Below are 72,089 nucleotides of genomic sequence, written 5' to 3'. Positions count from 1 at the left end.
ACATAAGCTTGCCATTCTTTCGAAAACTCAGGATATATAGATATATTTTTCTTCGTGTAAAGCATGGACAAATTCAAGTGTGAGATTACACCAATATACAATCAAGGGGGAAAACTTAGTTTAGAAAATGTTAATCTTGTATTAACCCATCATATACAAAGTTCAACAACTCATTAGTTATTCACAAATTTTCAAATGTGAAATTCAAGTAAAACTCACCCTTTTACCAAAATCGGAAAATTACACATATTTAAAGCACATATATCTTACTTCCACTCATCGCTTACAAATAAAACTAGTACATCCTAGTTTTTCTTTAAATTTTCAAAGCAGAATATCTTTAGAAGATATGTGGGCGAAAAATACATTTTATTCCTTTGTACTTTTATCTTGGTTCAAAATCATCACACATGGAGTTTGACTATCAAATCTCGGTCTCTTACCCTCCATAGCCAGTACTAATAATTATCTCAATTCTTTCCACACTTACAAATATAATGATAATTCAAATTCATCCAATCTTTCACTACAAATCTCTCATCCCATATCTTCCTTCAATATAACATCACCTAATTCCTCAGTTTCTTCTGCAAGTCCCAAATAAGAACTCCCAAATAATAAATTTCTTTAACCCCTAAGATACAATAGATCCTTGTCGCATAATATCCAAATTAATCCCACAGTCAGGCATCCTAAACTTTAAGCCTAGGATACGCTACAGAGATCTGAAGCCTAGGCTCTGATACCAACTGTGACGCCCCACATCTCCCTAAGGCGGACCAAAGGGTATCCGTGGACGCCTGCCCAGCTCTCGCCAGGACTCAAGCAATTCCATTCAATTTAAAACTGAATTAAGCACTTCGATGAGAGCAACATGAATACAATAATGCGGAAGCGTTCAAGCTTAATAAGTCACTTAATGTATAACCAGTACATCGAGTAATCATAAAACGACTTAAATTCAAAGTACACATCAGGGCCCAAACCTTTCAAGTTTTCAATTTCCAAAAGTACAACCCAAACCAGGGCCTAGTCAAAATATATAACAGGAGTCTTAACAAAATTACAACGGATGGTTTCTCCATATTTCTCCAAGAGTCGGTCCTGTTAAGGAAAACAAAACTATAGGGTGAGCTAAACGCTCGTGAGGCCAAGAACACACATGCAAGCACTTAGTCAAATAACAATCCCAAATTTAATAAATAAAGCCATGTCTTTTCAATACTCAATCAATCAAACATGAAAGGTAATCAGAAACAATTCAAGGATATAGTAGCTCTCAGGAGCTAAGTTCCACTTGATCTGCCGTTGTCATTCGTATACCTTCCCGCATTGACCCTCCTGTCAACCGGGTCGGTATTTCCATTTCCGTAGATCACCACTTACTTTCCTCCGTCCACCGTACACCCCAAGGGCCCACAATGACCATAATTGGGCGATACTCAACGAGTATGCCAAGCAAGACCTCTTATTAGGTCGAGCTTATGTGTATCTCATGGCTCGTCCAAATCCCCGACCAAGCCCATTGCTGGCTCGAGTCTAAGGACGGCCTATGAGTTTGGGCATCCCCCATTCATTTGGTAGTCGAGGAGATTCACTCCAACGACACAAGCATTCATGACATGACATTGCATTTCATTCATTCATTCAATACATTTCATTCATTCATTCATTCATTCATTTGAAATTAGAACGAGTGCGATAAAGTACGCACCCGCCCTTATTTTTAAAACTCCCAACAAGTATCACAATAAGCAAGTATCAAATTCATACACTTGACACTCACCGAGCAATTCAATAAGAATTATTTTCTGGGAGTTCAAGTGTCCACGGTGAGATCCTCTTGAAGGTCTCCTTGCGCGCCTGGCAATTTAATAGTGGATAATCACACAATTAACCCACTTATCAAGAAAGATTGTACACTAGTACAATCTAAGAATTATTTTGCAAAAAGGAACCTCAATTACACGTAAATCGAGGTTCAACTTGCCTTTTATCATGTACAATATTATTTGAGTTTTGATCATGAAAATCGTAAACAAAACGTTTAAGAACATCAAAAGAATAAAGAGTTTTTGAAAAAAACTCTATTTCTTTGAAATTGGAAAATTTTCCAGTTTTATGATGAATCTTTGAAAAATCATAACTCGCTCGGTATAAGTCGAGAATTGGAAAAATTTATACCGTTGGAAACCTCTTAGAGAGTACTATAAGTTCCTAGAAGACACTTTTCCATGAATCAAAGTGAAAAGTTGTCAAAAATGAGCTTGAAGATGCAGGGTTGGTTCACAAGGCAGAATGAAGTTGGTTTTTGGCCAACTTTGAAAATTCGGCACGATTCGCACGTTGCAAACCGGCCTCTGAAATTTTCAGCTCAATTAGTGTTGCAAGTGAAGTGTATGACAAAACAAGCGGATCAAGAATCGGAGTCTCGAGTACCGAGATACGGTAGCCCGAAGTTGGGGAAATTCAAGACTGGATGAGAATTTTCCAGATTTGAACCTCTAACTTTAGTAATTCAATTGGGTATCGAAACGAACTTGAATCGGCACCAAAATTGGCAGTATTTCAATACTATATGGAAAGTATCTCTCTATCGAATTTCGGGGAAAAATACCTTCGGCAAGGTAGTTAGTGAGCCAACCGAAGTTCAAGAAAATTCCTAAGGCATTCTGCCTTTGACTTTCATTTCCCAAATTTCCAATCGTTTAACCAAGAAGGTTATCCAACCATGGTTCATTTGTAAAATAAGGGTCTAAGATACACCCATAATATCTTTGGTAAGTGTTTAATATCAAAAACATCAACTAACAAGTTCACTCCAAGATTTGGTTCCAAACCAGTCCAACATTAGGGTTTTTCCAAAACAGAGCAGTCCACTTGTTTCAGTCACAACTCAGTCAATATAGCTCGAAATCGAGCATGGCTTACGCCGTTGGAAAATACATTCATAGGACTAAAATATCACAGAAGAAATCATTTCCAAATTCGGCACCCATCTGGTTCAAATTCGGGCATCAAGTTGCTGCCTGAACACTTCATTCCAGACGAACAGAGCAACAGGACAGCGAACTTAAAACATTTGGTTCGGCTTGCTCACAAAGAATCAGAACGTGAATTTTATACCAAATTAAAGCTAGGAATGTCTAGTTTCAAACGCCACCGACGGCACATGATTTCGACATCCGAGGACAGAGTTATAGCCAAAATACTACTGCTGGTCAGAGACATACGCGAATCAGTTTCCAGATTTGCTGGTTTCGAAAAAAAATTCATTTGCTCCATCAAACCTCAATGTTTTCCAATGAAATTTTTCACACATCTAATACATCCTATAAACATCCAATTCAAGCCATTAAACCATTAAAATTCGGCCTGGAAATGGCCGAACATAGCAGGGGCAAAATCGGAAGTTTTAGCCTCTTACACCCAATGAAGTTTCCACTAATTACCCATCACTAATGCATCATTATAATCACTAAACCAACAATATAATCACCATTAATCATCACATCAGCAACAACAACCCAAGTGTGGGAATTCCAAGAGCCCACAATCACATTTTTACACCATAAACAAGTAACTAAGTGCATGTATGAGCTTAATCTTGTCATATAATCTCCAAAAGATAAGAATCCAAGAGTTGATCATTACCTACTCCTTTGGTTTGCAAGGTCAGAAATTTCGGCCCTCTTGAAGCTCCAAGAACCCGTGAAGATGCAGCCTTTTGTTAGCTAAATCCAACCTCCAAGAGATTTGCTAAGTGGTCTCCAAGTTTGGTGTGATTTGGAGGTGATTTGGGGTGGTTTTGGGTGAGGTTAGTGTGCAGAATTTTTTGTTGCAAATGAGTTAGAGAGTGAGAGGAGCTTGGCCGGCTGTGAGGAGAGAGAAGAGAGAGTGTGTTTGATCTAAGTTAGCTTCTCCAAGAAGATTAAATGTGTGGTGAAAAATTGCTCCAAAGTCAACTCTTGTAAGGCTCGTTTGGCACGTTTTTAGGCTCGATTTTCTCGCGCGTTTGGTTCACTAGTGCACTAAACCTCTAATGCACTCATGTTAATATGGACATTATTCACTCTTAATTGTCTCGAAACAAGAGTCTAAAGTTCCTCAAATAAAGTCGCGCGTGTGAAAACGCGTACCGTCAATTTTAACGCTATAACGCGAAACTTTCGGAAAATTCTTATAACGATTGCACTACTAACTATCACTTGAATATTTATTCATAAGATTACCTATTTTAGGACCATGGTACAAGTCTCCAATATTCCAAGCTTATTATGCTACTACGCGGATAAAATCTCCAAGTACTATTCACTATTTTTACGCAACGCGCTCTAGGAAATTAATTTTCGAAACGAATCATTTTAAAAATATAACGAAGTTATATTACCACTTATTTAGGTCTAATAAGACTAGAAAATATTCCTTGGAAATAAAATCCAATTAAATAATTTATTAAGCCATAAATTAGGCATAAAATAATAGTTTTTTTGCGAGTCCTCACATCATGCTTATAAGCTTTTATGAGACATAATGATAGTAAATATATTTTACTCACTTGCTTCAACAATATGCAATTAATACTTATTTTAAACTTGAAATATAGAGGTTCCATCTCTTCAGATCAACATAGAAAGAAATTAATAACGATTTTCTCCAAAATTGTAGGTGTTATGGCCAATAAATTTAAGAAGCAAAACTATTTTAATAAAGATCATATTTCTTTCAATTAAATACCAAGCTCATGCATTTGTAGCTTGTAGTACCCAAGATTTCAACTAGACTCGACTAAGAATTATAATTGGTTTGTAAGGTCTAAATCAATTGCAGTTAAGGAAAAATTATAGAAGCGATAGTGGCATTTTCCTTTTACCTCAGGATGTTCATCATCAACATTAGTAGCAAGAATTCAACAGGCACTTCATCAGCAATATTAGCAGCAGGATAAAGTTTTAACTAACGGTTCCCTTAGAAAGAATGAAATCAACATTGTTAAAAAATAAAAAACTTGAATATTTTTTTTGAATGAACATACCGCTGCAAGTGAATAAAAGTGAAACTATTTATCCAAAGGTGATATTGTTGGCATATTTGGGGTTGACGTCAAAGTCTACTAGGTAGTTTTCTTCCCAATAGTGAATTTCTTGATGCAAGAAAGAACATTTGATTTTTATTATAAAAATAGATAATGCTATAGTCCTAATGAATCATGAGCTAGTAAGGGCTATAAACTTATTGCAATTTGCATCAAGTTATGACTTCTTCTCGACAAACAAGTTTGAATTGGCAGTAAAATTTACTTTTATATGATATAACAACTAATACTATGATAAGCAAAAATCGAAACAAAAGATATACAAATTTGCCAAGTGCTAAAAGAGTAAGAAAATAACACTATACATAGTACATGAGTCATTATACTAAACAAAAAGTTAAAAGTACAAGTATGATTAATGTTTGGAGTGTAAACAAAAGCATGAATTGATTGTCAATGATTTTTGTCCTATTAAACTGGTTTTAAATTGTATCTAAGTTGACATTGGTATAATAATTTTGTTTAGTAATTTTAATTAAATATGCTTTTCTAGCTTCCAGTGAAGGAATAGATTCAACTTTTGCCATGTTGCCTCTAATTTATAAACTTGACTCGGAGGTTGATGTATGCATCTGTGTAATTTTTTTTTGGTCAACAAATGTCAATATCAATCAGAGCAATTAATCATTAGATAATTTTCATGTTCTATAACTTTCCTAATCGAAAGAATTTTTGGAAAACAAGTAACTTTTTCTCACATAAAACCAACCTGTAAAAGATATAACAATTCGAGTTTGTTCAAGATAGGAAAAGTGTGAGGACCCGAATTTTTCTTACTTTTAATTCTATTTTACTGGCCTATTTAATTATTTATCAAACTGTTTACTCTGAATAATTTATTTCAACCATTTTAAATCCATTTACATGGAACAATGTCTCCCTTATATTTTTAAAATGTCCCGTTAGCAAATTTCATTTTTCGGAGGCTCGTTAAATAAGAAATAGTGAATACACGTTTTTCGAGATAATATTCGATCCGAGAGTGCAATAATCTTGGAGAGTTAAAAATGATCAATAGTAGATTAAGAAAAGTTAATTGAGGGATTAGACGTGAGTGAGTTCAAATTTTCGCTTTATCGCGCGCGCGTCAAAAGTTTCTCGAAAATCGTGCCGCGCGGCTAAGTGGAGATTTAATAAATTTATATTAGACTAGTAAGAGTGAATAATTATAGTGTTAAAGGAATTACATTGGAGGTTTGGTGCACAAGTGCAACAAATGAGAGAGAAAACGGTGGTACGAAACCCGCGCGCGACACTAGTTGAAGTTGACTTTTGCAAAGCTTCTTGGCCACAATTTCTTAAAGCTTCCAAGACAAGATTCATACCTACCAAACACTCTCTCTTTCTCTCTTTGGTCAGCCGAAACCAGCAAAGAAAAAGGAAGAAGAAAACTCTTCATTTCAAGTTTCCATCTTGCTAGCAAAACTTCATCCAATCTTCTAGTTCTTGGAGAATCACTCTAGCTTGGAGAAAGACATCACCTTGTTGAACTTTTTGGAGGATTTGTGGTGGAAAATCTGATTTCTCATCTAGGGTTAGAGGTAACCCTTGAACTCTACCAATCTTTCCATTTCCTTCAAGAAATCATGGTTGGTTTTGCATGGGTTTGAAACCCTAAGCAAGAAATAAGCTAGAGGACTTGAGGAATTTCATTTCTCGCTTTAATATTTAGGTTAGCGGTCTTGAAGTGGATTATAGGTAGCTGACTTGAGGATTAAAATGCTAGATTTTTGTGTTTATGTGTTAGATGAGAGGATTATGGCTAGAAAATGAAGAGAAACCGAAGGAATTGGTGGGATTTGAGCTGGCAGAGAATTTCTGGTCATGTTACTCTGTTTTAATTCAAAATTTTTGATGCTTGTTGGCTGTGAAATTGATGGATATATGTTGTATATTATGTGTACAAAATGTCTTCCAAAAATCATTTGATTTGGTTACTCAAAACTAGGGTTTTCGAAAAAGGAAGAAAACTGGAAATGGTGTTCAGGACAGCCAAACAGTACTTCTTTTCCTGAACATATCTTTTTGTGCAAAAGTCAAAATTGAGTTCCGTTTGCTGCATTTGAAACTAGACATTCATAGCTTTCTAACAGTATAAAAATCACCTGCTAGTTCGGACTGAGTGAACCGTAGTGATTCAACAAAGTTGACTGTCCTGTTATGACTCTCTGTCCGATAGGAATGGAGAAGCTGCATCTTGTGGCTTGATTTTCTCTCACTTGTGAACTGATTTTGGAAATGACCATTTCTGATAAAATGTAGCATTTCGAACCTAGTTTACAATTCCATAAACCATTCTTAATTTGAACTTGTATTGAGTGAGTTGTGGTCTGATTTCGAAGGTGCAACAAAGCTATAAAACTGGAAATCTTTCCTTTCTAGTTGGCCGAATGGTGAAATCTATTTTGGAAGGCTATATTTCAAAAATTTGGTGTCAAACACCCATCCATTGCTCAACAAATGTTTATGGAACCTTGGTTTCAAAAATGAAGTAGATTGGGGTTGATTTCATTGGACAAAACTTTTGAAAAAGAAAGAGAACTACGATTGGCAGATTAGCTTTGGAAATTTCACGTAATTTGGTCATTTTGTTATCTGTCTTCCCGTGGGATTTTTTGCGTAAAATTTGATAAGAATTAGTCCTCATATGGAAGTTCAATTATACCAAATTTTGTGTAATTTCAAAACCATTTCGATATCCAAATGATGTTCCAAAAATGGCTTTTCAAATCTGGAAATTCACTGTTCCAGTAGTGAAAATTAACTGACTTTAGGCTGTGATATCTTGTTGCTCAAAACTCTGAATTTAGTTCTGTTTGTTGTGTTTGAAACATTAGTTGGAATTCTTATTGTGTTTCAAATTTCAAGGGCCGATTCACTTTCTGTGAATTTTTCCGAATTTCGAAACATCACCGAAAAACCAAGACTGGTTCTGTCTTGCTTTCTTGAATCAGCAACTTTGAGTTGAAAAATGAATGCTTTCTGTTTGTAATCTTGGAAAAGTTTAGTACTTCGAATCTAGTTTCCAACGGTATAGAGTTTACCTTTTTTGGACATGCTAAACCCAAGATCTGATTTTTCAAAGATTGCCGCGCAAAGCTGAAATTTTCCGATTTTATAAGAAATGAACTTTTAAGAACTTTCCATCCTCTTTTGCAGTTGTTAGACTGTTTTAGGTGTAATTTTTTGGTGGAACATTGTTCCGTTAGAACTTCAAACCCTAGCTTTGCCTCGATTCCCGTAATTTTAAACTCCAAAAAGAAAGCATTTTGGCTAAAGTAGTTCTTGGTGAATTGCACTAGTTTTACACTTGAATCTTGGAGCCTTAGCTTTGATATTTTTCTATGAAATGAGTGAAGTTTTGGATATGTTTGACTCCATTAGTTTGGAAGAATGTTAGTACTCTTTGCATCCTAAAGTTCGGACGTGAAATTTAAAGTTTTGGGAAATGAAAACCATCTACCCTTTTTCTTGATTTTCGTGCCAAAAGTAAAGTTGGTACTTTCTTTTGAAATTGAGATTACTTACCGTGACATGAGTCAAAAATAACTTTTGAGTCCTCTTTGAACATTATTCCAACGTTTTAACGAGAAAAACTCCTTTAACTTGATTCGAACATGTGACCTTACTTGTTCATTTTTAAATCCCGATTTTCGAGGGATTATAACTCATCTAAGAATTTGTCTTAAATCTCAAGCGAATGTATTTTCTTCTTGGATGATGAGAGGTTGTGTGTTTATGTGAGTAATAGTTGGTCCCTATTTCTTCAGGTGTTCAAGAGGGGTTGAAGGGAATCCCGGAGCAGACCACTAAAGACTTTACTTGTTCACTTACTTTTGATTTGGTGAGTGTCAAGTGCATGAATTTGTTGCTAAGTACTTGACTTGCTTCTTATTCGTTATGTGAATTTTGAATTTTAGAGATGAGTGTGTACTATACCGCACTCGTTCTCTTTCAAATGAAATTATATTCGAATTTTGATATGTGAATCCATATTCGACTTGTGCGAAGTGATGTGGATGTGATTCATATTTGTGATTCGTATATGTGATTCGTATTTGGAATCATCGATTGAAGCACTGCCCATCGACTTATATTCGCATTCGTATTCGTATTCATATTCGAGGGACGCCCAAACTCATAGGCTAACCTTGTGACTCGAGCCAGCATGGGCTTGGTCGAGAAGCTTGGTGAACCAGGAGATATTCGTAAAGCTTGATCTATTTGAGAGATTTCGTTTGGCATACTCGAGTAGTATCGCCTTTTTTATATGATGAGCGGGCTCGGGACAGGGGGTGTAACGGAGAAGGGGATTCGTGAAGTGGAGTTCTACGGACAAAATATACCTATCCGGGTGACGGAGTGTCATCACGTGGAGGTATATGATCGAGACTCGGCAAAGCAAGTGGAACCTAGCTCTTGAGAACTCCTGTATCCTTATCAAGTGTGTTTTATTATTAATTGTGAACTATGTGAGGACCCGTAATGTTCTTCATTTCTAGGTTTTAATTTCTTTTAATTACACGTTTTTCCACCTTTTCCTTATTCAAAAAATTGTGAAAATAATTTTATGAGTAAATATAGTTTTTAAATGATTTTTCTAGTATCGGTTAGTTTTTGAGAAATTAAAAGTGTATACCGGACGTGGGACCCACTGGGGCGAAAAGTTCAGAAAAATTCGGCCAACTATGTTAAGTTTTGGATACTGGAATTAATTTATCGGGTGTTAAGAGATAATTAGAGGGTGCTAGTTGGATTGGTGTGAGAGGAAACAAAAAGATAGGGATGCATTAAATAAGTGACAAGTGTCACTTGGCTATTGGGTTTACCTTTTGACCATTATTTCTTGTTTTACCATTTGACTAATTAAACCAAAAACTTACCAAAATTAGCTTCATTTCCAAGCTCTTGTGGCCGGCTCTCTCAAGGAAGGAAGAAAAGAAAACCTCTTCAACTTCTTGATTCACTCTTGCTTAAATCAACTCACTCAACCATCTATTCTTGTTTTTGTTCCATAGGAAACCATAAGTGAGTGTTTGTGAGGTGTTTAGTGGAGTTGTTTGGAAGGCTAAGGTGATTAATTGCTCTCTCTCTTGTCTTACTAAGGTGAGTAGGAAGGACCCCTCTCCTCCCTCTAATGATGCTTAAATCATGATTGGTGGTAGTATAAGATGCACTTTTATGGATTTTGGTTGAATTGATGAAGTTTTATAATTATTGGGGATTTTTCTGTTTTCATATGAATATGATTATGTGGTCATGTATGATGATTGGAAATGATATTTAAGGAAGCTAGAAGGTGGAAAAAGTGGTAAATTGCAAGCAATTTCTGTTTTGGAAGAAAAATTGGAAAGTTAGGGTTCTTTGAATTACATTCTGCCCGGTTTTGTAGCTCATAGTTAGAGGCCGAATTGGCATTGGGTTAAAACATAAAAGTTGTAGGTAATGATATTTTAGAGGGTCCTGCAAAATTTCAGGTCAATTGAAGTAGCGTAGCTTGAGAAAAGACGGAATTACCCTTGCTGCCCTGGTTTTACCCGAAATTGAGAATTGCTTCTGTAATGGGTTATTTTGGTTGGGAATGCTTCCGAATTGGTTGTTGAGGTCTTCTGATGAAATGTTTCCCTGTTTCTTAGCTTTTGGATGGCTTTGGAATTTCTGGATTTGGACTTAGGTAGGCTGATTTATGATGTTTGCACCAGAATACGATTTGTGAACCTGTTTTTACGGTTCTGGTGTAGTCTCTTGCATTTGTGATCTGGTTACACTCGAAACGGGGCTGAGTGACCTTCTGTAATATTTTAGCCCTATCTCTTAGCTTCGAAACAGTGTATATTTCACCTTCATCCGATAATCGTAGTGCCATTGGTACCAAAATCGCAAAATGATGTCAAAAACTGTTTTTTTCGGGTTAACGCTTAACTCCATTTCCGGATTTTTCTGGTTTCCTCTAATGCTTATGTATGCTTATGGAGCCCTATTTTGGTGGTATTTGGAATTGGTTTATGACTTGTCATTGAGTCTTATTGTGCTTATTTGAATATTTTAGGGCTTGACTTTCATTTCCGGACTTTTCCCTAGCTTGAATTGTACTTGTACTACTTGGAGTTTACTAAACGGCTATTGAATGAACTTATGTTGTGTGTGACTTTGGGACTGGCTGAGGAAAAATAATGAAGCCATGACGGCTGGAAAAGTAAGCAAATTTAGGGGAAATGCTGTCCAATTTTCTAGGCCGTTTGGTTCCTTTAAGTTTGAATTGCCTTTTGGTAGAAATGAAGGGCTTTTGGGTTGTTTGAGCCTAGGTCTTCATGTTACCTTTTCGTTTTCAAAAAAAAAACATGTTTTGCACCCTTGCATTAGTAATTATTTGGCGAGGCATACGACTGGTAGTCGAGCCTCACATGTGCATTCTGTATACTCGATTTTTGAAAGTGGAACCTTCAATTGTTTTCCTTGGATTATTTTAGGGTTTCTTGGTGATTAAAGCTCTCTTTTAGGAGGTATCTGTACTGACCCCGGTGAGTGTTCCACTACCTGCTACCCGTTATGTGAAATATCTGAATATCTGAAATACTTGATTTATGACTGTTGGAGCCAAATACTGTTTTGAAAAAAAAGAGGCGAGGGTGTACTTTATCACACTCGTTCTCTTGTCTGTTCATATGCCAATTTTGAGTGCGTATCTGAATCTGCTATCTGTATCTGTATCTGGATCTGTATCTATTCTGACGTCGTTTGGAAGCTTGTATCCAACGACCTTTCTGTGACCTCTGAGCTCAACACCTGTGGCCAGTTACTCGAGTCGGGCCGGCAATGGCCTGGTCGATTAGATAACGAACCACGGTAGTCTGTTTTGGGATCTTTGGGTATTGAGACCCTTGATTCCGGTATACTCGAGTATTACCATTTCTGATCTGATTGGATTTCGGGCCCGGTAGGGGTATGCGAGGTGGAAGGAATTGAAGAAAGTGGAGTCTACGGTATTGGTTACTCCTTTAGCGTTGACGGAGTGTCAACTATTATTTCGATCAAGCTTCGGTGACGCAAAGGGAAATTTGGCTCCTGAGAGCCACCTGTATCCTTCCGATTTGAATCATTGGTTCCTTTACTTTATGTGAGAACCCGTAAATTCCTCTTAATAATTTTCCTAGGGTTTATCCCCTTTAATGGCATGTTTTCTGCATTTTCTGGCTAGAAATATTTTCTTGGGGAAATTTTATGAGCAATTATAGTTTTTAGATGTTTTTTCTAGCATTGGTGAATTTTTAGAAAATTAAGATTATCTATTGGATGTGGGACCCACTAGTGCGAAAAGTTCGAAAAAATTCGGCCAATAAGGTTAAGTTTCGGATACTGTGAAAAATTTATCGGGTGTTAAGAGATAAGTAGAGAGTGAGATTTGATTGATGAGAGAGAGAAAAGAAAGGATAGGAATGCATTTATGATAGTGACAAGTGTCACAAGATCATTGGAGTTGACTTAAGAAATACTATTCACATTTTTGACTTTTTTGACCAAAGGATTATATATCTCAAAAAAATCACAAAATTCACCATTTTTCTTCTCATTGTGGCCGAACCTCTCACTTGCAAGAAGGAAGAAAATTCTTCAACATTTCAAGCTTCCAACTTGTCCAAATCCACCAAATCAAGTGTTTAACTTAGTTTTTACTCCATACAATCTTTCCTTCTAGCGATAGTAAGGGTATTAGTGAAGTTTGTTTGAAGCTCTAAGGTGGCCAACACCTCTCTACATCTCTTGATACTTGGTAAGTGATGCTTGAACCTCTACTACACCTAATGATGGTTATAGTATGCTTAGAAGTGGCTTGAGTGTTGGAATATATGATTTATTTATTGGTTTGGCTTGATTTAGTGAAGTTTTCCATTTTATGATGAATTTTCTGGTTTCATATGATTTTGATGGTATGGTTGTTTTTGATGGTTGGTAATAAGGGGCTTTGACTCTAGTGGGTGTGAATTGTTGATAAATGCAACCAATTTTGGATTTGAAGTGAATTGTGAAAAGTTAGGGTTCATGAACCCCTATTCTGTCCAAAATTTTAGGTCATATCTAGCGGCCGAATTGGACTTTCCTCAAAACATGAAAGTTGTAGGTATTGGTGAGTATGAAGTGCCTGCAAAATTTCAGGGCATTTGGAGTAGTATAGAGAGAGTTATGCCATTTTTACTGTTGCTGTTTTTGGTGAACAGAATGTGCGGAACTGCGATAGTAATTGCCTATTTTGACTGGATTTGGTTTGGATTTTGAAGTTGGTGTCTTCTGATGAAATGTTACTGGATGTCTTAGCTATCATATGCCTTTGGAATTTCGGCATTTGGACTTGTATAGACTGAGTTATAGTAATTACAGTTTTGTGTGATTTGCAAACCTGTTTTGGGAATTCTGGTATAGTATTTTGCATATTTGACCTAGTTGTGTTAGGAACTGGATTGAGTGACCTTCTACATTGTTGTAGCTCTGTTTCTTGGCTTCGAAACGGTGGGTCTTACACCCCCATCCGATAATCGTAGTGAATTTGACGCCATTACCGCAAAATAAGGGCAAAACAGTTTTTCTATTTGGGGCCAAGACTAATGCTATTTCTAATTTCTGGTTTGCTATCATGCTTATTTATGCATATGAGACCCTATTGGGGTTGTGTTCAGCATTGTTTTATGACTCGTCGTCGAGTCTCTCTTAGGGCTTGCTTTCATTTTGGTTGTTTCCTAGCTAACTTTTGTACTTGTACCACTTTGAGCCCTGTACGGCTTTTGGGAAATGAGATGACCTTTGGTGTGAAATGTTGGGGCTGATTTGAGGAAATAATGAAGCCTTAATGGCTGGAAAAGTAAGAAATTTAGGGGAAGTGCTGCCCGATTTTCTAGGCCGTTTGGTTCTTTTAAGTTGGATTTACCTTTTGGTAGAAATGAAAGGGCTTTTGGGTTGTTTGCGCCTAGGTCTTCATGCTACCTTTTCGTTTCCAAGGGAATCGTGTTTTTGCATTCTTGCACTAGTATTTATTTGGCAAGGCGTACGACGTGTAGTCGAGCCTCACATGTGCATTCTGTTTACTCGATTCTGGAAGTAAAACCTTCAATTGGTTTATTTTGGTTATTTTAGGGTTTCTTGGCGATTAAGGCCAATCTGAAGTGAAAACTTTTGAAGTTGAGCCGGTGAGTGTACCACTCCCCTCCATTGCTGTTTAACTTGATTTCTGCTCTGCAATTTGTTTAATTTGTTTGAGACGAGGGTGTACTTTATCACACTCGTTCTCTTGTCTGTCCATATGCCAATTTTGAGTGCCTATCTGAATCTGCCGTCTGAATCTGCTATCTGAATCTGCTATTCTGTATCTGTATCTGAATCTGTTATCTGTGTCTGCATCTGTTCGGATTTCTATGACCTATGAGCTCAATCCTGTGGCTAAGTTATTCGAGTCGGGCCGGCAAGGGCCTGGACGATTAGATAACGAACCACGGTAGTCTGTTCGGGGATTTTGGGTATTGAGACCCTTGATTCCGGTATACTCGAGTATTACCATTTTGTTCGTTTGAGGTGAGCGGGCCCGGTAAAGGGGTGTTTGGTGGACGGAATTCGGTGATAAGAGGGGTCTACGGACGCATTGGTTCTATATACGTTGACGGAGAGTCAACCGGTTTGGATCAAGTATTGCGCTGGAAATTTGGCTCCTGAGAGCCACCCGTATCCTTCTGATTTGAATCATTGGTTCCTTTGCTTTACATCTGACATGTGTATCTGATTTGTTAAATGTGAAATGCCATGATTTTAATGCTATCTGTTTGGTACCTCATTGAGCGCAAGCTCACCCCTTTCCGTTCCTTTTGTTTTCCTTACAGGAAAATAAACCCTTTTGGTCTGGATTTGACAAATGGCTGCCAAATTGAGCTAGTTGAACATATCTTTTGTATAGCTCATGTATTAAAACCCTAAGTATACTTTTGGGGCGTTTTCTCTTTTGATTTGGCAAACCGTGTGTATATATTAACTTTTGAAAACTTTTGTATGTCATTTTGATTTGTAAACGCTAAAGTTCAGATGTGAATGTTTGTTGGCTATTTCGGTTGGGTTCTGACGGGTCGGTCACTATTCATGGCCGACTCCGGATTTCATTTTTTTAAATTTTGGGTTATGTTACCATTTTGACTCGTTTACGCTCGTTCGTAAGTTCCGGATCGCTATAGATAGTTCTAGTCTGCATCGTGAGTCCTGGCGAGAGCTGGGCAGGCAGTCCGCTCACCCCTTTGGTTCGCCTTAGGGGAAGGTGGGGCTGTTACACTTTACATCTGGCATGTGTACCTGATTTGTTAAATGTGAAATGCCATGAGTTTACTGCTATATGTCTGGTACCTCATTGAGCGCAAGCTCACCCCTTTCTGTTCCTTTTGTTTTCCTTACAGGAAAATAAATCCTTTTGGACTGGATTTGATAGTTGGTTGCCGAATTGAGCTAGATGGACATATCTTTTGTATAGCTCATTGATTGAAACCCTAAATGTACTTTTGGGTCCGTTTCTCTTTTGATTTGGCAAACCGTCTATGTATCAACTTTTGAATATTTTTGTAGGCCACTTTGGATTGTATATGCTTAAGTTCAACATGTAAATATTTGCTTGATGTTCGGTTGGATTTTGACGAGTCGGTTACTATTCATGGCCGACTACGATTTCATTTTTTTTTATTTTGACATTTTGACTTGTTTACGCGTGTTTGTATGTCCCGAAACATATTAGATCGCTTTAAACTGAACCGTTAGTCCTGGCGAGAGCTGGGCAGGCAGTCCGCTAACCCCTTTGGTTCGCCTTAGGAGAAGGTGGGGCTGTCACAAACTACTTGAATGTTATAGCTCTATTTCTTGTATAAGTACTATTGTTACTTGAACTATGTGTTTTGCATGTTTTTCTTGGCCTCACTGAGCGTTAGCTCATCCCATTAGCTTTGTTTTCCTTAACAGGAGTTGGAATGGAAAGAATTGGGGAGATGCCGACTCGATGGTCTTTTGAATAGGGTTGTGAATGTATTTGATTAGACGACTTTTGAAAGTTGTATATTATATTTTGGGAAGGTTGAGGTATTTTGAAACTTGTGATGTAAGATTGAACACTTATGTATGGAAGCGACTTCTTTTCTTTACTTCGACTTTTATTATTGGTTATTATCCTTTAAGTTTGAATTGGATTTGTATCGAGTCCTGGCGAGAGTTGGGCAGGCGTTCCGCCGATATCCTTGGGTTCGCCCTTGGGAGAAGTGGGGGCATCACAAAAAGATTAAAAAATTATGTTCTAAATTTTCATATGCTTTGTTACTAATTAGCTATACAAAGTTCACTAACAGATCTAATATCAATATCTTGTTGATAAATTATATCAATCAAAAATTTTATTTCATTGCCAATTGTGGCATTATAACAAGATGTGAAATTCAGTTACAAGATTCTCGAATGCCTTTGAAGTATAAATTACAATCATATAAAGATGACATTGATGACACATAGTATATATAAACCTTTGCAAAATTTTTTCAATATTATCTTTTTTATCTTCAATAATTTATTCAATGTTTCTACTTAATGAACTATAACAAATTATTGCTATATCTAGAGTCAAATTTTAGATAGATCAACTTGATTGAAATTAATTAGTTTAGGTTGTTGCTACTTGAATCTATTTACATTTGTTTCAAACAAAGCTGTTTTATCACCAAAATAAATATTGAATACTAGAACTATTTCTATTCATAGCTTTATAATAATCATATATGTATTACTAATATTTTTCAAAGCATCCTATGTCATGCCCTTTAACATGAATATTCAAGACATAAGATTCACTAAGATTTTGTCTATTAGAGAAATGCGAAAACCCCATAAAACAATAAAATAAATTGGACCAGTGTAAAGGCTAGATTCATCTAATCATATTAAAGGATTATGAAAGATTTGATGTGTACAATTCATCTACAATCTCTAAGTGATAGAAAGAGAAATTAAATGATAGTTGAAGGGCTACTTGGATAAAACCAAATTGTGAAGAATTAAATGATTGTTCTCTCAATTCTTCTAGATTATCCAAATTTAAAAGTCTAAACTCTTAAAAATAGGAATTATTCTTTCAATGGTGTTAATGAATATTTAGCTTTTAAATCCCAACTACCAAATTTATAAATATGAGTGTAGGAATTTTAGGTTAATATGAACTTTGCAAAGCATGGTTTATTTGAGAAAGTTCAACCATCTTTACCATTTCTAGTAAACTTATGTGCTTTCTTGTCTTACAAAGATGAAGATTAAAAGATTATGTTCGATGTTGAACAAATCATATAAATAGTTTAGCTCATGTAGTTTCTTGTTGACCTAAGCATGCTATAATATTGTAGTACATTGAGAAAAATATTTCATAGTTATTGGTAAAATATGTGGGCACATAAGAAGAATATAATCACTACATAGTGAAACACACAAACGTTAGCTCAATATCACTTTGCTTAAACCAACCATATATATCCAGTCTTGACTATTGATCCCGTCAAGTATTGTCACATAATCAGACAAAGTATCTAAACTATTCATCCTACTAGTTAGGCCACATAGGACAAATAGATCCATAGCTATTCATCTCGCTAGATTAGATAGAGGTTTGGCATTTGGGGTGATAGAAAATAGTGGACTTTCATAAATATCATTGCATGATCTCTTGGAGGAGCATTTTTCGTGAATTCATTTGAAATTTCAAAAGAAAAAAATGACAGGAAGTTATCATAGAAACATAATCTTTTCAATTATTGACAAAATTTGGCTTGATCATATGGTGCAAATCATGCATCAAATTTTAGTCAACTGGAGACATGCTTTTTGATAAGTATCCATGGCCTTATAAAACTCGTGTTGTTGCTCATAGAAATCAGTTATTTTGAAAGACTAGCATTGATGATTGGATAAAAACTAGCATTGATGATGCAAAGTTGATTGTTACGTACATGTACAAGTATATAATTATTCTATCATTAATGAGAGAGTTGACCAATAATAAGGAATTGAAACATCCATGTTTGACTAGATTTGCCTCAAAATTTAAGATGCTTGAGTCAATAATTGGTGCTGAAATTGAGTTAAGAATGATCATTGCTTCCTCAAATTGGAGACAGTTGGAGTATAATAAAAAGCAAAAGCATAGAAAGTCACTAATATTGTTCAAAGTGCTAAATTTCAACAGAAAATAAAGGAAGTTTTAGAAGTTTTTGAGCAATTAATCCAAGTTTTATGCTTGGTTGTTAGAGAGGGATCAACCTTAGGATACTTATATCATACTATAGAAATAGCTAAGGAAGCTATAAAGCACCATTGTTGTAGTAATCAAACCAAGTACATATAGGTATGGTCTTTTTTTGAAGAATGAAGAAATAACAATATCATTCACCAAATTCATGCAATAGCAGCTTTTTTAAATCCTACATATATGTGTAGTGACACTTTTGTAGAAACTTGTGAAATGAAAGAGGACATCACTTATGTGTTTGAAAATTTAGTTGCATAAAATAACAAACATGCTTTCTGCTTTATAGAATGAAAATCTCAACTTTATTCACTTCTATTGCCATGGTAATGTTCAAAACTCCTCATCCTTACAAGTCTTAGATTAAAGTTTTTTTTTTCATTTGCACTTAATGCATATACTAGAAGTATATATGATTTCTTGTTTTAGAAGTTTGGTGGGATTGAGGAGACTCATTGGCAATTTTAAAGAAGTATGCCATTCGTATTTAAAGTCAGCCTTGTAATTTTTTTGCATGTGAAAAAATTGGAGTGTTTGAAAAGCTACACAAATTAAAACAAAAAAGAAAGAAATAGATTGGCACCCCAAATGTTGCATACTTTAGTAGATATCAGAATGAATACATTAATGTTAGAGAAATTCAATGTCTTTGAAGCACATGATGTGGCACCGATTGATTTGCAAATATTGATGATCTTGTTGATTGTTATAATCATGAGTTTGATAACAATGGGATTCCACTAGATGTAGATAAAGATAATTTCGATGACATTAGAAGTGATGATGACTTTTCTAATTGGTTGGACAGTGGTTATAATCAAATAGGTTAAGGAGAAAAGAAACTTTTATTTTCCATTTATTTTAGCAACTTGAATTTTTATTTGGCTAATGTTTAGTATTACTAGAAAATTTTCCAGTCAAACTTATTTATTTGCTTGTGTAGTAAACCAATTATACTACGGTTGCAAGTGTTGTTATGTTAAAAATGATTAATTCTTGCTTGAACTGCAATTTAAAATTATCAAATCTTTACAACGTATATTTTATCGCTAAAAGTTTAATACACGTATATATGATAGTACATTTATTTTTAGCGTGCATTTTTTTGTGTAGAATTTTTTATCATAATTTTGAGAAAAAATCTGTATTGTACTTGTATGTATTATGAAACATATTTTTGATATACCATACTTTGATAACCATGCAAGGAACTACAAATTATCCAAAAGTTTCTAGTAATGCAGGTCTCAATTCTGTTTTGCTAGACCATTAAAATATTAATTCATAGAAACAGAAAGAGGAAAGAGAGACAAATGAGAATGATTCTTCATCAAGATAAATTTGTTTCTCCTTATCTAAAGTCCTGGTATAATAGAGAAAACATAAATCTTGACAATTGGATGATTAAATACAAAATTCTACTATATGTAAATCAGGGAATTTTTCAAATTAGAGTTTCAAATTTTTTTATGGTCATGTTTGTATTCATACTTTAAACAATTGGACAAGTTATATTAATTCAAAAAACATTTGATACATAATTACTTATGTGCCAGTTTGATGGTGTTTTATGTCTTTACAAAAGAGGGTCATGTTTGGAAAAAGGAAAACCATTGCTAAAAATGCATACGAATAGATAATATAGTAGTAATTAATAAGTCATAATTCAACATAGAAAAGTCAGGTTGAGATTCCCATTTTCCATAAAACTAGATGTTAGCATTATTAGTTCAATCAACCAAGTTTTGATATGAAAAACTTTATTAATTACATGTCCATCAAGTGTTTTGGTAGATTGTCTCTTTAGGTGATGAGTTTATCTATTGAAGAGTTCGTGTTGGCAAGGTGTCAAAGACAAGATTTTTTGTTGAAAAAGTGACAATCAAGTGAAGCCGTGTATGGGGTTTGCCAATAAAAAAAAATTGAAGCCAAGTATTGGATGTGCCGAATAATTCCTATGTCTACTTTAAACTCTTGAAATTGACTACATTCTATTTTAATTCTTTAGGTCAACTTGTTTGAGCCATGACACTATTATTTTGGTACGTCTTGTTCTTACTTATTTTGGGTCCAAATTTCTCAAGTAGTCATCTAAACTATCAAAAATCAATTGTGAATTAGAGAGAAAAAAGGATCTATTTGGGAGTTTATATAAAATTTTATTACAACTTACTATAAAATTTTTTGTAAAAACCTTTCATGTATTTGAAGGAAAATTTTGTCACCCTCCTCGCACCACATATCCCGGCCACCATACCTACTAACAACCACTACCACCTTTCCCCACCCATCACCCCCTCTCATTTTTCATCTTCTCTCCACTACCTGTGATAGCCCCACCTCACCCTAAGGTGAACCAAAGGGTTCGGCGGACCGCCTGCCCAACTCTCGTCAGGACTCATTCACTCACTACAGTCCTCAATTAAGTTACAATGCATATCTCAAAAATAATACATCAAAACCTCCATGAATTACATATCAAGTGAAGTGAAAACTAGTTCCCAAGCGTGGAACGTACACATACATCCATTCAATTCCAAACATTCATGCAAACCCAACTATTACACAAGATGAATATAAAACTCAAACTATACAGGAGATAATCCATCCAGTCACATGGAGAACTTAATACAAGTGCTTCCTTCGCCTTGAGCCCTGTGGAGGGGAAAAATAAATATTTTGGAGTGAGCTAGAAACTCAGCGAGTGCCCAGTAAAAATCAGAAATCAAATAAGCTTCACAATAATGCATTTAGATGATGTCATGAATCAATGATCAAATGTACGTTTATTGCTCTTGTGAGCCAGTGAAATCACCGTATTTAGAACTCCAACGCTCATAACAGATCCAGTAAGTTAAACAGTACAAGGGAGCCATCGGTGCTCCAAATAAACAATAGAGAGACGTTGGTTCTAAGTACAAGACTTTCCAAAAACACAATGGAGCCAAATCATGTCATGGCACACACACAAACACAAATGATATGCAATCGAGTAACCAATGCAAGAATTAGTTCGAAAAGTAACTTTGAAAATAGTTGTAGAATCACTCACTAACCACAGCTCATGAATCTCATCCATCATAACTCATTGCTTTGCTCAAGTCCAAGCCCTTCATTTCTACCAAGAGTTATCTCAAACTCAAAGCAATCGAATGCTCTCAAAGATTGGACAGCACTTCTCCTTAATTTCTTCATTTTCCATCCTACAATCAACGCCAATTCCTCTCAAATCAACCACATACAAATCTTAGACTATAAAACACACCTTTCGACACAATAACAACAACTGAAGCTACACTTATCGGATTGAGACGATTCTTATGGCGTTTCAAATCCAAGACATATACCTACAGTTCTTATGAAGACCTCCAAAGCCAAATCATGCATTTTCACAGTCAAAAATTGAAATCTCAGAGAGAACAAAAAACAGTCCGTGAAACAGGACTTATGGGCAGTCAAGGATATTTTGGTCATTTTATAATCTACAGTACTCCAATCGATCTGAAATTTTGTAGGTAGATAGCTAACTCATATATCTACAACTTTCATTTTTTGTCCAAAAGCTAGTTCGGTCTAAAACATGGAGAAATTTGCAGTCCAAGTTAAGTCCAGAAACAATGTAAACTGAAATTACACATCTAAACTAACCTTTGTAAAGAATCACAATTACACATACGACTCATAAAGATATGCCACATATCTAATTAGGCCAGAATGCCCCTTCAATATGAGCCAATAGAGAACTCCAAAACTATGACGCCCCCACTTCTCCCAAGGGCGAACCCGAGGGTATCGGCGGGACGCCTGCCTAGTTCGCGCCAGGACTCACTACTTAACATGAGAAAATAGATTTCACGCTAAAAGTAAGTTCTATGTACTCTATTACAGCTACAAAAGTTGAATAAACTAATACATCAAATCATACATACCACGAGTACCAGAAAGTAAACCCTAGAAAAGTTGATAACTACAACCACCACGACAATTATATACATCTTACTAGTCAACTTATAACAAGTACAAACTCAACTATTCTATAGCCAAAAGTCTAAACACCTTCCCGAACGATCCCCGCGTCGGCCCCTTGCTAAGGAAAACAAATGGAATGGGGTAAGCTATATGCTTAGTGAGTAATCAGGGGGTAAAAATGTAAACTCACATCCAAATAAACAAGTAAATCAGGATAGTTCACATCAATAATAGAAAAGTAACATCACAAGGGTAGGATACTGGTGGCTCCAAAGCCAGTTCAATTCCCCGAGCTTGAACGCCTGTTGACACTCCGTCAACCAAAGTACTCATGGTCCGTAGACTCCACTTACTTTCCCCGTTCACCTTATCAACTTCAGCTGGCCAGTCAACAGCACACAGCAGATCGAGCGAAACAAAATCACATAGTTTTAATCAAAACTTTAACAAAGAACGAAATTCCAAGGTTAGCATGGAACTAATTTCGACCAAGCCCCGACTGGCTCGAATAGTTCGTCTACCCTTAGAACCGGGTTGGAACCAAGCCCTGAGATATCCAATCTCTTAATAGATGATATCTCTTAATAAAGTACAGAACAAAGTACTTATCCCAACAGCACACAGCAAAAAGGGGTTCAACTCAAGACATGTAACCACCCCCATCAGCACACAGTAAGAGGGTGATACTCAACATAAGACATGTATTCTCATATATGAAATCAAAACAAAGGATGGGCTTAGGTCGAGTGAGATAAAGTACACCCTCGCCTAAGTACCCATTTAACATAGACAAAGCACTTTGATAATTTCACATCAATAAACAACCCAATTACTCACATGATAAAGCTTGGCATGAAAAATGATACAATTCACTGAGGTTGACCGTCACCGTCAAAAGCCTCACAGTCTGTATTGACAGATTATATACACACATAAGTGAAACGGCCATACAATAGCAGTTTATAACTTAAACAATCGAAAACGGTCGAAAACGGTCAAAAATAATCAAAAACGGTCAAAAACGTCGTTAAGGCCAAACACATGTCGAAATTGGCCGAAACGGCCGGAATGGTAACAAAATAACAAAAGTAGTCCTAAACAGTCCAAAACGGCAAAAATGGTTGAGAAATGCACGTGCGCATGCGCGAAAATGAAAATGGTACAAAACGAGTTACACGATTTTGCCCATAACTGGAGCTGTGGTTATCGGATCAAAATATACTAGGTATTGTCTCGAAGCTTAGGCAACAGGTTACAACTTCCATGAAGACACCTCAACCCAGTTTTCAGTATATCCAAGTCAACTTTGCAAAACACAGAACTAGAACTCCAAAGGCTAGTTTATATCTCTAGCGAAAATTTGGCTGCATGCCCCTTGTGTTTACATATTTTCCAGCCATTTATGGGTTTAATATTTTCCTCAAACAGTCCCAAAGTCACACACAAAATAATATTATTTCAATAGCCGTTCAATAGGCTCAAAGTCATACAAGTACAAAATCAAGCTAGGATCATGTGCGGAAATGATGTTTGAGTTAAGAAACAAAAGATAGATTTGACGTTGTTTTACATAACGGACACAACTAAGGCTATGCTTATCAGATTGGGATGAAATTTATACCATTTCGAAGCTAAGATAAAGGGTTACAACTTTGATGAAGACCACTCAGTCCAGTTCGTAGTATAGCTAGGTCAAAATTCCATTGTACAAAACCAGAATCTCACAAATAGGTTAGCTAACTGCACTATGGTGAAATGACAATAACTCAGGCTACCGAAGTCCGATTGAGGGGTTTTTAGGGGCGTTGGAAAGCTAAGACATAGCAATAAAAATTCTATGTTTTGGCCAAATGCTAGTTCAGTACGCATCAGGGTAAACAGACGCAGTCAGATTGGTGAAATGTCAAAACTGTCCCTAAAGTTCTACCTATGGCAGTCAGGGGTATTTTTATCTTTTTACAGGATACATTGCTCCGATTGAGCTGAAATTTTGTAAGAAACTACAAAACATCATTCTATACAACTTTCATGTTTTAGGTTAAGCCTAATTCGGCCTCTAACATGGTGAACTAGAACCGGGCAGAACAGGGTATACCTTAACTTCAATTCTGGAAATTTGCTACAATCAAGGTATAAATCTCATTTTTAACTTGAAACCATCACTACCACCTCCTATACCAACTTATATACATCATATACCACCCATACAATAAGTATGATAAGTGAATCATTCAAACCCTAACTCAAATTCATCACCCCAACCATCCAAAATCACTTGATATAAGCATTACAACCACAAATACAAGCTACTAAGCAACTCCAACATGATTAAGGAAAAAGAAAAGAGTGGTCAGCCATATTACCTCAAAAACAAAGCTTGCTAGAGTTATTCTCTACTTCTTCTTGAAATTTTTTGTTCCTTAAACTTCCCAAACTCTCAACCTACAAGTTAATCGGTTTAGTTTTTCTTGGTTTCACTCACAACTCTTGATTTGAGGTTGGAAATAGAAACTCTCTTCACTCTTTCTCCCTCTCCTTGCTCTCGGCCAAACAAGAAAAAAAATGGTGAAGAAATGAGCTAAAATGAAGATAAGAAGGTAAGAAAGTTGGTTTGGTCAAAGGGTCTTAAATGGCCAACACTTGTCGCACTTAGGTTCTCACAATTTTTTTTTCTTTTCTCTCTCTCTTGGGGTCAAGAATTTCGGCTGCCTTGAAGGGTATTTTGGGATATTTTTGCTGAAATAAAAGTAAGGAGATTGAGGTAATAGAGTAGTATTCAAGTGGTGTGTTCAATCGGTAGCGCGTGACACCGGTCGGTCCGAACCGTTTTTCCTTAAATCGCTTATACTAGAGTTTTAACTGATAATTTACTACCTCATTATTACTACTTCTAATCCCACACTTAATATCATCTAAAACTCACTCTTAATCACCAAATTTGATTCACTCTCGGTACTGGATAGTCACCCTACGGATAGACGTGAAAACCCTAATTCGCGCTAACTTAAAAACGAAAAGGGTGAACCCTTAATTCTATATTCATTTGCACTTATTGTGGGGTGATTGGGTGGTAAGGCTATTATAAAGTAATAATTTTCAAGTAAAAGAAATTTTAATAAAAATGTGCGGGATTTTACAATTCCATTAAACGTAGCGTTTCAATTAAAACATGAGAGATTTAAGAAAATCGATTAGTCACAAGTAACTAGGGTTTTTTTTCCCTTTTTTTTTTGAATTTAGGGTTTCTAGCCTTTAAACAAAACAAATTTAAGGGTTTAAATCAAAACCAAAACTAAACAATCTCCTAACATTCGGTGTATCACAAAAACCATTCACAATTAAGCCCTAATTCGAAACCCTAAAACTGAAATTGACCTACACAAGTTGGAATTTCCACAACAAACCAAAATTAGTACATAAAAGCTCCATCTTTCCCAATACAAGACTATCATTCCATGGCCAACCATAATTTACCATATAAAAATAGGAAAATCACCAATAAATCCAAAATTGGTTAAGCTTTACCCTAAACCATGAAATCATCCACACAATAGCATATCTAACCTCTACAAATCACTAATTAACAATTAATTGAAGTAGATAAGAAGTTCTTAGCAAGATACCGTCAAACCTCAAGAAAATTGATAGCTTAGTGCTTCTTCCTCCAAAATCACTCCACCACAGCCTTTCATCCTCCTTAGTGTACACTTGTACGGAGTAGTTTGTGATTTCACCGGTTAAAACTCAAGATTTGATCAAGATTGGAAGTTAGAAAATGAAGTTTTTCCTCTCTTATTTTCTCTTCTCAAAACAGCCGGCCAAGCCAAGGAAAGAAATGAGGAAAATCTCAGCCAAAAGCAGGATAAGAACGTTGGAAAACAGCCGGTCAAACCTGGTTGCTGAGGTGCCACGTCACAATCCGACCAAGATCTGGCCGGATTCAAGGCAGTGGCGAAATCAATTTTTTTTCAAAATCCCAAGCCAATCCGGCCAGGTATCCGGCCAAGAACTGGCCGGATTTCCGGCCAGATTCTCCAAAAACATTTCTAGCCAGAAATTTTTTCTTTCTTCGTTCTTCGGGGCTTCACAAACTCCCCCCTTGAAAGAATGTCGTCTTCAACATTCCAACTTGTACTAATCCAGTCAAAATAGTCCTCAAAAGTCGGTCAAGTACTAAGAATCACTCTAATCCCACTTATCACTCAGTAATAGTCCAAAAGATAGCTAAACAAGTAACCAAAAACATGCAAAAGGGCTCGATTCAAACAACTAGCCCTGAGTTGGACTCAAAGTCCCAGATATTTGGAAGAAATTTAGGACATAGCGAAGCCTCAGATCGAAAATTACCCCTGGTGGTGCTGGACAACACAACAAGCTAGCACAACGGCTACTTCACCAAAGAGTCTCAGTTCAAGAATTTCATCCCTGGTGGTGCTGGACAACACAACAGGCATGCCTAGCCAGAAAATGGCGGTGCTTGATAACACAACAGGCAATGCCCCACCAGAGAGGCTCAGTTCAAAAAGTTCATCCCTGGCGGTGCTGGACAACGCAACAGGCATGCCTCGCCAGAAGAATGGCGGTGCTTAATAACACAACAGGCAATGCCTCGCCGGAGAGGTTCAGTTCAACCGCTACAGAGGAGTAGTAGCCGGTCTACAACCACACATAAAACATACAAGTTCAAAAGCAGGATCAATTACTTAAAGTTCAAGAAGCACGAGTACGAATAAGAACACACTCGCCTAGCCTATGTCCAGCAATTCACATTCTCAAGTAGTCACAGACTTCAAGTCCACATACAGGTCATATACGAATCAAACTACTTGCTCATGCGTAAAACAGATACCATATATGCAGTCAAGTCAGGTCCATTAAGTGTACGTAAGAGCACACTCGCCTAAACAGACTCAAGTCTCAAGTGAGCTCAGCCTAGTCGGTCTCAGGCAGTTCAAGTATTTCAAATCTCAATACTTACAAATCGGGTGGTGCAAACCTTAATCAAAGAAGAAGACTAGAAGAAGGATGCAAAACCACAAGTTTTCTCAACAATTCCGGCCACCACTATAATCTATCAAAACCCTAGCCAAAATCTTATTGGACAAGTCCAAGATAGCATTCACCATTTCAATCTCCTCAATCGGTTAAGTCTCGAGTACAAATACAAAATCCTCTGTGCTCTAACCTGTGCCATTACAACTTATCTCAAACTCACACATCATCATACACTAGACCATGTTCCTCACAAGTATTTCCTCAAGAAAAGTATCGAGTACTCAAGTACAAGAATCCAAAACTAAGAAACTTTACGACTCAGACCGTACGCTAGTACCAGAATCGGTTGATGTACGCTTGGGAGCAACCAGGTCATATCTTACGCTTGCCACTTTCAAACCAGTCCCACAGTCCGGGCATCCTAAACTTTTAGCCTAGGATACGCTACAGAGATCTGAAACCTAAGCTCTGATACCAACTGTGACAGCCCCACCTCACCCTAAGGCAAACGAAATGGTTCGGCGGACCGCCTGTGACGACCCCACCTCCCCCTGAGGCGTACCAAAGGGTTTGGCGGACCGCCTGCCCAACTCTCGCCAGGACTCACTCACTCGTATCACGTGCATTCATTCATGGACCATAATTAACATCGCAATTCAAGCTTAGAATTTACATTGATGAAAATCAAGGTACAAAGCCTCAATATATACAACATTCTATTCGAGGAATAGCGCGAGTACAAGTCAAAAGTCAAAAGTCAAAAATAACTAGACTACGCTAGTCTTTACACCTCTCACGCCTCGGTCGTACCCCCTGTAAGGAAAACAAATAGCGTGGTATGAGCTAAAAGCCCAGTGAGGTTCCAAATAGCAAATTGACCATTATTTATAAGTACAAGTTTTCGATATAGCAAAGTAACGAGCATGAAGAGTTCATAAAAGTGAGCAATAACACTTCAAGTAGCAATCTCAAAATGAGCGAGTGTAAAAGTTTTCAGATGAAACAATAATCCAAGAAACAATATTCATTCCAAAGCATAAGGATACGGATGGCTCTCAGGAGCCAACTTCCCATTTCATCATCAGGAGCTTGATCACGTAATAGTTGACACTCCGTCAACTTTCAAGTAAAGGAACCAATCCAGTAAAGCACCACTTACACTACTCTCCGTCCACCATTCACACCCCCTACTGGGCCCAAAATCCTCAATAAACACGGGTGGTAATACTCGAGTATACCGATTAGTCGAGGAGATATCACTCCACTCGACAAAACAAGAGACCCAGGGTTCGTTACCCAATCGACCAAGCCCTTGCCGGCTCGACTAGAGTAACTCGCCACAGGGTTTCTGGAATTCCAGGAAGTGCGCACATCATAAACAAGTATATCAAGTCAATTGCAATCAATAAACAAGTATATCACGTAAGGGCAAGTGCGATAAAGTACACTCTTGCCCTATCAATTCACGTATATAACATGTACTCATATTGGTCACGTATCAAGTTCAAGTATCTAGTGCAATTCGGTATTTGAAAGCACTCACCACAAGATATAGTGCCTTTACTGGTCACTTTCAGGTTATACTCCGGGTTCGGAGTCCAAATCTGCGATAAAACTCAGTTTGAGAACTTTGAAACATGACTAAGATTCGAAACTTAGACGTTTCATTCAATAAAAATCAAGAAATTGGAATTCACTTGGAGAGTAGTCGTGAAACACTTGCTCGCCTTTTTAAACAGTAAAACTTTGTAATATTTATACTTGAAATTGTCATGCAAGTTGAAAGTACAAGGAAAACATACGTCGAACAATCATTATTTCATTTCTCAAGGGTACAAGTTCGGCCAAGTCCTTACTTATATACCTCGGAACAAGAAGACTCAAGTACCCTAGATGGTTCAAGTGATATTCATATCAACTCTACCCAAGTCGCAAGTGTATTTCTATAGTCCTTGAGCGTAAATTTGGGCAGCACGCCCTTTGTGTTTACCTAATTTTCCAGCCATTTAGGCTTCATTATTTTTCCTCAGCCAATCCCAAAGTCATATATATCATAAATTCAAGTCAATAGCCGTTCCATAGGCTCATAACATCATAAGAATAAGAATCAAAGTACTAACAAGTGCGGAAATACAATCTAGCAAAAGACAGATTTGACGTGTGGTTGCGGAAATAACACATCCGAGGCTACGCTTATCGGATTGAGGCACAAATTATACCGTTTCGAAGCTAAGACACAGGGCTACAATTTTCATGAAGATCACTTAGTCCATTTTCCAATGAAACCTAGGCAAATACTCAATTTACAGAACCAAAATCTAACTAGTCGGCTCTTTAACCGCTCTGCACTGGAATGGTCATATCTCAGGTTACCAAGGTCCGATTAAGGTGTTCTTGGAGGCGTTTAAAAGCTAGGACAGAATACTAAAACTTTCATGTTTTAGTAAAAAGCTAAATCAGTACTAATACTAGTGAATAAATGTGATAAACTGGATAAACTGACCAAACGAACTACTGGGAAAAACCTTAAAACAGTGAGAGTATTTTGGTCTTTTCACGGGCTACGTTGCTCCGATTGAGCTGAAATTTTGTAGGCACCTATAAAATACCATTATATACAACTTTCATGTTTTAAGCCAAGCCTAATTTTTCCTCTAACTATGATTATTAAAATCGGACAGAATGAAATCCTGAAATTCCAGAAATCTGGAATTTTTGAATTCTCAAGTCAATCCTTCCATTTTCTTGCTTCCAATTCTACCAAAGCCCCTTATCTACTCTTATATACAACATATACTAAATATAAAACAAGGTTAGGCAGAAATTAATCAAACCCTAGCTTGCATATCTCATCCAAGAATCATCACAACAACTTGCTTATCTTGTAATCAAGCTAAAACATGATCTAAATAACATCTTAAACCAAAATTTAAAGGAGAAAGGATCATGATCAGATTTTTATACCTCAAGAACAAGGCTTGGAAGAGTGATACTCCACTTCCTTTAGAAATTTCTTGGTTCCACAAGCTTCCCAACTCACAACCCACACTTTAATCGGTTTGGAATTTCAATTTCTTACTTGAATGATTCAACTCAAGAAGAAGGAATTTGTTTTCTTGCTCTCTTCCTCTCCTCTCCTTGTTCGGCTATGGGACAGAAATAATGAGGGGAAAAGGAACAAAATTTTGGGATAAGAACGATGACCATGTCTTGGTCAAGAAACCCTTAGGTGGCGACACTTGTCGCCACCACCACCTTTCATTTTTCTCTTTCTTTTCCTTGCTATTTTTAGTCCACATTTTCGGTCAAGCTAGCTGGCAATGAGGGGGGGATATTTTGCTCAAGTATTAATGCTCATGTGATAAGAAAGTGGTGGTCAAGTGGTGCGTTCAATCGGTAGTGCGCGGTACCCGTCGGTTCGTGCCGTTTCTCTTAAAAACACACGTACTAGGGTTTTTACTTCCCATTCACTAACCTTATATCATTGCTCCTAATCACATATTATTTCTTACTTAAAAGTCACTTTTAATCTCCAAATTTAATCCTTACTCTGTATCGAAAATTCATCCGGCGAAAAATCGCGAAAACCCTAATTTTGCTCCGATCTTGAAACCAAAAGTGAAACTCTACTTTCTAGGTTTATTTACACTCATTGTGGAATGATTGGGTAGTAGGGCTATAATAAATAAATAATTTCCAAATAAAAGGAAATTTTTAAGAAAAACGTGAGGGATTTTACAATTTCAGTGATTAAAATTAGGGTTTCTATTTAAAACAAAATAAGGTTTTAAATCAAACCCAAAGAAATACACTTTAGTATCTTCTTTACAAACAACCTCCTAATATTCGGGGTGTCACACCGCCTGCCCATCGCTCGCCAGGACTCACTCACTCACTACAGTCCTCAATTAAATTACAACGCACATCTCAAAAATAATACATCAAAACCTCCATGAATTACATATCAAGCGAAGTGAAAACTAGTTCCCAAGCGTAGAACGTACACATACATCCATTCAATTCCAAACATTCATGCAAACCCAACTATTACACAAGATGAATCTAAAACTCAAACTATACAGGAGATAATCCATCCAGTCACACGGAGAACTTAATACAAGTGCTTCCTTCACCTCGAGCCCTGTGAAGGGGAAAAATAAATATTTTGGGGTGAGCTAGAAGCTCAGCGAGTGCCCAGTAAAAATCAAAAATCAAATAAGCTTCACAATAATGCATTTAGATGATGTCATGAATCAATGATCAAATGTACGTTTATTGCTCTTGTGAGCCAGTGAAATCACAGTACTTAGAACTCCAATGCTCAAACAGATCCAGTAAGTTAAACAGTACAAGGGAGCCATCGGTGTTCCAAATAAACAATAGAGATACATTGGTTCTAAGCACAAGACTTCCCAAAAACTCAATTGAGCCAAATCATGTCATGGCACACACACAAACACAAATGATATGCAATCGAGTAACCAATGCAAGAATTAGTTCGAAAAGTAACTTTGAAAATAGTTGTGGAATCACTCACCAACCACAACTCATGAATCTCATCCATCATAACTCATTGCTTTGCTCAAGTCCAAGCCCTTCATTTCTACCAAGAGTTATCTCAAACTCAAAGCAATCGAATGCTCTCAAATATTGGACAGCACTTCTCCTTAATTTCTTCATTTTCCATCCTACAATCAACGCCAATTCCTCTCAAATCAACCACATACAAATCTTAGACTATAAAACACACCTTTCGACACAATAACAACAACTGAAGCTACACTTATCGGATTGAGACGATTCTTATGGCGTTTCAAATCCAAGACATATACCTACAGTTCTTATGAAGACCTCCAAAGCCAAATCATGCATTTTCACAGTCAAAAATTGAAATCTCAGAGAGGACAAAAAACTGTCCGTGAAACAGGACTTATGGGCAGTCAAGGATATTTCGGTTATTTTACAATCTACAGTACTCCAATCGATCTGAAATTTTGTAGGTAGATAGCTAACTCATATATCTACAACTTTCATTTTTTTTTCAAAAGCTAGTTCGGTCTAAAACATGGAGAAATTTGCAGTCCAATTAAGTCCAGAAACAATGTAAACTGAAATTACACTTCTAAACTAACCTTTGTAAAGAATCACAATTACACATACGACTCATAAAGATATGCCACATATCTAATTAGGCCAGAATGCCCCTTCAATATGAGCCAATAGAGAACTCCAAAACTATGACGCCCCTACTTCTCCCAAGGGCGAACCCGATTCCTCTCAAATCAACCACATACAAATCTTAGACTATAAAACACACCTTTCGGCACAATAACAACAACTGAAGCTACACTTATTGGATTGAGACGATTCTTATGGCGTTTCGAAGACAAGACATATACCTACAATTCTTATGCAGACCTCCAAAGCCAAATCATGCATTTTCACAGTCAAAGATTGAAATCTCAGAGAGGACAGAAAACTGTCCGTGAAACAGGGCTTATGGGCAGTCAAGGGTATTTTGATCATTTCACAAGCTACAGTACTCCGATTGATCTGAAATTTTTCAGGTAGATAGCTAACTCATATATCTACAACTTTCATGTTTTGTCCAAAAGCTGGTTCGGTCTAAAACATGGAGAAATTTGCAGTCCAAGTTAAGTCCAGAAACAAGGTAAACTGAAATTACACTTCTAAACTAACCTTTGTAAATAACCACAATTACACATATGACTCATAAAGATATGCCACATATCTAATTAGGCCACAATGCCCCTTCAATATGAGCCAAAAGAGAACTCCAAAACCATTCACAATTAAGCCCTAATTCGAAACCCTAAAACTGAAATTGACCTACACAAGCTAGAATTTCCACAACAAACCACAATTAGTACATAAAAGCTTCATCTTTCCCAATACAAGACTATCATTCAATGGCCAACCATAATTTACCATATAAAAATAGGAAAATCACCAATAAATCCAAAATTGGTTAAGCTTTAGCCTAAACCATGAAATCATCCACAAAATAGCATATCTAACCTCTACAAACCACTAATTAACAATTAATTGAAGTAGATAAGAAATTCTTAGCAAGATACCGTCAAACCTCAAGCAAATTGATAGCTTAGTGCTTCCTCCTCCAAAATCACTCCACCACAGCCTTTCATCCTCCTTAGTGTACACTTGTACGGAGTAGTTTGTGATTTCACTAGTTAAAACTCAAGATTTGATCAAGATCGGAAGCTAGAAAATGAAGTTTTTCCTCTCTTATTTTCTCTTCTCAAAACAGCCGGCCAAGCCAAGGAAAGAAATGAGGGAAATCTCAGCCAAAAGCAAGATAAGAACGTTAGAAAATAGCCGGTCAAACCTGGCTGCTGAGGTGCCACGTCACAATCCGGCCAAGATCTGGCCGGATTCTCCAAAAACATTTCTAGCCAGAAATTTTTTCTTTCTTCGTCCTTCGGGGCTTCACACTACCACCACCTACCACCCCCACACTCACACACCCACCTTCTCCTCCTCCTTCCCCTTTGACCCACTCAATCACTGCCTCCTCCTCTCTTCCACAACTCACTGCCACCACCCCCTTCTTCCTTCTCCTTTTTTTCCTTTCTCTTCTCTTCCTCTCCCCCTCTTTCCCATATCCCATGCCCCTTTCCTCTATCACATCTAGACCAATCTAGATCCAATAGGGGAAAGGGAACAGGGCCATGGGAAAGAGAGAAAGAGGAGGAGAGGAGAAGGGAAAGGATACCAGATTCAACAGGCGAGGGGCACAAGAAAGAGGTGGGAGAAAGGGAGGAGAAGGGAGATGAAATGGAGGAGGGGGAGGAGGAGGAAAATGAGGGGGAAGAGGGCGGTAGGAAGAGAGAGAGGAGAAGGGGAGGAGGGTGGTAGTGGATAAAAGTCTACTTTTTCAAATTTCTTCACACTATGCACATTGGAATAGAAATGGAAGTGTAATATTTCTTGCATTCTTATATTGCATCAAAGCCTTAAGCTTAATTGCACTGAACTTTGGACATTTATAAATTTGAGATCCCTCAATTAGTTTTCTAATAAGACATTAACCTTAAAAGATATGAATATTAGGGTTAATTCCATTTTAGTTCTCCAAGATATTCTAGAATCTCAATTGGTCACTTGATGTGCTGTTAAGTCAAAACTATGTTGCTATATTTGCTCTTCTAAAAAAATTCCAATATTATTATTTCAAATGATAGAATGTACTATTGATATGTTACTTTCAACTAATTGTATTGCATTTTTTGCTATTGAGAAAAAAGGCCACCCCAATAATTTCTATGCATTGAAGCACAAAAATGTAGGGAAAAGCAAACTTTTATCATAAAAAAAACTAAGGCCGAATAGCCTTTGAAGGAATATGATATGGTTTAAGATTTCAAGTTATAAATTCCAAATTATCAAATTAATTAAACCCAATTACCTTGATTTTTCACAAGTATATGGGTCAAACGAGTATAATGATAATTAGCGTCGATCCCACAAGGAATTGGTTAATTATCAAGGTTTTTCTACTAACTTTATAATCTAAACAAATGAAATATTATCAAAGAGCAGCACTAGCAATTAAACAAGCCAAATGGCAAAAATTAAAGAGGTTAATTTAGGTGGTACAACCGTTCATGAATGTTAAAAGTTAAATAGGCAGTTCAACCAGCCACAGAGCTTAAAAATAAATATAACACCGGCCACAAGGTGGTAATCACGTAGGTGGTAAGTCGAAAGAAAAGAAATAAAAGTAGAGAGTTAGATTAGGTTTTCCTTAAGATTAAGATGCTAGGAATTAGAATCCCTTGCTGCTTCAAGACAATGATTAACTTGGCTAATCAGACCTTTAAATTGTGACTTGTTGAAGAAGTAACCACCCTCAATTTCTTAGCTATTGCCTTCGCAAATAAACAAGAATACTCACACCAAACCTTTATCTATTTGCATGATAAATTAGTTTAGCATAAGTTCATGAATCTCAATGAAGTTACAAGTTTGTTCCATCTAAATTCACCTCCTACTAACGTGATGATATAATTTAGAGTTCATATATTTTGAACTACATATGCAAGGCAAATTAATAGCTCAAACACATGCTTTGATGATCTATAGTTGGTGATCAAGCAACTACACATTAGATGCAAATATATGAACCAACAAGTTCACAAAGTGGCCAAAAATCAACTCAAGTAATTACATATTCATGAAACTATAAGTTCATCCCTTCCTTAGTATACAAGAGTTTAGCTGAACATATGATTGAACATAGTAAAATTCATAAATCTCTTAAAATGAAACATAAATTAAACAAGGAATTAAAAGGTAAAAGATGATGAAATCTTATTCAAGTGAATGAAACAAGCTCCTCAAGATTCTCTTTTACAACCTTGATCTTCAAGGTTACCTCAATAAGCTTGTTGTGTTTTTAAGAAAATCTCACCTTTTTGCTCACACAACCTTGTATTCTAACTACTACTACCTAATTCTTCTATTCTTCCTCCCCTTTAATCAGTGAGATACAAGAGGTGTTTATGGATGTTTTGGAAGAGAAAATGGGCTCATAATATGGTCATAAAGTTGCCCTTGAGTTTTCCAACTCAAACTTAGCTAGTTCAAGTTGGATTTTTGCAAAAAAAAAAAATAATTATCCACAAAAGCAATGTGAAATGAGTGCAAATTGCAGAGCAACTTGTAGGAATGTTTTAGAGATCCGTGAGGCAATCAGCGAGGCACAGTTATGCTTCTTCTTGCTTTTCAATGCTGCAACCGCAACTATTAGAGATCCATGAGGTACTTCATGCTATTTCAGCTTGTGTATCTTGGTCTTTTGCACTTGGTTTATGACCTTGCATTCTCTTTTCCTTATAATTGAACCCCTTGTATGTTTTTCTTCGCATTGCCAATGTTATAGTGACTTCAAGTGCAACTGAGTTTAGTCAATTACTTGATTCCTAAAAAAATCATATCATTTGCACATTAGTCCGTCCAAATGCATGTAATTGATATAAAATGAAGCTTATAAAAGTTAATAACTTAAAGAACAAGTTTTATTGTTGAAAACCCTAATTTCTTATCAAAAGTAAACAAATAAACATATTTTAAAATATGAAAAATGAACACTTATCAGAATAAAATGGCCTTGCTTACTTTTTTGTTTCGTAAAGTTACAACCTTTCAAGTTTAGGAAACATGTACTCATTTTAATTAGTTTTCTTGGAGGACCAAAATCGACGTAGCTAGGAAGACCAAATTGAGATTTTGTGCTATTTTAAGAGATGAAATTATGACTTTTTTCTGTTTGAAACACTGAATAAACATTTTGGAGTACTTTGGAGAATCAAACTAAGAATATTTTCAATTTTTAAACACAGCATTGAGATTTTTGAATACTTACGAAGAACAAAATTAAGTGAACCCTATTTTGCGCTAGTAAGAGACCAAATTAAGGCTTTTTTTTAATTTAAAACATGAAATAAACATTGTGGAGTATTTTGGAAGACCAAACTAAGAATCCTTTTCAATTTTAAACACCAGATTTAGATTTTTGAATGTTTACGTAAAACAAAATAAAATTACGCTATATTTTATACCATTCTCGATAAAGACCTTTAAATTGTATAGAAGTTTCTAGGAACCTCAAGTCATTTGTCCTCCACTAGACCCTCATTTAAAAATATGCTAAGTTGGCAATCTCGTTTGTAGAACTAGGCATATGTCATGAGTCGCTGAAGAAAATGAATATGTATGTACTAAAGCGAACCACATCCATTCAAACTCAAGAAGATTTGTGCGATTACCACTTTAATTTCATAGATGGCAGAGTGATATCTAAGAACCGCAGCTCCATCCCATCTGTTAGATATTCAGGTTTTTGTCAATTGGAGTGATAAGAACGCTGGATCACAAAGGATTATCATGTTAAAATTCATTTCCTTTTCTGTTCACAGGCAGCACGTCATAGTCATACTTAGGAAGTTGACTTGCTTTAGCATCTGTAATGTCTTTAATACATTTCTTAGGAATTTGCTAGTATATAAGGAAAGTCAATACCATAGTAAAAGTGTTTCTGAATAATTCAATTACTCAAATAATCATAGATTTATTGGATTCGAAGGGGTTATCCAAAGTTACAGTAATTCAGAACTCTCTAATAAGACAATGTGTCAGATACTTGCCAATCCAGGACTAAATGGCTTCAACTCCCATGCTTTTTTCCTCAACAGGACACTTTGGCTCACACAATCATAGAACTAATGAATTCAAATAGGCTATCCAAGTTACAGTAAGATGATCCACCCTCACTAACAGCTTTTTTTGCCAGATTAGCCATATGTTCTGCCTTTTTCAAGAACTCATCTTTTCTCACTTCCATCAGGTCCCTAACCATAATCTCCACGGTGACTCTATCACAAGTGTCTTTCATATCCAAACCCAGCTTCCAGACCTCATCCACAAACCTGCTATTGATAGTTTGGTCTGCAAAGTAAGGCCAGCAAATCATGGGGATTCCTGCATTTATGCTCTCAAGAGTAGAATTCCACCCACAATGAGTCAAAAATCCACCAGTTGCTGGATGTGCTAGAACCTCTTCTTGGGGCGCCCATCCCACAATGTATCCTCTAGCCTTTGTGCCTTCTTCTATCTCAACTGGAAGATGACTCACCCCATCCTTTCCAATGACAGAGTCAGGCCTCATCACCCACAGAAACATCTGGCCACTGTTCACCAAGCCATACCAAAACTCTAAAAGCTCATCCCTTGTCATTATGGTAACACTGCCAAAGCTCACATAGATCACAGACTTGTCAGGCTGCGAGTTCAGCCATTCGATGCAGCTCCTGTCTTCTTCCCAGAAACTCCCAGAATGGCCCATTGACTTCTCTGTTGTGGACTTGCTTGCTGCTATCCGGACTTTGAGATGGGCATGTAGGGGACCAATTGAAAACAAAATGGGCATGTGTTTCCTTATCTGATCAAGAATTGGCCCTTCTAAGTCTTCAAATGAGTTCAGTATAAGAGCCCTAGCTTTAACACTTCTTCTAGTTTCAGATTTGATGGTCTGCAACCCTGGATTGTTGACATCAGCTACACGAAAGAATGCTGGCAGGTCACGCCTCCTTAGATATCCTTCCATGCCTGCCACACTGGTTACCATTAAATCCATCTCCTTCTTATTTCTATAGCTTACTTTGTCCTCATCTTTTCCTGCAAGTTGTTTGGACAGCTGATTATTTTCCTAAATATATTTGCTTACATCATCATTACAATTTCCAATACACCTTTTTATCTTTCCAATTACCTTTTTATCTCACATACATCACATCACAAAAAGTGCTACAGTAAAAATATTTCAAATAACTTACAATAGTGTTTTCCCAGCACCATTTCATTCACAAGTCCAACTAACTTTATCAGGAACTAATCAGAAATGTTCTACAGTTGTAATTAACTTGAATCCTAGCATTTGGTAAAACTGTAAAGTTCCTGATCCAAAAACAAAAGAAATTATAAAATATAGAAGTTTGTTCATTTCAATTGCAGATCAAAATTCACAAGTTCAATTTGAGTTCTAAACCTAATGTTCACGAAGGAGAAGCTTACAACATCATGCAGATGGAAGAGTAAATTACAACATGCCACCCCCACTCTCTCCTGTTACTGAACACCTCATACACATGAAATCAGTAACCAGTGAACAAATTCGTTCTCACATCGGCTGTCAAACAAATCACCAAAGAAAATCGAATAGCATAAAGAATAATGAAAAGCAAAAGCACTGACAATATGATCATGTTAGATTAGCTTTTTTCAATTTAGACTAGCTATGACAGAAAGACAAAGAAATACACAAGAATGGACACAATTGTTCTAAATAGCAATTTGAGCATAAGAGAACCTGGGTGTCTGGCTTTCAACATTAAGGGTTGAATAAAAAAGAATACGAGATTTACCATTTGGAATGAGTAGAATTAGAATCCTGAACCAATTACTGGATATTGTATTTTTTAATAGAACATCATATAAAAAAATATCTAATAAAGTTTTGCACAAGCATAAGAAATATTACATCTACTTAAATACACCCATTCATCATCTTCTATTTGTGTTTCATAGTTTCATAGCTTCCGCTTCAGTTATATTGCCTCACAACAAAAGAGTAACAATGAGGAAAAGAAAAAAAAAGGCCAAAAATCTTCAAGGCGAAAAGGACTCAGCAGCCCATAAACCATTTCGTCAAAATACGCAAAAGGATTTACAGTGAAGAAAAGTTACCAAAAAAAGGAAAAAATGAAAAACATTACCACCATTAGACATTGATTAGTTGATTTTGAATTTTATTTTAACCCCCACTATTGAATTTTATATCTAAACCCCCAATTGAAAGTTACCAAGGATATCTTTTTATTCTTGTTAGAGTGTTTCATCCAAGACAGAAAAGAAAAGTTGCAAGTTTTGTAGAATCAAAGTGTGAAAGTTGCAGAAGGACATCTTTAATTGCAGAATGAATGTTTTGCCTGTAATGTAGAAAAATTTCTTCAAAAAAGAAAATATGCAAGTGTGCTGCTGGATACATGTTATCTATGAAGTAGATAAAATCCACCTTACATGGAGCTGAAAATTGGGTTTCTCTAACCACCAGGGGCAAGTCAGTTTTGACATCAAATAATACCAGGATAAAAAGACTTGAGCTCTATACAACTTAAATTTGAAGGTTGAGCTCCACTGAATCCTATATCTTTTAGGCTCGAATTTGCCTGAAAGCTCAATTTGTCCTCCTCTAATTTTTAATTTTGAAATTTTATATAATCACATCTTTCAGTTTTTTGGTTTGAACCAGTATATATAATTTAATAACTCATGATTAATCAATCTAAAATGTAACACATTTAGCATAGAAACATATATACAGTAAATATGTGTATACACATACATATGTGTATACATCCATTCTAAACGTAAAGAAAAACATGTTCAACCCCAGGTCACAAGCTTTACAACCCAATATTTACTAACTCGAGCTACATTCATTTACTGAATTGAATCTTAAATGCTGGTACATTTGATATAAGCTTGAATCCATATTGAGACCTCCTGAACTATTTTTAAGTGCTCAATCAGTTTACAGCCATATTTACATAATTATCTATTGGAAGTAAATAGTTTGCAATCACCTTTTCTCCAATCACATAAACACAAAGAAAATCAAATGCAGCATTGAACAGCTAGAAGGAAAATCAGTGACACTGTTACAGTACTTGTTTAATGCAAGTTCAAGGAAGATTAAACAACAATGGATGCAAGTTAGACTACCCACTAAAGCGATGAAAAGGAAAACAAAAGAGCATAAGGCACAACTGATCTAAAGAGATCAGTAAAAACAAAACTAAGGCCAAAACTATTCAAGAATTGATATAATCACAATGAAAACATGATTACTCAATCTCAATTTTATAACCCATGTAGACTATTGTATTCTTACCGTTAATAGAAGGAAAAAAATTAAATAAAACTAAACAAAATTTTTAAAAATTTGCAAATTTGCTGTCTTTGCCTACAATTAATAGGTAAAAAATAACTCATTTTCACAACCCAAAAAAACCAAAACAGAAAATAAACCAATTATAAGGCAAACATAATTTTGAAAACAACAGGCTAAATCCACCTAATTACCCATGGAGTTGGTAATTTAACAATTACTATAGAAGAGTAAAAATACATAGATATTGATGAAATCCAACTTACCTTTGAAAGGAATTTCACCAGCATCAATCACATCTTGGATACAGAAATTAGCCCAGAAAGAGCAAGCCCCAACTGTCCTGAAATAAATAAAAGGGATTCCCATTTCTTCAGCAACAACAGCAGCAAAGCTCAGCACCCCATCCATAATCAGACAAGTCAACGGTCTCCTCTTCACACCACCAATTTTGGTCAGCCGATCGGTTGAAACCATGAGATTTCTGAACTGGGATTCCCCAACAACCTTCAAACTCAACACGATCTCCATCGTCCGTTCCCCAACCCGGGGATGGTCGTCCGGGAGTCCGTCAGAAATAGTGGCGAATTGGAACCCGGGGTACTTAGCAAACCGCCATTCGACATTGGCATGACGGAGGAGACGGTCGTAGTTGAAGTCGGAGAGGAGGACAGTGACGTGCAGGCCTGAAATGCAGCAGAGTTCGGCCAGCTTTAGCATGGAGTTTACATGGCCCTGCATAGGTAATGGAAAAATCAATACATGTGGTGGCAGTGGCGCTTCTTCGGCAGCTGCCGGAGCCGGGTTTTGATGCTGAGACATTTCTTTTTCAAATTTTCTTCAACGGTCTGAGTGAGATTTTGAGTGATGCCAAGTTGAGACATTCAGCCAGGTGCTGAGACAGGAGGCTTTATAATACTATGATGTGGGTTAAGGGCCGGCTAAAATTGTTAAATAAATACAGCCAAAACAACAAACGTAGATACTAACAATAATCTGTCATATAAAATTTCGTCATATTTTGAAATTTGTTATATTTTTTACACTTCCTCCGTCCTAATATCAAGTCAATTTTTTTGAGAATTCAACTTTTTATGAAAATATGATAAATATTATGTCTAGATGAGGTGGAATCAGTAAATTGACAAAATATCCTTTAAATTTAACATATTCTCTTGTATTGAAATTTTAAAAAGTTATTTTTGTAAAAGGTAAAATTGGAAAGTATATGTTAAATTTGAAATGGTAACTCTTATTTTGAAACAATAATAGAACGAAAATATAATAATAACAATAGGACGAAATGAGTGTTTATTAGTGTCTATAATTATTATATTGATATTGTATTATACAAGATAAACTTCACTATCAGAGTAAATGTATAAATTAATATAATAATATATGAGTAAATGTATATATTAACATAATAATATATAATAACAAATTTTTTCATCATTTTAGTATCTATATTTGTTGCGTTAATATGTGAAGGGCGCGGTGCAACTGCAACGGGCAAAGATAGAGGTCCCTAATTCCTGTGTTTGTTTGTGATGTAAGTGGGATCATTGAGAGGCGTGACTGGAGGAAGTTTGAAGATGCCTGGCCCCTTGTATTCGATCTAGGACAATCTTTCTTGGGGACGAGTGGAAGTAGATTGGGCTCCTCGGTCACTGCATAGAATAATGTTGCGGAGTTTATTGTATAGTTTTAGGAATCAGCATGGAGCACGTTATATAATATTTTATGGTATATATGATGAAATTTACTTTCTCCACATGGTGCCAAGCAAAACAACTAAATATTATTTTACATCGAATGAACAATTTAGGATAAATTATTTGTTTGGCCCCTGAACTTTTAGTTTAGATAAAATTAAGCCCTTGAACTATTTGTTGTCAATTTTCGGCCCTTGAATTTGTAAAATGGGGAACTCGTAGTCCTTTTGGCCAGTTTATCCGGTTTTGCCACCTGAAAAGCCAAATCACACGAATTTACAGCATTATCCCAGTACATTTACCCCTATTTGTAGCATCCTAGCAGAGACTCCACCTCTTTTTTTTTTTTTTCTCTATAAGCATCATTATCACAACAACCAACCAACTCACCACAAGTACCCTCACAAGAAACTTATTCAACCATTTCTACCACCGTACATGCTCCACTGTTTCTCTTAATTTTGCCTTCAACTTAGGAGCTTTTGCCTCGGATCTTGATGCTGCAGCTTCAAATTCCTTTTTTGGCTTTTCTGTTGTATCGATCCTCCTTGAAAGGCCCCGTATCAACTCAATAGAATGGCGACACATCTCCTCGTCAATCCAATTCCAATACCTACAACCATCAACTTCTTGTGAGCAAATGGCGTACCTTCTCCCTGGGTTTCTATCAATCCACGAAGTAATCATCTTTGTGACTTTACTGCAGGGACAAATAGGAAGCGGAGAGCTGCAATATTTGCGCATTTTTGCTTATTTCGTGGCACACTTCTCTCCCTTCCTTCTGTAATTCGTTTGTTGAGATCTATTAGTGATTTGGGTTAGGGAAAGAGAAGAAGATGGAGTTGTTTTTTTTTTCTTTTTTTTTTCAACAAACGTTAGATGTCATTTTATAGATTAGCTTGATACTACAAGGGCTTCATTACAAAAGGTGGCCTCAGCCCTCCAATCTTTGTTGGCTGCTTCTATTAGCCAAGTTGGGAAATTGTTTTCCCAGTCAATGTCATTAACTAGCTTTGTTACAAATTGTGCTAGCCTATGACTTCCTACATTAGCTGATCTAGGTACAAAAGAGACTGTGCAAAAATCAAACCCTTTAATTAGGTCCTCAATGTCTTCCAGGATGGTTGCTATATGACCCTCCTACACATTGTTGTTTGCGATCATGTCGACTGCTGTTTTACAATTTGACATCACTTCTTTCTTTCCCCAGCCTGCTTGTCTTGCCATTTGGAGTGCCATTCTAATGGTTAAGGATTCTTCCATTAGTGCCTATCCCATTTTCATCTCCATTACACCTCTTGCTCTCATAATATCTCCTGTCTAGTGTCTTGCTATTATCCCCTTTCCAGTTCTGATCAGCTTTGCACTTACAGCCGCATCCGTGTGAATTCTGATGATACCTTCTTTTGGAGGTTCACTACCCTTTCTATGCTGATCAGACCCTACTTCACCCTCCATTTCCTTCCTTGCTCTTCCTGTCACCTCCTCATATTCAATCAACTCCTATTGTGCCTTCCCAATTATATTCCTTGCTTCTCCTTTCTCATTTTCAAATTGGGCCTTGTTCCGTGATTTCCATATCTGTCACAGTATGTTTGCTGTTAGACTGATTCTTTCCTTTCCTTTTTTCCATTTTCTCAGTTTGTGAAACTGCTGCCCACCATCTCCACAGATTATTTTGAAGATCATTTAGTCCTTCCCATCTCACTGGTGCTACTTTCCAAACTGTTTGAGCTATCGGATATTGAAAAAACATGTGCTCCATAGTTTCTACTTCCTCCTCGCACCCATTACATATCCTGTCACCTTTACCTGTTCTGCTGTAGATTGTCTCCTTGGTAGCTAAGCTGTTTTGCAAACTCCTCCAGATGAAGAGTTTCAGCTTGTGTTTCAAGTTCAGTTTCCAGAGACGTTTCCAAATGCTATGCTTTCTGATTTCCCAGCTTGTTTTCTCTCCTATCCTTTCTCTTCTCGTTCCATTGCTCTTTTCCTGCATAACATTTGCGTATCCTGTCTTCACTGTGTACTGCCCCGATTTGGAGAAGTTCCATAAAAAAATCTGTCTTTTCTTCTGAAGCAACTGAGTGGCATACTGATTATCTTCACACTATCCTCTGAATTGAGGATTTGATTTATAATTTCTGCATTCCATCTTCCATCTTTTATTAACTGGTTCACGGTCTGAATCTGACAGTTTGGAGAGCGGCTTGTTGTTACTGTACTTGTTCTTAATCCCATTATCCACCTATCCTTCCATATGTTCACCTGGCTTCCATCTCCTATCCTTTTCCACATACCTCTCTGGATCAGTCTCCCTACACTGTGAATGCTTTTCCATGACCATGATGCTGATTGGGGGGGGTTGTTTTCCAGAGCATTTGGATCTTTTAAGTATTTTGCTCTGATCACCTTACTCATTAGCAGATTTGGGGAAGTTAAAATTCTCGAAAGCTGCTTAGCAAGTAAGGCTTCATTGAAAGCTTCCAGATCTCTGAAACCCAATCCCCCCTTTCCTTTTACTTCTGATAATCTTTTCCAACTTAACCAATGCACTTTCCTGTCTTGCTCCCCTCTGCCCCACCAGAAATTCACTATGCACTTGCATATTTCCTTGCACAGTCCTTTTGGCAGCTTAAAGCATGCCATGGCGTAATTTGGCATAGCTTGTATCACTGACTTAATCAGAACTTCTTTCCCAGCTGAACTCAACATTTTGTTTTTCCAACCTTTCAATTTGTTTATAATTGAGCTCTTGATATACCCAAAAACTTGGTTTTTTGATCTTCCTATCGCCATAGGCAGACCCAAGTATCTACCACTGCTTGCTTCCCTCATATTCCCTAACTCTTGACATACATCCCCTCTGACCTGTCTAGTAGTATTCCTGCTGAAGTACACAGCTGATTTGTCAAAATTGATCACTTGCCCCGACTCCTTTGAGTAAGCCTGTAAGATATCCTTTAATTGCTTTGCCTCTTGGACTGTTGCTTTGCAGCAGATTACTGAATCATCAGTAAAAAATAAATGCGATATTTTGGGGCTGTTTTTGCATACTTTGATTCCTGTATTTTTCCTTGGTTCATCTCCCAGTTGATCATGTAAGAGAGTCCCTCTGTACAAATCAGAAAAAGATACGGAGAAAGGGGGTCCCCTTGTCTCAGCGCCCTACTGGCTGTGATGAAACCCACCCTTTCTCCATTCAGGTTAAAAGAATAGGACACAGAGGAAACACAAGCCATAATCCATCGAACAAAAATAGGACAGAAACCCGTGCGCATCATCATTCTCCCTACAAATTTCCATTCCACCCTATCGTAAGCCTTAGACATATCTAGCTTTAAAGCCATATACCCTACTCTCCCTTTTCTTTTGTTTTTGAGAAAATGCATGACTTCTTGTGCAATAAGAACATTATCCATAATCTGCCGACCAGGAACAAAAACGGATTAAGACTCACTGATACACTTGTTTAGCACAATTTTAAGCCTATTAGCCGGCACTTTGGATATGATTTTATACATGGTATTACACAAACTGATAGGCCTATACTGAGTCAAATTTAAAGGGTTATCAACCTTAAGGATCAGAGTGATAAGAGTTTCATTAGCAGCCTTCAACATATTACCCGAATGGAAAACACTGGTTACTGCATTTACCACATCTAAGCAGATAGTATCCCAATACTTTTGAAAAAATAGTGGAGACATACCATCAGTGCCCAGAGATTTATTTGGATGCATAGAAAAAAGAACTTTTTTGATTTCTGCTTCCTTCACTGGTTGTATTAGTTGCTCATTCATCTGTCTAGAGATAGTATTGGGAACACCTTGAGTTACATCTTGCTCCTGATCAGAATTTTCTGTTGTAAGCAACTGTTGGTAATAGCTGCAAATTTCCTTCGTCACTTCTTGTTCAGTTTCGCACCATTCCCCATTACTCCTCTGTAAAGCTGTGATTTTGTTTCTTTTCCTTGTTGTCATCACACTTGCATGGAAATAAGCAGTGTTCTTATCCCCTTCCTGCAACCACCTACATCTTGCTTTCTGACTCTAGTAAAGTTCCTTCTCTTTGTAAGCTTTGCTGAGTTGAAGTTTCATATCCACTAGCTGCCCTCGTATCCTATCTCCATTTGACTCTTTTAATTCCTGCATTTTCTCATTAATTTGTTCTATTTTCTTCCCAGAGTTCATCCTCAACTTTCTATTCCATAACAACAGAGCCATTCGACATTCTTTGATTTTCCTCATCACTTTGAACATTCTTGATCCCTTCTGTTCCCTACCCCATGCTGCCTCTATGATACCTTTGCTTTCCTCATTTCTAGCCCACCTTTGATCAAAATAAAATCTTCTTTTCTTTTTTCTCTGATTGGGGATAGTGTCCAGGATAATAAAGCTATGATCTGAGGCCTCATTTTCTTGGTGAATACAGCTTGCCTTTTCAAAAAGTTGGTACCAGTCCACTGATCCTAAACATCTGTCTAATCTCTCTCTCACCTCTCCCTCCCCTTCCCATTGGTTATACCATGTCCATGGTTTTCCTTCAAAAGCTATTTCCACCAATTCATTTTCCTTGATAAACCTGTTAAACTCTCTAAAGCTACCCTCAGCTCTCACTCTCCCCCCCTCCCAATTTTTCTTTCCCTGATCTTATATCATTGAAGTCTCCCACTAAGATCCAGTGATCCCCCCAATCTTTCTTTTTTTGCTCTATCATTTTCCATTGCTCTTTCCTAATGTTTTCCTCAGTACTAGCATACACTCCCACTAACCACCATTCACTCTTTGCCTCCAGATCCTTTATTTTTACCTCTATAAAGAAATTACCATCATTGATACTCTCCACCTGCACCTCCTCCTTCCAAAACATAGTTAGACCTCCTGCCTTGCCAACTGGATCTACCACATAACATTGATCGAAATTCAGTTGCCTTTTAACTTTTTCCATCACTATTTTTTTGTTTTTTGTCTCACTCAGGAACACAATACTTGGAAAGTGGAGATTTATCATCTCCTTCAATTGGGGAATTGTCAAGAGTCCTCCCACACCTCGACAATTCCACACCAGTACCTTCATTTGCACAGTGGAGGCATTCCAGGGATAGCCTCCAATTCCCCTTGCTCTTTGAGCTTTTGAACCTCCATCTTGAGTAATTTTTGTAATGGTTCCTCCCAGTCATCCTCCTCCATTGGTTCCCCCTCCTCTTTTGCTCCACTCTTCTTCCTTTTTCCTCCTTTTGCCACAACCTGGATGTTTGTCTTTATTTCTCTTAGTGGTAATCTTTTTGATCTGTGGAATCCTTTTTGTTGTTTTCTTTTTTCTTCCATTCCTTGACTAGTCATCAATACCACCTTTCTATGGTTTCCCTCTTCCATGCTCTCATTTGTATTGTCCATTTGAGCTGATGACAAGGAGTTTCCTGTGCCCTCCTCCTGCTCCAGCCCATCCATATCCATTTTGTTCTCCATCAAGCTAGATTTATTCTCCTCCTCCATTTTCTTATTTCGTAGCTCATTCACACCTTCCTGTTGTTGACTCTCTTTTTGCCCCACCTTCATTTTCCCCCCTCCCCTTCCCCTCTGTCGTTTCTTTTCACTATCACCTCCCCTTTGTCCCTCTCATTTCCTATCTTTTCCTCCCCCTTCTGTTATTCCTTTCCTTTCAGTTTGCTTCCCTGTATCCAGGCCTTCCATTGTCCTATATGATTCAACTCTTCCCTCCCCTTGTCCTGTGGTATGGATTTTTACCACCATTTCCTTCCCAGTACCTTCCCTAATTGGAGAAAACATAATGTTTCCTGCTCTCATCCACGGTCCAAACTGAGCCTCTCTATGCGTCTGATTCAAATTCATTTCCAGTTTACACACCTTATCTCCATGACCTATTATCCCACATTTATAGCAGAAATCTGGGCATCTTTCATACTTGAATTCTACCCAGACTACTTCCCCATTAAGCTTTACTGTAGTGCCTCTAATAAGAGGTTGTAATAGGTCAATCTCTGCCAATATCTTCATGTGCTTCCCCTCTTTCCCCCCTCCTGGAGGCAGAATGACATCCTTTACATTTCGAAATACCCTTCCAATCTTTACTCCCGCTGCACTGCTCATCCAGTGGGTTGGCAAGTTCCAGATCTGAATCCATAGTGGTGAGAATCTGAAGCACTCAATTTTCTTTTCAAAGCCAGCACTCCATTCTCTGATCACTAACACTTGATTGTCCATAATCCATGGTCCTCCTCTTAGCACTCTTTCCCTTTCAACCTCCTTCTCAAACTGAAACTGAAAAACATTGGGTCCTATTTCCGTCACTCTTAAGTTTCTGGGATACCCCCAGACATGATTAGTGAAATTTTTTACTCCTGTGAAATTAGCAATCTTGTCACCCATTATTCTCCCCACTAGACTTCCCCTGCAGTCCTGCACACTTAGTTCCACATCCTCATCATCTAGATCTATTCCTTCCACCTCTTTTTCTGATAGATCAAACCTTTTCAGTGCACTAACAAGAACTTCCTCCATCTTCTTTTGGAATACTCACAATGTTCCCAGAACTATCCCTCGATGCTAAGAGCTCTTGCTCCACCAGTTAAAGAAGCAGATGCCACCTTAAGACACAACCAAAAGGAAGATATATATATATATATTTTTTAAAGAACTAGTAACAGCCAAAATCAACAAACAAAGAGGAAGAGAGAAGAAAACTAGCTAAAACCAAAATAAAGCAGAAAAAAATAAAACCCCCTTTCCCCTCTACGCAGAGTGAGGAATTGCAAGTTCTGAACTATGTGCGCATGGGCTCTGCCTCCCGCTCATGGTCCTGTACTTGTGTTTCCCGCTGCAAAAAGGAAAAAACTGGTCTTGGTAGATTTGAGTAACACAATCTGTGAAAGTTTTTGGTATTGGAAAAAACGGGACTTTGTTCACTTGGTACTGGAGATGTTAGGAACTATCTTTCAAAGATCTTTGCTCGATCAATCTCACTTTCTGAAATTTTGGAGGTTGTGTTTTGGGATTCGAAACTTTGAGTTTAATTATTGGGCGGGAGTTTTCAGTTTCACTCTCCTACAACGAGGGGAGGAGCTCTCATTTCTAGAGAGAGAGGCTCTCACCATTGGAGAGAAGAAACCTTAGATGGAGTTGTTCACTTTTTGTTTATTTCTATGCGGATAAAAAGGCTCTTCTTTAAAGCATACTGCCATTCATGTGACTTGGCTTTTTGGTTGCAAAACCGCATAAACTGGCCAAAAGAGTCACGGGTTCCCAATTTTACAAGTTCGAGGGCTAAAAGTTGACTACAAATAGTTAGAGGACTTAATTTTACCTAAACTAAAAGTTCAAGGGCCAAATAGATCATTTTCCCAACAATTTATATTTAGTCTGAAGTCGTAGCATGTACAATCATTAGTGAGTTGGCTCGATAAAAATTAGATTCAAACTCGATCAACATTGAGAGTCGAATTTGTGTTGATTTAGTTGAGCCTATCGAATTTAGCCAATACTTGAGTGTTGGTTGGTCATGTCAACTTGAAATTATATTTTTTTATATTTTTATTATTAGTTATAAAATTACATATATGTCTCTAATATTTTTATTATCTATTAGAGTCAAATGTCTATTTTATTTATTTCAAAAAATATAAAATTTATTTTTTGTTTTTATTTTAGCTTGATTGAATATGAATTAAAGTTGAAAAAATAGGCATGAACTCAAGCTTGACTAGTCTTGAATTGGAGCTTGAGATCTAATTTGAGTTCGAACTTACTAAAATTGACTTGAACTTAACTCAATTATGTTAAAATTCAATTCTACTTGACTCTTCTACAACTCTATGTACAACCCAATAAACAACTCAAATTTTGTGAGTAAGAAATGGCAAGTTATACAATCAAATGAAACATACAAACATAGAAAAGATGTATTAACTAATGAATATAGCATCAATAATAAACCACATGATGTACAATAAAACGAACAAAGTGTAATGATCAATGAAAAAATTACAAAATATATGAATATATGAACAAATTGTGAATACCAAATCACAAGATGTAATATTAACAAAGTTTAGTGATATAATACGTAAAGGTTATAACTTGGACGCAGCACATAGTTTGGCATCCTTGTGATCTACTCCAAGTCGCAAAATTTCTATCATGGAAAGCCCTTAAAGAGGGATATCTTTGGAGTTTTGAATAAATATTGATTTGTTTGTGTAAAATATCTCTTATTCCTAACCCAACAAATTATACCGCTTTGATACCGTACCTAATTACTGATATTTAGTGGCTTAATAAACTAACTACTTTTAGAATAGTTGGCCACCAACAGAATTTTAAATCTCTACTTAGGTACAGGTTAAGGGATTCTCAACTTTTTTTTTTTTAAGGGATTCTCAACCTATAATTTAATATCCTGACTTTCCTGAAAATTTTACCAATGGGTGCGAAGGCACCAGTCTGGACCGGTGGTGATTCACCGGATTTTCCTTGACCTTTAGATATTCCCTTCCCCTAATATAGAGTAAAAGTATGGCCTTTAGGCCCCTCTCCCCCTAATATAGAGCATGAGTAGATATAGAATAGAATTTATTGTCGCAGAAAAAAAAGTGGCTTAATAGAGTCTTACCATTGAAAACAATTAATTATTGTTAGATTTTCTTTTTTACAAGTTTCTATTGACGCGTTAATGCACCTAATTTTTTTTACCAAAATTACCAAGTGAATGTGCACACACATTTAATCACCATTGTAATTAAATATTTTCTTATTTAACTTCACTTACCAATACCCTAACAGCCAAATCCTCTTGTAACGAGTCCTTATAGATAAACCCATTATTATTTGGACATTCAGATTAATTATGTGCCAGATAAACCCACTTTTTTCATAATAATAATTCTATTATTTTTTATCATATTATCTCACTATTAAAAAATAGAAGAAAAAGTGTCATTATGAAAAAGTAATTTCATAATATATCAGTTATAGTTATATTGTCAGTAATTTCTCGAAAAGTATGGACTATTATTCTTGCTATATAAAAACTTGTAACTATTTATGTAGTATACCTAACAAACAAAATTTATTTATTTATTTATTTTTTGCTTTACAAGTGGAATCTCAATTGCGCCAACCAATTCAACTCTCGCTTTAAAAGAAAGCTGCATTCTCTTCAAGTCAAGTCAGCACTTTGGTCATCAAGACCCTTTAGTGGAACTTTCTGAAACACGTCATCGATAGTAAGCAACTAACCAGAAAATTAATAAGAAATAACCTCGAGGAAAGGCAAAGTGATTGAGACAGACCAAAAAAAAGGCTGAATTATATGGTCTTTGTTTGGACGATTTTTTTGTCAATTACGAACGATATAATAAAAAGTTCAGCCATATATGAGGGTGTGTGGTTCTGTTCATCTGTTTATTATTGATTAATTTTAAATATTTGCGGTCCTCATTGTAGTATTTGGATCTTAGGAATTATTCTTTAGGTCCGTTTGAGGGTGCGATAGTTTATTAAAAAGTATTCCACTTAATAGGGCTTATAATAAAAGTACTTACAATGTTCAAGAACTTTTAAGTACATTATTTGGTTACATAATTCAATAAACACTTATTGTATTGGATAATATGTAATTTTAAATTTTTAAATATATTTGTATCTTTATTTAGTTCATAATCTAAGATAAAAGGATTAAATTAAATTTTTTTAAAGCTATTTTAAAAGTATCAAATTTTAACTTTTGCTAAAAGCGCTTTTAACACCAAATGTTCAACTCCTAATTTTATGAGATGAAGTTCTCCAAATACTTCAAAAGTACTTTTTAGCAACCAAAGGTACTTTTTTTTTTTTTTTTACCAAAAACACTATAGCCCCAAATGGGGCCTAATCCTAAATACAGCTAAGAAACTTTTGTATTTCACTTTTAAGTCAAGAAACTATCAACGCAAAATATCAAGCTAATTGTTAATTAAAGTCTGGTTAGGGAAAGGTGTTTAAGAGTCTGTTTTCACTGTTAGATTCAGGGTTTGAATTTTGTGCCTGACAGTTGAAGGAGAAGAAGGGTGAGAGGGTAAAAAAAAAAGTGAGATTATTGATTTTTTGGATATTGTTAAGCTACGTCTAATTTATTGGGTAAGATCTATCAAGAAAATAGAACAAGGGAGGAAAATTAATTATATTGAAGGAGAAGAATGAGAATATCCTCATATTAAATATGTATATGAAACTAATGAAGAAAATCTTGCAGGAATAATAATTTTCTTGGTAGAAAGTGTACGAGACATGGAAAATCTCTGTTCAATATTGAACCACTTCTCGATTTGTGCATGTCATCCTTGCGTGCAGGCCATGCTAATATGTATCGTTCAATATTACTTAAAAGAAAAATCTCTGTTCAATATTAAAATTCATGTTCAAAAACAAAGTTTGGTAGATTTAGCTCAAGATGCTAAAAAACTTTTAAAAACTATAGTTAACAAAGACCAATCTTACTCTAAGGCTATAATTGAAGGAAATAATAATTAGAAGAGATTCCAAAATTATTTAAGGCGACTAGAAGAGGTTATGATGAAGTTTTGACCATATACCATCAAGAAGATAAAGGGGTAAAAAAATTTCCAAGCATATAGATAAACGTAACATTAGAGATCTGGGTATAAAGAAGAGAATAGAAATAATAAACGTAACAAGTATTTAAATCATAATATAAGCACTTTATGAACAAGATGAAACTGTGTTCCAAACATATAAAAATGTTGTATTGTAAATATGGATGACTCTAATGATGAAAATTCTCATTCAAATATAGAATTCTGCGTAAAAGCTTCGTGGGTACAGATTCAAAATTTGAAACTAACAAAAATGTTTTGGATGAACAAAAAGTAAAAGAAGTGGAAGTCTCTGCCTCTACATCTAATCCAAAACCCTAATATAAAGTAATATCGCGTTAATGAAGTTTACTTGGATTTGAAAAATGCTTACTTTAAAGAATGTAATAGGGTAATAGATGTTGGACACAATCTTTGTCCATAATTATAGCTAATTATAAAAATGATTGGTGAATAGAAAGTTCATAGGCTATATAACCGAAACATCATAAGAAGATTTTTTTTTTAAACTGGTTGAAATTTTGGGAAGAAAGCAAAGAAGGCCAATATAAAAAGGCTGAAAGTCTTGGTAAAAATAATGAATTAGAAACTAGAACTGCTACTCAATTACGAGAAGCCTTTGGAGTTGCTATTCTTACTAAAGAACATTATAAGCAAATAAAATTAGTATTAAACAAATACAAATTATGTGATATCAATAATACAGTGATTTTATTAAATTCTATCAAAAACATTTCTGGCACTTAAAGTTACAAAATATGGCTTATTGGATAGAGCAACCATTAAGTTCCCAATTTGTGAAAGACAATATTCAAATAATCTAAAAAGAACAGTAATAGAGAATGTAGGTTCGAGGACAGGTTTTAGGTATAGAATAATCGATGAATAATGTTTGGCAAGAAAAGCACATAAAAATGTCAAGAACCAATTTTCAAAATTAAGTTGTGACAAAGTTCTTAATGAATCATAAAAAATAGGATGTGATTCATGAAACACCTACAAAAAGAAAAACAAAATGCATTTCAGGTTTAGAAAATGAAAGAAGAAAAACAATTTCATGCTAGAAAAGGTATATGAAGGAGGAAAAGGAAATTCTATGGGAACAACTTGAGAGAAATTGAGTTCTTATTTTTGCAATAAAAAGAATCATAACGTCTTATAACATGTGAATGTCCTCTAAAAATTCTAGGATTATAAAATTGTTTGAAGAATAATAATTAGAAATATGCCTTTGAGAAGAAATAGAAATATATGATGATATTGTCTATTGATGATTTCCATCCAAATTTCATATTAATCTAAAGCATAAGGAGGTTCATTAGATATTTTTGAGCGATAGGGATCTCATGACTTTCATGAAGACTATAGAGGAGCTTTTAGTCTTTCAACCCTAGTTATTTTTTCTCTGTAGTGCAGTCAAAAGAGAATGACAATAATGAAATTTTGTTATTCAAGAATGCAAAATGGCTTCTCAAATGCTCTAATTTTCATTTTTACAGAATAATTTGTACACAGAAAATTCCTAGTACTAAATGATATGATAGTAATAAAACAATAAAAGCAATTAAATAGCCAAAACGAGAAAGAAACTACTTTTTGTTCAACTAAATAATTTTCTTGATTAATGATAGTAAAATTTTGTAATTTCACAATGCAAAGCTGTTTCTTGAGAGTACATCTATATTCATGAAATAAAAATGGTCAACATGTAGTAATTTTTATTTCGCATGCCATTGATTTATGAAAATGCTTTCAATAAAGAAAAGATACAAACTTTATGCCTGTAAATAATTACAATCTAAATTAAGAAAAAAATTTAGTCATCGGGGAGGATTTGATTTAGTGGTTAAGGCCGAGGTCCCAACACTTAGAGGTTCATGGATATCAAATCCAATAAAACGAAAATTCGTACTCCAAAAATATATAGTTTTGAGTGCAACGATGAGTATCGCCATATCCACAGGAGTTGGAAGATTTATTTCTTTGTAAAAAATAATAAATAAATTTAAAGGGAGAGGCTTTTACAAAAGCTTAAACTAAAATAATTCAATGAATAGAATAGCAAGGCAAAATTTAATTACACTAAGTCTAATAAAGACAACTGCTAGACAAAGGAATAATCTCAACTTTGGGTCATTTTAATTGATCATCAATGCAAGAATAAAAATCACCTACTCATGAATAATATAGCTATGGTTGTCAACAAGTTTTGAAAAATTTTATTTTTTTAAAATTTGATTTTTGGTAAACATTTAACAAATTTCTTTTTCAAATTTCATTTAGCAAATCTATGTTAAAATTACAAAGTCTCATATGCCACAACCAAGCATCATTATTTGAAACTTTGAGACCTTTGATTTTGGAATTCTCAATTTTTTTAAGATAAACTACATAATATTAATATTGGGGCTAAAGCAGTCAGGTCATCTCGGGGGCTTCAATAATGAAGCAGTCTCATATGCTTCAGCCCCCGTGTGGTTGACCCCGAGATGATCCGTATGATAGGAAACACTATCCAAGCTATCCGACAACCCCCCCGAACCAAGCCAATTGTCGAACCAAAAATTAGAACTCCCAGATCAAACGATTCAACTGATATGCTTCTCCGCAATATTCCGCACCTTCACCATCCTTCTCCACACCTCTGAGCCCTTATCACCAAAGACTAGATTCGGGTGCACCTCCCGACAAAACTTAGCTTGTATGAATCCCGCCCACAAGGATGTATTAGCGCGAAAATTCCACCACAACTTGATTGAGAAAGCTTTATAGACATCCTCCAATTGGCGCAAGGCAACCCCCCCTTCTTCACGCGACACACACAAATCCTTCCACCGAAGCCAATGGTGCTTGGGACCCCCCTCTATAACTCCCCAAAGAAAATTGGAAAACATGCCCTCCAACACCTGAAAAATAGACTTGGGAGGCGATGCCGCCATCAAAAGATAAGTGGGCATAGATGTGAGGACATGTTTTAGCAACACTATCTTCCCTCCCTGCGATAGTATCCTATTCTGCCAGGACTGAATCCGAAGTAGGATTGCTTGACACAATCCTCCAAAGTAGTCTTTCTTCCGACGCCTGCAATAAAGGGGGAACCCAAGATATTTAATCGGAAAAGGCTTATATGTAAAACCAGTGAGCCTCTGGATTGTCAATTTCATAGAGGGATGTACCTTTGGGTGCACCAAGAAGCAACTTTTCCCCGTATTGATCCTTTGCCCCGAAGATACCTCATAGGATGTCAAAACCTGCTTCACTAGCCGTAAGGATCTCGCCGTCGCACTGGAGAAAACAAGTACATCATCTGCGTACCCCAAATGAGTCACTAGGGGACAACCCCTTGGAACGTCAAACCCCTGAAACCCTCGACAGTAGGGCAAATTATTAAGCGACCGCGACAACACCTCGGCCCCAATAATGAACAAGGCAGGGGAGAGCGGATCCCCTTGACGAAGCCCCCGAGATGACCTGACTGCTTCAGCCCCAATACATGCATCCTTCAAGTTGAGTTGATCTTGGTAAAAATGAAGGGTGGTTGGGGGTTGTTTGTATCCCTAGGACCAACTGTCATCTTTTACTCAAAAGTCACATTTTTATTCTTTTGTACTAGTACCTAACCTGGAAAGGCATACGACTTGTAGTTGAGCCTCATTTATGCATTCCATTTATTGGGTTTGTGGATGTGCGAACTATAATTGTTCTATCTTGGCTTGATAGCATCATAGTACGGGGGTACGCCAACAACGGTTCAGGTGATCGAGGGGCTGAGGATCGCGTGCAAGCTCCAAGCGGATCCATTACTAGGGCTCGCGCAAAAAGACTTCGTGAGCAACTCAATGTACTTGTTCAGGCCATACACAAGTCCTTTGAGGGATTCATACACCCTAGTGAAGGTGATCGAGGGCCAGTATTGAGCATTGAAGCTATACACGAATTTTAGGGTTTTACCAAACCCTAGTTTCCATTTTAGTAATTCGTTTATTTCCTCAATAGTTTGATTAGCTTGAATAATTGGCTAAAGTGCATGTTGCACATAGAATCGCCAAGGGTAAGATTACTATTTTGTTCATCATTATTTGTTAGGATGGGCTGCCTAGGAAGGAAAGACCGCATGAGGCCCTAACCGTCGAGGGTTGAGCCCATAGCTTCCGTTTCCGTTTCCGTCACGTATTAGGGCCCATATCAGCCGTATCTTTTCCTTACTAGATTAGGGTTTTACTTGTAATCTATATAAGGCACCACATTATGTCATTAAATGGAGACACTTTTATCATAAAAACCTAGTGTGAGAATTTTCTCCATAGCTTTCGAGCAACCCTTGAACAACTTAGAGTTTTACTCTAGTGTTCTTGTTTGGCTTATCAATTCAAGAACCACACTTGAATTGTGGCGCCTTCTACACTTGCCTGAGGTTCGCTAATTCGTTTGATTACGGGTTGAGATAAAATCAACAAGTTCGTAGTCACGGGGATTAGAGGGGTCGTAGGGTTTCCGCTGCTACCGTTTCTTGCGTTCGAAGTCAAATCCAACAAGTGATCTTGGGTCGCGAATCTTCTCACCAACGTGATTCGTATCAGTTGGCATCAGAGCTAGCTTGTTGGTAACACCGTTTTATCCCTCTTGTCGTGCCTTCAATTCGTATGTGTGCCTTGTCTTGTTTCTTATTCGGTTAGCCCAGCCAAAAAAAGAAAAAAAAAAAAACAAGACAATACCCGCTGGTGTTCTTAGAGTCGCGTCCTTATTGGTGTTTCTATTGAAGCTTGGTCAATCTGTCCGTGTCTTGTTATTGCCAAATTTCTATTGAGTCATGTGTGTTCAAAATCTGCTCGTGTATTGCTGTATTGTTTCCACCGCTGGGGTTCAGCAGGTTAAAGAGTCAGTCGGTGCTGAATTGTCGTGTTTCCAAGTCGCACAAAAAATTGAGTCGATAGGAAATTCTGTCTTGCCGCACTATCACTGATATATCTGTCCAAGTTGTCGCCTCATTGCTTGTGCATGATAATTGTTCTGCAATTTGATATCTTCTTGTTCTCGAGATTACGTCCAACCTGAGTTAAAAAAAAAAACACACACAAAAAAAACAAAAAAATTCTGCTCGCTGCTCTCTCCCAAGTCGGGAAGTGCAGCTCTTGAAGTTGTCAAAATTCTGTTCGTATCTATTTGTTGTGTATGGGTTATTTCTAAATCTGTCTTGAGTCTTTGCCGAGTTGTTTGTTATCTAGGAAAGTAGTGGTACCTTGTTCTTGAATTTCCTGGGCAAACTTCTCGAATTCTTGGAGTTCTTGAAGGGATTCTTGGCACCTTGAAATCTGGAAATTGCAGCTATCTTCTTGAAGCTCTTGTTGGACATTCTTTGTGTTTGGTTTACTATTCTTGGTTGTTAAAGGCTGGTTGATACCTAGAGCTGTACTTGACCCGTTTGTGACCGAACCTAGCCTAGCCAATTGCAACAACCTACCACAACAGACCTGGACAAACCCAACACAGACCTGGGAAAGAAATTGATAACCCGAACCCTTGTTCATCCGAAGTTGCTGCTGAAAAAAAAATGGAGAACAAAACAAACACAGCAAGCTAATTTCGAAACAAAGAGTCTTGAATACTTTATTGAATTGGGGAACTCCAACCAGTCTTTGTGCACTACTCAAGCTCTTCGGAAGAAGGACCCACTCGGCTGCACATCTAGCAAAAGAAAGGGGGACAGCCGCTAGAGGACTTTCAAACCTGATTGGTTTCTAAGCCAAAGGAGTTCCAATCTTGCAAAACAAATCAGGGAGCCGCAAGAGAATTGAAAAAAAAAAAGAGGAAAGGAACGGCTCTAGTGTTCTACTTGAAAACCAAGTCTCCAATTCTGGAACTACCTCAAATCCCAAGACCTTTGGGATTGAAGTCAGCCGACAGGACCAAGACACCAAGCCCCAATCTTTCCTAAAGCACCCCAACGTCACCTCTTCAGCCTCAACAACCTTTAAACACCTGCACCTCACTTTGCCACCTAGACAACCGCACCACAAAACCAATCCCCTGAACAAGCCCAACCGCCCACTAGTATTTGCTTCCACTTTCGATTACAACACCTTGTGAGCAGATATCAAATACTATCAAGGGCTAACCGACCCATTCTTGAGCGCTCTGCACAGAACCAACACCTCTTAAAACCCCCAGCGCAAGCCCAGGGCAGTAGTAACACGAAGTTCCAACAAGCAAGAGTCAAAAGTGTCTTGTCTAAGCTTCGTAAAGGTAAGCCTTGAGTCATTCATTGAGTCATTCATTTTCTTCCATTCGGTTGCTAAGCATTTGGTGACCTTGGTTGGTAAGCTGGCCAAGAACTCCAGCAAGGCAAAGAAACAACTTCCTTGTCGGTTAGAGCCTTGAGCGTCATTCTTAATTTTTTGTAGCTTTTGTGTCAACTCTTTTCCCAATTTTTATTCTTGAATATATTCTACCACCCCATTCTTAGTGTCCTAATTTTGTTTTTCTAGAAAATTTCCACTCTTACGAACCTCAAATTCTAGCGTGAACTTGATTTTTAAGCTAAATTTGAGCACTTGAGGAGCTCTACTTTCTTCAAGGTTTTGCAAGGGGCTGTGAGAAAATATTTTGGTGAGCTTATTAGAGTGATCTGAGTGACCATATACGAGTGTGAGAGTATATACTTAGGGAGTGTAGTGACAAAAAAAAAAGAAGCAAAAGAAAACGTTACTTTTTCCCCTATCTCCTTTTGCTTTTCTACTAACCCTTACAGGTACACTCGAGACTCCATGTCTAGTGGAAATGAAGGAGTATCCCGTCCCATGAACTTTGAACAGATGATGGAGCAGATGGAGAGGCGTTTTCAACGCATGCTAGAACCCATTCAAGATGAGTTGCTGCAACTCCGAGCATCTGGGACACCAAAAACCTCTAAATCCACGCGAAGTCGAAGGGACGTGGAGGAATCGTCCGATGGTTCCAATAATGATGATGATGATGAGGAACCTCAAATTCGACCAAGGAGAAGGAGCCAGACTGGACACACTGATGTGTTCAAGGGAATCAAAATGAACATCCCTGAATTCAAAGGACGGTCCGACCCCGAGGCCTTTCTCGAATGGTTATCCAAGATTGAAATGGTCTTTTCCTGCCAAAACTACACCGAGGTGCAAAAAGTGCAGTTGGCAACCATGGAATTCACCGAGTACGCTGTGATTTGGTGGGACCAAATCAAGAAGTCTAGAAGGAGAAGTGGGCTACCTGAACTCATTCCATGGCCCGAGCTTCGAGCCATGATGCGCACCCGCTTTGTACCTGGACATTATACTAGGGATTTGTACCACCGATTACAAACCTTAGTCTAGGGCAACCGGAGTGTGGATGAGTACCATAAGGAGATGGAGATCCTGATGCTTAGAGCGGATGTACAGGAGGATCCTGAAGCCATCATGGCGAGATTCTTGAGCGGGTTACGACCCGATATTGTTGAACGAGTGGAACTTCAACACTATATGGAGTTGCATGAGCTTGTAGACAAGGCTATTAAGGTCGAGCAAAGGCTCAAGAGGAGGGGTACCACTCGATCGAATTTCGGCAATACCACCAACTCTACCAACCGCCCATTCCAACCAAGGAATGATTCTCGGCCTTCACCAAATGCTCCTACACCAAAGCCGAGATTCGAGGGAGGTAAGGTGGACAACCCTAGTATTAGTAAGCCGCCCTCTTCTACTCCAAAATTTGAGGAGCCTAGGATACAAATTAGAGCTCGGGATACTCGATCCTTCAAATGCCAAGGTAGAGGCCATATTGCTAGTCAATGTCCCAATCAAAGAACTATGATTATGATGCAAAATGGTGAGATCGTGAGTGAGGACGAAGCCGAGTACGAAGGCATACCACCTCTTGACGGAGGTAGTGATGGGGAATCGCCAAATGAAGAGGAGTGTAGTGCACCTGAGGGTCATTTTGGGACTGCATTGGTTGCAAGGAGAGCATTAACTGCACGTGTTAAGGAGGACGAGTTTCAACGGGAGAACATTTTCTACACCAGGTGCTTCGACAACCAAGCACTTTGTAGTGTGATTATTGATAGTGGGAGTTGCACAAATGTTGCTAGTTCACTCATGGTGGACAACTTGAAGTTGCCTACAAGGGATCACCCGCGGCCCTACAAACTCCAATAGCTCAACAACTCTGGGGAGGTTCGAGTAACCAAGCAGGTTCTTATATCCTTCCAAATCCATAAATATTCTGATGAAGTATTATGTGATGTAGTTCCTATGCAGGCTAGTCACATTATACTAGGTAGGTCTTGGCAGTTTGATAGACAGGTGACTTTTGATGGTGTGACTAATAAGTATAGTTTCGTGTACAACAGTAAGAATGTCACACTAGCTCCCCTTTCCCCAAAACAAGTGCATGAGGACCAACTGAAATTGCAACAAGAGTTTGAGAGGTACAGTGTAAAAAAGAAAGAAAATGAGAGAGCCGAGGCAAAAAAAGAGAGGAAAAGGGCTATAGGTAGCTCGGCAAGTGAGATAAAATCCGGGGGAAAACAAATGCTCCTGATAAAAGCTAAGAAAGTGAGGAAGTTAATGAGAGATGAGCATCCACTTCTTATGCTTGTTAGCAAAGAAGTAGCTCTGCATGTGCATGAACTTGATATTGACATACCTCTCGAGGTTAAGTCTCTTTTACATCAATATGCTGATGTCTTCCCTGAGGATGTGCCAAGTGGATTGCCGCCACTTAGAGGCATTGAGCATCAAATTGATTTCATCCCTAGGGCTTCGTTGCCAAATCGACCAGCTTACAAGAGCAACTCAGAGGAGACTAAGGAGTTGCAAAGGCAAGTGGATGAGTTGCTTGGCAAAGGATGGGCACGTGAGAGCTTAAGCCCGTGTGCTGTCCCAGTCATTTTGGTGCCCAAGAAAGATGGTACGTGAAGAATGTGCACCAATTGTAGAGCCGTGAATGCCATCATGGTAAAGTATCGCCACCCTATACCTCGCTTAGATGACATGCTTGATGAGTTACATGGGGTTGTGTTCTTTATCAAAATTGATCTCAAACGTGGGTACCATCAAATTAGGATTAAGGAGGGGGATGAATGAAAAACTACCTTCAAAACTAAGTATGGATTGTATGAGTGGTTAGTGATGCCTTTTGGGCTAACTAATGCACCTAGTACCTTCATGAGGTTAATGAACCATGTTCTGCGTCCATTCTTAGGGAAATTTGTGGTAGTTTATTTTGACGATATCCTAATTTATAGCAAATCTTATGATGAGCACTTAGAGCATATTAGGGCTGTTATGGATGTACTTTGAAGAGAGAAACTCTATGCCAATCTCAAGAAGTGCAATTTTTGCACTAATGAGCTTGTGTTTCTAGGATTTGTTATAAGTGCGCAGGGAATGAAGGTGGATGATCAAAAGGTGAAAGCTATTCAAGAGTGGCCAACACCAAGGTCTGTGGGCGATGTTCGAAGCTTCCATGGCCTTGCGGGTTTCTATAGGAGATTCGTGAGGGACTTTATCACCATTGCTGCCCCCTTGACCGAGTTGATCAAGAAGAATGAGAACTTCCATTGGGGAGAATCTCAAGAACAGGGTTTTCGTGCTTTAAAGCACCAACTCACACACGCACCTATACTTGCTTTACCTGACTTTTCTAAGACATTTGGGACATTTGGGTAAGGGAATCCCACTCAGGTGGACTTATGGGACATTTTAGGGTTGATAAGACTCTTGCCATGCTGCAGGAACACTTCTATTGGCCGCACATGAGGAGAGATGTTGTACGGGTGGTGGAGCGATGCTTAGCTTGTAAGAAAGCTAAATCCAAGGTACACCCGTATGGCCTTTATATCCCGTTACCTATTTCTAGTGCACCATGGGTCGATATTTCTATGAATTTTATACTTGGTTTGCCTAGATTCAAGTATGGCCATGACTCCATTTTTGTGGTAGTTGATAGATTCTCTAAAATGGCGCACTGCATTGCTTGTCATAAAACAGATGATGCATCTCATATTGCTAACTTATTCTTTAAAGAGATTGTGAGATTGCATGGCATTCCTAGGACCATTGTATCTGACAGAGATGTCAAATTTCTGAGCTATTTTTGGAAGACACTCTGGTCTAAGTTAGGCACCAAATTGTTATTCTCTACTGCTAGCCACCCCCAAACTGATGGTCAAACTGAGGTGGTGAACCGTACATTAGGTACCTTGTTGCGTGCCATCATCAAAAAGAACTTGAAATCATGAGAAGAGTGTTTACCTCATGTAGAGTTTGCTTATAATAGGGCTATCCATTCTACTACTGGTTTCTCTCCATTTGAATGTGTTTATGGTTTTAATCCGCTAACACCACTTGATCTAGTGCCATTACCTAGTAATGAGCGCAAACATTTGGATGGTAAGAAACGTGCAGAGTTTGTTAAGCAACTGCATGAGAAAGTCAGGGCCAACATTGAGAGGAGAACTGCTCAATATGTCAAGCAAGCTAACAAGGGTCGCCAAAAGTTAATTTTTGAACCAGGCGATTGGGTGTGGTTGCACATGCGCAAGGAACGTTTTCCTGTTCAAAGGAGAAACAAATTACAACCACGGGGTGATGGACCTTTTCAAGTGTTGGAACGCATCAATGACAACGCCTACAAACTTGATCTTCCTGGTGAGTATGGAGTTAGTGCTACATTTAATGTTTCTGACTTAGCTCCTTTTGATGCAGATGATGCTTTTGATTTGAGGGCAAATCCTTCTCAAGAGGAGGGGAATGATAGCATCATAGTACGGGGGTACGCCAACAACGGTTCAGGTGATCGAGGGGTTGAGGATCGCATGCAAGCTCCAAGCGGATCCATTACTAGGGCTCGCACAAAAAGACTTCGTGAGTAACTCAATGTACTTGTTCAGGCCATACACAAGTCCTTTGAGGGATTCATACATCCTAGTGAAAGTGATTGAGGACCGGTATTGAGCATTGAAGCTATACACGAATTTTAGGGTTTTGCCAAACCCTAGTTTCCATTTTAGTAGTTCGTTTATTTCCTCAATAGTTTGATTAGCTTGAATAATTGGCTAAAGTGCATGTTGCACATAGAACCGCCAAGGGTAAGATTACTATTTTGTTCATCATTATTTGTTAGGGTGGGCTGCCTAAGAAGGAAAGACCGCATGAGGCCCTATCCGTCGAGGGTTGAGCCTGTAGCTTCCGTTTCCGTTTCCGTCACGTATTAGGGCCCATATCAGCCGTATCTTTTCCTTACTAGATTAGGGTTTTACTCGTAGCCTATATAAGGCACCACATTATGTCATTAAAGGGAGACACTTTTATCATAAAAATCTAGTGTGAGAATTTTCTCCATAGCTTTCGAGCAACCCTTGAACAACTTAGAATTTTACTCTAGTGTTCTTGTTTGGCTTATCAATTCAAGAACCACACTTGAATTGTGGCGCCTTCTACACTTGCTTGAGATTCGCTAATTCGTTTGATTACAGGTTGAGATAAAATCAACAAATTTGTAGTCATGGGGATTAGAGGGGTCGTAGGGTTTTCGCTGCTACCGTTTCTTGCGTTCGAAGTCAAATCCAACAAATGATCTTGGGTCGCGAATCTTCACACCAACGAGATTCGTATCATGGCTATTTTAGGGTTTCTTGGCGATTAAATCCACTTTGGGTGAAAACTTTTGAAGTAACTGTACTGAAACTGGTAAGTGTACCACTTCCCTCATTTGTTGCGTAATTTGGTTCCTGTTCATGCACTTTGTGATTTGAATGACTATACTATCTGTTTATTTTGTTTGAGACGAGGGTGTACTTTATCACACTCGTTCTCGTATCTGTATGCCTATTTACTGTGTACAATTGACTGTGTTATCTGTGCTTAATCTGTTGTCGTTTGGAGGGTTGAGTCCAACGACTATTCTGTGACCTCTGAGCTCAAATCCTGTGGCCAGTTACTCGAGTCGATCCGGCAAGGGCCTGGTCGATTAGATAACGAATTACGGTAGTCCGTTTCTGGGAATCTTTGGGTATTGAGACTCTTGATTCCGGTATACTCGAGTATTATCACTTCTGTTTCTGTTGAGGTGTACGGGCCCGGTAAGGGGTATGTTTGGTGGACGGAATTTGGTGTAAAGTGGGGTCTACGGATATGGTTGTTCTTTATACGTTGACGGAGAGTCAACGGGTTTGGATCAAATACTGCAAATGGGAACTTTGGGCTCCCAATAGCCACCTATATCCTTTCTATCTAAAGTGTTTGTTTAATTTTCTATTTGATAGGCACATGTGACTAATTGAACATGAAGTTCCGTGATTCTTGACTGCTATTATTTTGGTACCTCATTGAGCATAAGCTCACCCCTTCCCGTTATCTTTGTTTTCCTTACAGGGGACAAACTTTGAAATTGTGGTTTTGGAAGAAAGGGTCGAGCTAGTGTATAGGTTCTTTTGTTAAGCTCTTTTGCAACCGAAAGCCTAATTGTATTTTGAATAGTATGAATACTTTGGCCTGTACTTTAGTTAATTTGTTCAAGACTCTGATGTATATAAGTATTTAACCGTGTTTTTTAAAAAGTGTATTCCTTTCAGATGTTATGCTTCTATGACTTTGGTGAACTTTTCTTGTAACCGTTGGACGATCGGGCGAGCGCTGCATTTGAAAAATGATCTTGTGACGTGGCCATTTTCGTTTCGTTTTTGTTTTCGTTTTCCTATTTTTTTTGTTGAGGTGTTTCATCGAAGTTCCGTATCACCGTATGGTTTGGTAAGTTATATTTTGTCTTGGTGGTCTCCAATTGTTCATTTTCTTTGGATTCCATCGCGCGTAATATAGGGTTTGTGAGATTCGACTCCGTAGTCCTGGCGAGAATTGGGCAGGCGGTCCGCCGAACCCTTTGGTTCGCCTTAGGGGGAGGTGGGGCTGTCACAGGTGGTATCAGAGCTGTTTCGCGTGGTCTCTGCGCGGAGTGAGCTTGGGCCAAGTGGTGTTATGGTTCTGATTTCGTGAATGTGTCTAAAGGTATAAGTGCTCTTTCGAGCATAAGCTATGAACCGTGCACGTTATAAGTGCAAAAATCTTTATCATGGTACTTGAGGAAGATATATATGTATGTCGAGTAGGATTTTTAAATATGGATGATTTACTCTTGGGACCGGCCGACTCGAGTTGTGAATTATCTTATTCGGGATTCTTGTACCCGGCTACTAAAGAGATGAGAGCCTAGGTTAGAAATGACTTGGGCGAACTAGAAATGTGATTCTATGAAATTTCGTGTGATTTGTTCGGATGTTATTAAGTATGACTAACCTTGATTAAACTAAAAATTGTGTTATTCTTATAGATTATGGACGGAATCCTAGAGGGGGAAAGCTTTTCGTTAGTTGCTTTTGTACCTTTGGCCTAGTTAGTATATAGTACTTTTGATGACCTTGATACTTTCATGAAATTTCCTTTTGCTTGTATCTGATTGACTGCTATCGTTTGATTTGTTGATAAAGTTGTGTTATGTATATATGTTTTTGATCTGTGTGTATCTCTTGTTACTTGCTTATGCCTATAATTATCTTTAATGTTATATTTTCATTTCGACCCAAGATTGGTTAGACCAATGGAGGGTACTCGTAGTGGACGAGGTCGTGGGTGCGGACGTAAGCAACCCTCGAATGAAAGGGGTAACCGAGAACCAATACCTGAACCTAGGGTTGACCCAAATGCTCAAGTAGCCCTGCTATCCAGCGCATGACCAATCTGCTAGCCCATGTAGTAGAACACCAGGGCCAAAACCCTAATCCTCAACCTGGAAACCCTGGTAACCATATAGAGGGTGTGACAGCCCCACCTCCCCCTTAGGAGAACCAAAGGGTTCGGCGGACCGCCTGCCAAACTCTCGCCAGGAATACTAAGACGATTATACACAACTCAAAACGTTCCGGAATACAGTAGAGCGCATAAACAGAGCAAAAAAATCACGAAACAGAAAATGAAAATCGAAATGGAAAATGAATAGCGCCTGCCACGTCACCATCTGACCGAGACCCAATCGAATACAAGTAACCTCATATAATTCTAGAAATGGACATATACAAACCAAACATAACACAGGAACAAGAGTACACGCTTTTATAAACCACATTCGTATTTTTACAAATCAAAAGGTAACATTTGAATCCAAGTATAATTAGGGTTTCCAACCATTGAGGAACTATACAAAATATCTAAACTAGTTCAACTCATGCTTCAAAATCACAGTTCCAAAAGCGGTTCCCTGTAAGGAAAATAAGGATAACAGAACGGGATGAGCTAAAAGCTCAATGAGGTACCAAAAGTATAAACAGTAGAAATCATGAGAAATCACTTTTAGGGCACATATACACATCAAATACGAGAAATGAATGAACACCACAATTTAAAGGATACAGGTGGCTCTCAAGAGCCAAATCCCCGTTGCAATACTTGATCCAACCTAGTTGACCCTGCGTCAACATTCAAATAAAGGAACCAATCTAGTAGAACACCACTTTAACGCCAAATTCCGTCCACCAAACATACCCCTTACCGGGCCCGAACGCCAAACAGGAGCAGGAATGGTAATACTCGAGTATACCGGAATCAAGAGTCTCAATACCCAAAGATTTCCCAGGAACAGGCATCCATGGATCGTCAATTACCTCGACAAAGCCCTTGCTGGCTCGACTTAATTAACTCCCCATGAGATTGAGCTCAAGTTAACAGGAAGATCGTTGGACACACTTCCAAATGATCTCATAACAGGCGCAAGTAACGAGTTCAAGTTCATAACAAGTACAGGTAGGAGATTCCAGTTCATTCAGTACAGGCAAGAGAAGGAGTGTGATAAAGTACACCCTCGTCTCATTCAGAATAACAGAGTTCATAGTTATCCATGTCACACATTTCAAGTATAGATGAACCAATTAAACAACAATTCAGGGGAGTGGTACACTCACCTATTAAGGCGAAATAACATCCAGAATATCTTTCCGGGTAACACTCTCAATTACCGATGAACCCTAAGGTTAATCAAGAGAAAATATTACAGTTCCTCCAGCAAAAGTTAGGTGAATTGAAGACAATTCAAATACTACTAGTACAAAATATAAATATGATTTTGGAAGTGAAAAGAGTACATTTAAACCAAAGGACATGAGTAAAATATTTGGAAAACTTATGCTCACTCGTAAAACTTTGAAATATCCATTTGAGTCGAAGAAATGATGAAAACGTATTTCTATTAGTCGTAAATTTCATTTTTCCAAGTGTACAAGTTTCGGCCAGATTCGACCTTATATACCTCGATAAAAGAGGACGCAAATATCTTAGATGGTTCATATAGTATTCGCTCTCAAATTGTTACCAAATCCTCGAGTGGAAATTCGGGCAGCACGCCCTTTGTATTTAGCTATTTTCCAGCCTTTTATGGCTTCATTATTTTCCTCAATCAATCCCAAAATCATACACAATATAAATTCATCACAACAGCCATTCAATAGGCTCAAAGTCATTCAAGTACAAGATTTAGCTAGGAAAATGACTGGAAATGAACTTTAAGCTAAGAAACCAAAAAGGCAGATTCACCGCTACTTAACGTATCGGAGATAACCGAAACTACGCTTATTGGATTGAAGTACAAGTTATACCGTTTCGAAGCTAAGACAGAGCGCTATAACGTTTATGAAGACTACTTAGTCCAGTTCTCACCCTAACTAGGTCAAATTTACCAAAACATCCCCAAATTTTCCAGTTCGAAGCTCACTGTGAAATTCAACTAGCAGTCCTGATTCATTCAATCATATCTCAGTACACACAACTCCAATTCAGATAATTCCAATGCCATTTGAAAGCGAAGATACAAGGCTATAATTCTTAAGAAGACATTGACAACCAATTCAGTAATATTCCTGGTCAAACTAACCACTTACAGAGGCTGATTATCATTTTCGACAGAAACAGGGGAGCAGGGGAAATTTTGTCATTTCACAAGATACCCTACTCCGATTGAGCTGAATTTTTTCAGGCAACTAGTTTACATCATTTTCTATAACTTTCATGTTTTAACCTAAGCCTGATTTGGCCTCTACCATGCTCTAATAAAATCAGACAGAACAGGAAAAATTGGAACCCTAAGCTGAAATTTCCGCACAAAACCGAAATTGTCCGCAAATAGCTACAATTAACACTCCATAAGTTCATTCTAAACCATACCAAGCCATCATCCATGGCCAACCAACATTAAACATATAAAACAGAAAAATTATGAAAAAAATAAAAATTCATCAATCTCTACTAAAAGTCATGAAATAATCCATAAAATCACCTCTTTAACTAACACAAATCACTAATTCAACATTAACAAGACCAAAGAAAGCATTCCTTAGCTACTCACCTTACCAACTCAAGGAAAGAGACAACTTAGCACTTCTCCCTTCCAAACCACTCCACTAACTACCTCAATACTACTTAGCTAAGGGGTTTTATGGAGTGATTTCAAGTTTGATCGGTTGAATTGGAAGATTGAGCAAGATTGAGAGCAAGAAAGTTGAAGGTTTCCTTTCTTTTCCTTCTTGAGAAAGTCGGCCACAAGAGTGAAGAAAATGAAGATTTTGATCAATTTTGGGATATTAGTAAAGACATGAATAGTGGTCAAAGTCCACCCTCCAATCAAAACGTGCCACCTAGCACCTTTTAGGTTTAACACTTATCCTTTTGTCTCTCCTAAAAAATTAATATAGCTAATCTCCAATTATCTCCTAACACCTAGTAAATTAATCCCTTTATGCAAAACTTAACCTAATTGACCGAATTAACCGCACTTAACGCACTAGCGGGTCCCACGTCCAATACACACTTCAAATATCGCATGAACTAACTTATACTAGAAAAATGATTTAAAAACTATATTTACTTATAAAAATATCTATAAAATTAATATAATAATGAAAATATAGAAAACGTGTGCAAAGAAAGAAAATAATGCCTAGAAATTAAGAAAGTTTTCGGGTTCTCACAGAGGGCGAGGATAGAGCCCTTGAAAGATTTCAGAAGTTCTCCCCACCAAAATTTCTCAGAGGCCCTGATCCTGACATGGCTGAGTGGTGGTTGGAAAAGATGAACGATATTTTTGCCGCGTTACACTACACTGAGGAGAGACAGATGAAATTTGCTGTCTTCCAATTGGAGGGAGCAGCCCGTTCTTGGTGGAATATCATAAGGCTTAAATGGGAACGAGAACAAACACCGAGGACGTGGGTGAACTTCATGAGGGAATTCAATGCCAAATTTTTCCCTCCTCTAATCAAAGAAAAGAAGGAAGATGAATTTATTCGGTTTCGTTAAGGAACCTAGACCGTAGCCGAGTATAAGAGTCAATTTACTCGGTTATCTAAGTTTGCGCCTGAACTGATTTAACCGAGCAAAGGCAGATAAGGCGTTTTGTCCAGGGACTAAATGTTGAGATTCAGAAGGACCTGGGCCTAACTTAGCGCCTTTAGTGATGCTGTGGAGAAAAGCGGGTTGAAAATGAGATTACAGGTGAGAAGCTTCCAAACCAGGAAAGGGGCTTTCCTGGGAGTAGCTCCAAGCAAGAGGGTACAACAAGTACACCCCCTAAGATTGGAAAGGGAAATGGAGGAGTACGACAACCAGGGGTGTCAAGTGGTGTCTCACCGGGAGGTTCGGTCTTTGCTACTCGTGGTTCCTGTGGATATTGCGGAGGGCCAAATCATACGAAAGGGAATTGTTAGAAGAAAGAGGGAAAATGCCTGCGCTGTGGGAGCGCCGATCATCGGATTGCTAACTGTCCAGCTCGACTGCGCGAAGGAAAAGGGACCCAGCAACCAACCAAGACCAAACCTGGACAGTCAAAGGGGAAAAGGACTGGATCGAAGGTACCGACTCGGGTGTATTCCCTAGAGCACCATCAGGTCCCTAACTCATTCGAGGACGTAGAAGGTACGAGCCGTTGATTACCTTAGATTTTGATAGATCCCATTGATAAGAAACATTTCGAGAACGCAATTTCTTTAAGGGGGAGAGAGTGTGCGGACCCGTAAAATTTCCTCAGTTTATATTATTTTATTTTCTTTTATTTCACATGCAATTTCTTCACTTTACTTTACTATATTAATTTTTTCAAAGATTTTATAAGTGAGTATAGTTTTTAAATCATTTTCCTAGTATAAGATAGTTTATGTTAAATTTGAAGTGTATTATGGGCGTGGGACCCGCTAGTGCACTAAGTGCGATAAAATTTTGACGATTAGTTGATGATTTGTATAAAGGGATATTATTTTACAAGGTGCTAGGTGACAATTAGAGGTTAGCTAGATAAATAACTATTGGAAGACAACAAGATGAGGATTAACCCTTGGATGCCATTTGTCCTTGAAACATTGGATCTTGACTTTGACTTGGACTTGTCTTAACCTTTACTAAACCAAATTTTGACCCAATTTCTTTCCATTTTCATTGTCTTGGCCGAAATTTATGGAGAGGAAAGAACAAGAGAGCAAAGCTTCAACTTCATCCTCCATTCTTGGGTTAAATCTTGAGTTTCAACCATTAGTTTTGCAATCTAGTCCATAAAAGTGGATCTCTAAGGAAGCTTAAGGGGTTTTGTGGAGTGATTTGGGAAGATAAGGTGTTGGCAGCCTCTTCGCATAAGGATTAAGATAACTTTGGCTAGCAACTCCCCTCTACTTCATATATGTGTAAATTGGTGTCTTAAGGTTGTAGTTTTAGTAGCTTTGTGAGAAAATTTTATGGTTTGAAGTAGTTTTATGGTGAAAATTCTGATCACATGTGATGCTTGAGAGTTGTGCATGTTTTGATAGCTTTGCTATATGAATTATTGAGGTTTTATGGGCTGGTTTACCTTGCCTAAAGGAATTTTCAGCTTGTGTACCTAAATTCCAG

At 37.4% G+C, this 72,089-nt stretch overlaps 2 protein-coding genes across 2 annotated transcripts; both read right to left on the bottom strand.

Moving 5' to 3' along the window:
• Window positions 1–37,417: 37,417 nt before the first annotated feature.
• LOC113751936 (7-deoxyloganetic acid glucosyltransferase-like) lies at window positions 37,418–41,729 on the bottom strand. The gene is made up of 2 exons (XM_027296080.1): window positions 41,109–41,729; window positions 37,418–38,570 (listed from the first exon to the last, which is right to left on the bottom strand). The coding sequence occupies exons 1-2, from the start codon at window positions 41,662–41,664 to the stop codon at window positions 37,600–37,602; spliced, it is 1,527 nt and encodes a 508-aa protein (XP_027151881.1). The 5' UTR covers window positions 41,665–41,729; the 3' UTR covers window positions 37,418–37,599.
• Window positions 41,730–48,175: 6,446 nt separating this feature from the next.
• On the bottom strand, window positions 48,176–49,078 carry LOC113752002. The gene has a single exon (XM_027296147.1). It carries the CDS (start codon window positions 49,076–49,078, stop codon window positions 48,176–48,178), a length of 903 nt encoding a protein of 300 aa, XP_027151948.1.
• Between the last annotated feature and the right edge of the window lie 23,011 nt (window positions 49,079–72,089).

Source organism: Coffea eugenioides, chromosome 11, assembly GCF_003713205.1.
Source record: "Coffea eugenioides isolate CCC68of chromosome 11, Ceug_1.0, whole genome shotgun sequence".
Classification (NCBI taxonomy): Eukaryota; Viridiplantae; Streptophyta; class Magnoliopsida; order Gentianales; family Rubiaceae; genus Coffea; species Coffea eugenioides.
This window is presented reverse-complemented; position numbering and strand designations above follow the sequence as displayed.

Coding starts and splice junctions, on each gene's coding strand:
- LOC113751936 (XM_027296080.1), bottom strand. CDS start 41,664: ATGTCTCAGCATCAAAACCCGGCTCCGGCAGCTGCCGAAGAAGCGCCA. Junction 38,571..41,108: donor TGGTGAAATTCCTTTCAAAG/GTAAGTTGGATT, acceptor AACAACTTGCAG/GAAAAGATGAGGACAAAGTA.
- LOC113752002 (XM_027296147.1), bottom strand. CDS start 49,078: ATGGAGGAAGTTCTTGTTAGTGCACTGAAAAGGTTTGATCTATCAGAA.